Here is a 72,089-nt window from a genome sequence, read left to right as displayed (position 1 = left end):
AAGAGAAAATCCTGCAGGAAACAGTCTTCAAACTTGAACTATCAGATTGGCTCTTTGGTCTACAGACTTGAATTGCAGTAATGGCTCTTTCCTGGGTCTCCAGCCTGTCAGCTCACCATGCAGTTTTATACTCTCAAGCTTCAATTGTGATTTGAACCAATTCCCTAAAGTAAATCTTTTTCTCTTTCTTTATGTATCAAATTGGTGTTCTGTTTCTCTGGAGAACTCTATCACAGATTTTGGGAGTGTGAAGTGAGGTGCTGCTGTAACAAATATAAAGGAAATTTGAAAATGGCTTTGGAACTGGGTAATGGTTGCAGGCTGAATGAGTTTTGAGGTGCATGCTAAAAAAGCCTACACTGCCTTGAAGAAACTATTATTAGAAATATGGTGAGATGTTGGTGAGATCTCAGAGATGAGGAACATATTATTGGAAAGTTGAGGAAAGGGAATCCTTGCTATAAAATGCAAAAACTTGGCTAATTGGTGTTCTACTGTTTTGTAGGAAGTAGAAGTCAAAAGTGATGAATTTGGATATTTATCTGAGGAGATTTCTTAGTAAAGTATTAAAGGTATAGCCTGGTTTCTCCTTGCAGCTCATTATAAAATGCAAGAGAAGAGATACATTAAGGAAACTTGTTTGGTTAAAAAAAAAAAAAATAGAACTTGAAGATTTGGAAAATTACCAGCTTATCCATATTGTAAAAACATGAGGAAATGCTCTGGAGAGAACACCCAGGGTGTGGCTGGAAACCCATTTGAAAAAGAGATTACGGATATGATTCACAGATCTAAGCAGGCATCTCAGCAGAAGCCAGGAATAGAGGTGAGGTTACATTGGCAGGAATACTCCCAACCTGGGAACAATGACATTGCAAAATGGAGACCTCTGTACTTGTGGGGCAGTAGAGCTGTCCAGCATGTATTGTCTTGGGAGGAAAAGGGAAGGATGATCCTGAAGCCTGAAGAGATAGGCAGAGAAGCTGCTCCCACCACTGGTCCAAAGGCTACAGGTCCAGGGGACAAGGCTCTTACCATCTTGGTTTCAGTGCGTTAGTCACTTGCCGCCCAGTGACAAGTGACAAGGCTGTGCAGGGCTCAGAGGCAAAGTCAGAACCTGAGGCCAAAGGGATTCAAGAAGGGGTATCAACTCAGTGGGCCCAGAGGTCAGATAATTGTGCCAAAGAGGATAATTCTAGAGCTTTAAAGACAGAGGGGAAGGAGAGGGTGGAATGAATGGAGAGTAGCATTGACATATATACACTGCCATGTTAAACAGGGAGCCCAGCCTGGTGCTCTATGATGACCTGGAAGAATGAGAGGGAGGCTCAAGGTGGAGAGGATATATGTATATGTATAGCATGAGGAGAAGGGGACGACAGAGGATGAGATGGCTGCATGGCATCACTGACTTGATGGACATGAGTTTGGGTGAACTCCGGGAGTTGGTGATGGACAGGGAGGCCTGGCGTGCTGCGATTCATGGGGTCGCAAAGAGTCGGACACGACTGAGCGACTGATCTGATCTGATAGCTGATTCACGCTGTTGTATAGCGGAAACCAGTGCAACATTATAAAACAATTATCCTCTAATTTAAAAAAAAATCCATACAATGGAGTACTATGCAGCTGTTCCTCTGTAGAAGTATTACAGCTATAAAAAGCAATAATGGAATTCAAACATCACCATTTTGCACTTCTAAAAATGAAAGGTTCTAAACAATGATCATAAATGACTGTTAACACTACAAAAAGAGAAAAAAATCAGACATTATATGCCTCCTCATGGAAGCTTATGAAACGGTTAGGAAAATATCAAAATCCAAAATGTGGGAAACTATATAGTAGAGATGACTTGATTTTCTTCAAGAAATAAATTGTAAGGAAAAACAGAGAAAGGGAAAGGAAAACATATAGATTCAAAAATATTAAAGATTCAGATCATGTTTAAAGTTTTAGAAACAGGTGGTGACGATGGTAGTACTACATTGTGAATGTTATAATGCCACTGAACTGTACACTTAAGTGGTTAAAATCATGAATTTTACATTACACATTTTTTACCACAGTGAACTTTCTTAAAATTAAAAAAAGTCTATTGGAACTTGCCTTGCTTGGTTTTGGACTTGCTTGGTGTATCCCCTTTTTTCTTTCTGATTCTCCCTTTGGAATGAGAAAGTCTGTCTTATGCTTGTTTCACCATTGTATTTTTTTTTTTTTTTCTGTTTTGTTTTCTTTTTTTTTTTTAGATTTATTTATTATAATTGGAGGCTAATTACTTTACAATATTGGGTGGTTTTTGCCATACATTGACATGAATCAGCCAATTTTATAAGCATATAATTTGTCTGATTTCACAGGTTCACAAAGAGAAATTTTGCCCTGGGATGAATCATACTTTGAGTTTCACACATACATGATTTAGTTGATATTTAGGTGTAAGTTTGGATTGCTGTTGATGGAATGTGATTGTATTTAGAGTAAAGGCCTCTGAAGAGGAAATTTAAGATTTTTAAGCAAAGTCACATGGGTGGAATGCTCATCTAATAGGACTTACAAAAGGAAGAGACACCAGGAGTGTGCATGCATGCAGAAAGAAACACGTAAGGGCACAGCCAGGTGCAAGTCAAAGGAAGTGGCCTCAGGAGAAATCACAGCTGCTAACACCTTGATCTTGCACTTCTAAACCCTGGAAATTACTGGGAACATACATTAGTGTAGTTTAATTTTCCCAGTCTGTGTTTTTCGCTATGGCATCTTAGAAGATTACCAGTAGCATCAGCATCACTTGGGGACTTGCTGGAAAGGCAGATTCTACTGGATTATAAACTGCATGGGCTGGATCTCAGCATTCTGTAGTCTTGCACATCTTCTGAGTGACACTGACTGACACAAATAAAGTTTGAGAAGCACTGGAGTTGTCTGCTCAGGTTGCCATCATGAAAACCACAGAATGGATGGCTTACACAGCATGAACTCACTTTCTCACAGTTCTGAAGGCTAGAAATCCAGGATCAGTTGGACTGCCAGAATGATCAGTTTCTGGTGAAGCCTCTTTCCTTGGCTTGTAGCTTGTCCACCTTTTCTCTGTGTGCTCACATGGCCTTTTTCTCAACAGATGCACAGAGAGTGACCTAAATGCTCCTTCCTCCTCTTATAAGGATACCAATCCTATTAAATCAGGGCCTACCCATATGACCTCATTCAATCCAAAGGACGTCCCCAGTGGCCCCATCTCCAAATACCATCACACCGTGAGGGAGAGAACCTCAACATATGAGTTTTGGTAGGGACACAGTTCAGTCCATAACAACCACTGGCCTAGGGAATGATTGTAGAAAAACAAGCCTTCCAAACCTGAGCCTTGGGGGCACTTCATATTTAGATATGGAAATAGTGAAAAGGAGCATCCAGATAGACAGAAGAGGGGTAGCTAGTGAGGGAATAGGAACATCACTAGAGTCTGGGTCTTGGAAAGCCAAGTAACTTATGTGTAACAAGGAGGAGAGAATGATGCATTTGGAAACAATGGTACTGACAGATCAAGGAAAGTGAGACCTGAGAATGGACCACTGGGTTTCACAATGCAGGCTCATTATTGGTCTTGGCAAAAGCAGTCTAATTGGATGATGGAGGCTAATGCCTAACTGGAATGGGTTAGAGAGAAATAGGAGGAGAAGGATTACAGATATAACATGCAGACATTTTCTTTAAGAAAGGGGAGCAGAGAAACAGGCTGATAGTTGGAAGAAGATGTAGGATTATGAGAGTTTTATTTTTAAGAGAAGTTACACCATGTCTGTTTTCTGATAGAAATAATTCTGGAAGACAAAAAACAAAATGTTTCAAGTGAGAGAGGACAGAATTTCTAGAAGGATAGCCTTGTGCAGATGGGATGAAATGGGGACTGATGAACAACTGCAGCTACTGGTCTTCACAGCATGCAACAGAGCAAGGAAAGGAATATTTATAATCAATAGAGAAGTTAGACTTTCACAACATAGTCAAGAAGTGAAGTTGCTCAGTCATGTACAACTCTTTGAGATCCCATGGACTATAGCCTACCAGGCTCCTCCATCCATGGCATTTTCCAGGCAAGAGTACTGAAGTGCCATTTCCTTCTCCAGGGGATCTTCCCAACCTGGGGCTAGAACCCGGGTCTCCTACATTGTGGGCAGACACTTTACTTTCTGAGCCACCAGGGAAACCCTTAACATAGTCAAGTGTTGGCCTTTTCATGTTCTGATTGCCACTAGATTGACTGGTCCTTAAATATTATAAAAGATCAGTTTATATATTTAAAAACTTGCCAGTGGTTTGTGAAATTTAATGCTGAATTCCTCTTGTTATGAGATACATATACATCTTATGATTACATTCTGTTTGAACACTGCAAATGGACATAACATATGTGCATATGGGAAATGTAATTTGCTTGCTGAAGAATAATTTTAAACTAGAGAAGCAGTCAACTTAGTGAGTCAAAAGTAGATTGCCAAATCAGTCAACAGATTTGGAGATACTATCTGGAAATTTCTTCGCTGGGGTTATGTGGCTTCAGCTTTTTTGTTAATTTAGTTTTAGTTTTATAGCTAGCAATATTAAATTTTACCCTTGAATTTTGTTTGTCTTTAAAACCCTAATAAGAAAAAGGAAAATGTTCATTCAAGGGCAAAAGAAACAACTCTGATGAGCCTGTTTACTGGGAGAGAACAGTCAATATTTTGTTGCAGCACATTTCTTATATTTCATTTTGAAGGTTTTATGATGCTTTTAACATGGACCAGAGAACATACACCACTGCAAAATAAAATCCTTCATAGTATATATTTCCCTTTGGTAATATCCCTTTACACATATGTTGCTCAATGGCTATCATTAAGTATTAGCAGATGTAAAATGTACTCTCCTTTCCCTTTCTCTTTCCCCTTCCTCTTTTAATTAGTTCTAAACTCATAAGGAGGAAAAGGGGACGACAGAGGATGAGATGGCTGGATGGCATCACCGACTCGACGGACGTAAGTTTGAGTGAACTCTGGGAGTTGGTGATGGACAGAGAGGCCTGGCGTGCTGCGATTCATGGGGTCGCAAAGAGTCAGACACGACTGAGCAACTGAACTGAACTGAACTGAAACTCATATTTAAATTGATAGAGGTGCTGTTCTGTGCCAAGTTGCTTCAGCTGTGTCTGACTCTGTGTGACCCAATGGACTGTAGCCCGCCATGGGATTCTCCAGGCAAGAATACTGGAGTGGGTGGCCATGCCTTCCTCCAGGGGATCTTCCTGACACATGGATCGAACCCATGTCTCTTTTGTCTCCTGTATTGGCAGATGGGGTCTTTACCACTATTGCCACCTGGGAAGCCCAAATTGATAGATATGGGGCTGCCACTGACCCAAGAAGAAGCTGACACAGAAGGAACCAGTAAACCAGTCAGCTAATTCTTTCCATTTAATATTGAAATCAAAGTCGACATTTAAGGCAGAAAATTTGGGACAAATAAGATTTTTCTCTAAGAGAGAAAGAAAGAAAAAGAGAAACTTCAGGGTAGAACTGAATAAGAGTTAGGAGTATTAGATGATTATAAATGGTTCTAAGAAAGAGCTAGCGGGACCTATCACCTACCTAGCTGTGCTTAGCTCCAAGAGAAGAGCACATCAAGTGGGTGTCTGAGAGGAGACCTGGATCCCTGGGAAATGGTGGCCTTCTTTAGCTTTCTTGTGCCTTCATGAACGTAGAACTAGCTATGTGCTGAGTTCAGGCAGAAAGTTCCTACATAAATCCCCAGATTTCCTGTGTTTGCAGTGTATGGGAAAAGAGCATCAGACTCTTTTTCTGAGGGGATGATGATTCAGTGGACACAAAAGGGCCTCATAGTTGTCATAAGATGATAGTGTGGCAACAAGCAGCGTGGGACATTCTGATATTGAGCAGGTGAGATAAAACGGCTCACTAGACACCAGTGTGAAGGGGTGATGAGGGCCAAGAGTCAGCCGGCCCAGGTATGTCTCTCAGACACCAATAAGAAAAGACACTAACCAAAGAAAAAATATCTCTCTCTGCTCCCTTGACTATATGTAAGAATCCCACCCCACTAGGACTTAGATCATAACCATTGGAGGGGAGGAAGGAGGAAGTAGAGAAACACTTATTTGACTGAGTTGAGAGTTGAAATGAGGGTGTTTACTCATAAATGACAAAAATGGTTTTCTGTTATTGGGGAGAAAGGGTGTTAAGATTAAATTCAGTTATTGAAAAATAAGTAATGCTTATAGTCTTTGTATATATAAGTATATGTCTTATGATTTCACACCCCAGTGTGAAACAGTGGAAACAATGGTAGACTTTATTTTTTGGGGCTCCAAAATCACTGCAGATGGTGACTGCAGCCATAAAATTTAAGACACTTGCTCCTTGGAAGGAAAGTTATGACCAACCTAGACAGCATATTAAAAATCAGAGATATTACTCAGCCAACAAAGGTCCATCTAGTCAAAGCTATGGTTTTGCCAGTAGTCATTCATGGATGTGAGAGTTGGACTGTGAAGAAAGCTGAGCGCAAAAGAATTAATGCTTTTGAACTGTGGTGTTGAAGACTCTGGAGAGTCCCTTGGCCTGGAAGGAGATCAAACCAGTCAATCCTAAAGGAAATCAGTACTTAATATCATTGGAATGAATGATGCTGAAGCTGAAGCTCTAATACTTTGGCCACCTCATGTGAATAACTGACTCATTTGAAAAGACCCTGATGCTGGGAAAGATTGAAGGCAGAAGGAGAAGGGGATGACAGAGGATGAGATCGTTAGACAGCATCACTGACTCGATGGACATGAGCAAGCACTGGGAGTTGGTGATGGACAGGGAAGCCTGGCGTGCTACAATCCATGGGGTTGCAAAGAATTGGACATGACTGAGTAACTGAATTGAACTGAACTGAACTGATTGAACACCTTTAAACTGTATGTGGTCTATTTGACAAACCATTTGAGTTAAAAAGGTCAGTTAATTTTCCAGCTGTTTCATCTGTTTAATCCCTTTCTACTTCCTGAAATTTCACAAATAATCCAATTCTCAAAGTAACACTGATTTGTTTGGGTATAATTAGACATACCTATGTGCCTATTTCTAATCCTGTGGGGGATCCCAACCCCTTCCTAATATTTCCAAAGGGGCTTGGTGGAGGTAGGCTCAGATTATATTTTTCCAGGTCATCTCTTGCTCAAATTTCCTGCTTCGGTTAGCACAACTATTTTCTCAACTAATGCAATTTTGTTTTTTTAGTATGTCAGGTTTTCATTGAAGTCATAGAAAGTACTTAAAGCAATTAAAGCACAGCACAGTACAGGCAGTAACTTTAAATATGAGATGTTCCATCTGTTTATGTCCTGATGTCCTGATGTGAACTTTTCCCTTAGAGTTCTATTTTATTGTTGTCCTACTACCTTTCCCCACCCCCCTTTTTTAGCCATGCCCCATGGCATGTGAGATCTTAGTTCCCTGACTAAGGATTGAACCCGTGCCACCTGCAGTGGCAGCTTGGAGTCTTAACCACTGGACTGCCAGGGAAGTTCCTTGTGGCCTACTATTCACTATCTTTTCACAGTCTTTCCCCGTAGCTCTCCATTCTGAATCCTATATTTCTATAACTCACTATTCACACACTTAGTATTTCTGAATCAATTTTTATCTATTCATTTGGATGTGTGATACCATGTAAACATACCAATGATATATTTATTCATCTAAAATAATTAGAGCTCAACTTAATACCACAAATTTAACTTGTGTAATTCCATGATTTTTAAATTTAAAAATTATGACCTCCTAGCTTAAGTAATTTTACCAGTTGACTTCTAAAAAGTCCTGGGAAAAAAGAATCATTACTCAATTAACTTTAAAAAAGTATTTCAATTTCCATTGAGTTTAAATATATATGGAATACAAAGAGATCACTTTATATATTTGCATAAAAATATTGTCATTTTCATTAGCTATTTCCAAGGGTTAAATTCTGAAGCATAAAATTCCAATCTTTCTGCATCTCCTATAATACCAACTTAGAAGGCCCTATAATCTTCTTCCCCCCATCCATCTATGAGAAAGCTCTTTTTCAAAGCTCAAGGAAGTGCCACATCTTTGGTGAATCACTATAAATCACAATGTCCCAAACATTTGGGGTACATGTATGTGCAGTACATGTATGTGTAGTACAAACATAATTTTGTTCTCTAAATATTCTCCTGGGTGTGAACTCTTGTGTAACCATGCTATAGCTTAAATTTTTAATAGGTGCTTTTTAAGTTGTAGTTGCCTACACATAAAACCAAGAACATGATATGCACTCCATAGATTTTTTTTTTTTATAAATTTCATCAAACATTAGTTATAGCATACTGCAATTTCGCCAATGTTCAAAGACTAAAACTCCAACCTATACTTAGAAAGATTACATACATACATTTTTGCTTGGTAAGATAGTTTTTTTTTTGCCTTTTTTTGGGTATAATTTATACAGAGTCAAATGCTCAGATACTAAGTTTCGTGAGTTCTGACAACCTATGCCTCATACAATCTATGCCCTTGCCCCTAAAAAGATATATACTTCCATCACTCCAGCTAATTCCCTTATGCACTCCCCGTAGGGGCAACTCCTATTCTTATTTTTATCACCATATATTACCTTGGCTTTCCTAGAATATCAAACACACAGAATTATACCGTATGTATGTTTCATGTCTGCCTTCTCTCACACAGCATAATGTGTTTTGAGATTCACCCCTGTTGTTGTAACAGAAATTTGTTCTGTTTTACTTCTGAGGAATATCTCATCATGTAAATGTACCACACTTTGCTTCTCCATTTTCTTATTGATGGTCATTTGGGTTTTCCAGTTTGGGACTATTAAGAATAAAGCTCCTGAGGATAATTTTTGTACATCATTTTGGACACATGCAATTTTGTTTGGTTGTTTTTTGTCTAAGATATCCTAGATATCTCTACAGAGGAATTGCTGAGGCATAGTATGGATATGAGTTTAACTCTATAAGAAACCACTAAGCAAACCGGTGTTTGTAAAATGGTTATCATCTTGCATTGTTAAAGCAATGTTAGGGATTTGAGGTGTTCAGTATCTTTGCCGTGTTGTTTAACTTAGCCACTCTTAAGTGTGTACCAGTATCTCACTGTGGTTTGAGTCTGCATTTTCCTAATGAATAATCCTGTTTGGGGGCTTCCCTTGTGACTCAGTGGTAAAGAATCTGCCTGCCAATGCAGGAGATGTGGATTCACTCCCCGGGTTGGGAAGATCCCCTGGAGAAGGAAATGGCAACCCACTTCAGTGTTCTTGCCTGGGAAATTCCATGGACAGAGGAGCCTGGTGGGCTACAGTCCATAGGGTTGCAAAAGTGTTGGATACAACTTAGCAACTAAACGACAACAACAATCCTATTTTCATAAACTTGCCGCTCATTTTCACATGTTTTCATTTCATATGTATATGACAATTTAGATATCCTCTTGTAAAAAATGTGTTCAAGTCTTTTGCCATTTTTCGGTTGACTTGGGTTTCTTTTCTCACTGACTTATGTGAATGTTTGCACTTTCTAAAGACAAGTCTTTGCTTAGACAGATGTTTTCCAAATGTTTCGTCACACTTGCTGAGTTGGCTTTTCACTCTGCTAATGTGTTTTTTGATAAACAGAACTTCTTAATTTTAATACAGTTAAATTTATCATTCTATTCGTTGATAGTTTGTGTTTTTGTCTCTTTTCAAGAATTTTTGTTTGCAGTTCTGAAGGGAGTCTCCTGTGTCTTACTCTAATATATACACATATATATATTTGCTTATTGTCCACTTAGATCAGCAATCCATCTGGGATTGATTTTTTGATAAAGGGTTATGAAGAAGTCAAGACCAGTTGTTTTCCATATGGATATCCAATTGTCCCAGCACTATTTGTTGAAAGGTTATCATTTCTCCTCCAAACTTTACCGACATCTTGCCATAAATTAGGTGACGGTACATATGTGGCTCTTTCTGGACTTGCCTTTCTATCTTGTTGGTTATTTTCTCTCTTCTTTTACTATTTTAAACACTATTGCTTTCTCATAGGTCTTTGAAATATCTGGTGGTAGAAGTCTTTCTTGAAATGTATGCTTGCCTTGAATATTCTTATCTTTTATATTTCTTTGTGAATTTTTAGAATTATTACTGTTGATTAAAAAAAATGAACATAAATTTTCTAGGACCTTCATTAGAATTGCATTGAATCTAGACATTAATTTGAAGAAAATTGACATCTTTACATTATTGAGTCTTCCAGTCCATGAACAGAATCAATTAACTATAGCTCCGCTAATGCTATGTTACAACAATCCCAAAATTTAGTGGTTTAAAATAAGACTGTCAATTACTGTTACAGATGTGGTTCCGGGCAGGGCTGTGGTGACTGGAATGAGTCATCACCACATGATTCTGCTCCACCTGCCTCTCATTCTGCTGAAACAGGTAGGTAGACCAGGACATAGCCTTCTCCTGGCAATGGTAGAAGTGCAAGAATGCAAGGGTAATTGCACAAGTCTGTTTCAAGCTACTGCTTGAAATTCATCAGCTAAAATTGTATTTACACAAATAAGTCATTTGGCTGAGTCCAGAGCCTAGGGTAGAAACATTAAACTTCTCCAGCTTTGGTGGGGGTACAGCACGTACATAACAAAATGTTTCAGCATCAGGTTGGTTGAGTAACTGAGTTTTCATCTAGGAAATACATCAGTCTAGGCAAGCTAGGATTCCTGTTTTTATGACTAAGATTTGGTTTTGTCAAAGCTGCAAAATCCTTGGTGTACTAGAATGTTCCAACATTCTTTTTAGACCCCCATCATAGCCCTGAATGTTTATTTCATAAATAGAAAGAGTTCATGTTTCCCCAGTTCTGCTTTAATTCATTTTATCTTTTAAAAGGTAAATTTCAAGCATTTCCAACCTAGTTTGCTTCTGTCTGCTTGCCCTCTTTTTCTAGCTACAGTGAAACTAGAATTTTTAAATTGTTAAAATTGGCTGAGCAATCTGGAATCTGTAGGACTTCTCCATTTCCTGTCTACCTCCAGTCTGATTTCAATGCTCATTCAAGTCATTCATATAAAAAAATAATCATTGTCGCATTGTTTCTGATAGCAAAATTACAAAATGCAGACTCTTATTTTTCACACTACGAAATATTATTTGGCAATAGAAATTAACAAATATTATCTACATATGTCAACATGTATAAATGTGAAAAATAAAATATTGAATAAAATAGCAACTGCAAAAGAATACACTGAGTATGATGCCATTTATATACATTGAAGAAGTGTAAAACAGTAATCTATCATCTTGTGAATGGAAGTTAAATAGACAGGCAGGTGTGCAAACAACACTCACCAACTCCAGGGGCTGAAAGCATTGGCTGTTTCTTTAATGTTTTTAGTTTTAAAACCACATGAATAAGAAACAAACAAGACAGTGTTAACATCTCTTAGATCACAGGGACCAGTAGATACGTGGGTATTTTTCATAAATTTGTATTTTCTCTTGGTTTGAAATATTTAATTGAGGGACTAAAATTTTGAAAAATAAACATTTAAGACATAATTCTATGATTGTACTTCACCTCCTTTCTTCAAATGCTCACTACTTGTTTTAACATTAACCCCTAGATGGTCATTGATGTTTTGTTTATATATCTTTAACTTGGAGCTCCATTTATAGCCAGAAGATGATGGTGCACTGAGTATTCTTTATGGAGAGCAGGATAGTATGACATTAAAAACTCTCAAATATTCTGTTGATGTGCCTCTTCCAGGAATGGACATGTAAGAACACTAGAGCTATCTCAGAGTCTGAATCTGAGTAGGACATGAAGTATTGTTTCTGACTGACATATACTTGGTTTGTCAGTGAATATTTTATGGTTGGATGCAGAGTACTAAATTTTTTTCATAATTTGCAAGCATATAATGCATAGCTAAACAGATTTGGGGCTTGAATTCTCAGTGAATGCTGGCAAGTCTTTTCATGAGTAGATGGAAGCTTGATTCAGTATGATCTACAATGAGAAGGTGCTGTTCCACGGAGATTTGCTGTTTTGTGTTTTGTCTAGCTCCTTTCCCACTGTAGTCTCCCCTCTACCAGATTTTAAATTTGCTTCCTGACAACAAGGCAATTATTGGGTTAAGACCTGATGACTTTTATAGAAGGCTTTCAAATACGATGTGGAATAAATCCATAGATAAATAAACAAATGATTTAAAATACCCTCTGTATTATTAGTGTCAAATATTGTTTGTGTTGAATATTATTTATTATAAAAAGGTTATTTAAATAATGTGAAATGAATATTTAAATGAGATTTTATCCATTATTTTATTACCATAGCACACAAGTATATGTAGAGCCATATACCTTAGGTTGGAGAAGGCAATGGCACCGCACTCCAGTACTCTTGCCTGGAAAATCCCATTTTCCAGGACAGAGGAGCCTGGTGAGCTGCAGTCCATGGGGTCGCGAAGAGTCGGATATGACTGAGCAACTTCACTTTCACTTTTCACTTTAATGCATTGGAGAAGGAAATGGCAACCCACTCCAGTGTTCTTGCTTGGAGAATCCAAGGGGCAGGAGAGCCTGGTGGGCTGACGTCTATGGGGTCACACAGAGTCGGACACGACTGAAGTGACTTAGCAGCATACCTTAGGTACACACACATTCTATAGAGCAACAACTGTAGTGAATGTTTTATATTTTGCAAGATTTATTTACTATCCTGCTTCATAGGCTCTTAAAGTATATTTTAATGTGTCATTTTTTATTCTACTGATTGACTAGGTTGGCTAAAATCTGACTTGGTTACTCATTCTCCAACTCTTAATTCTCTTTTTCAATTACATGCATTTTTACTTTTAAATATAGTAGTAGTTCATCAATATGAAATTCTAAGCTAATTTTATGTAAGTAAAATTTTCTAAATATCTGAGGCATATGCATTTTAGTACCCACATTTTTTGGCATTTTATCTATATTAAAATAGTTTTAAAATGTTCTATGCTCTTTGATGCATCCTCAAAGTGAGGATAATGAACATATTTTGTTGATAAATTTCCATGATCTTTTAAGGAGCAATAATTGCACTGCATAGATTAGTAATTCTGTTCTGCATTTTAATTTTCACCTCACTCTGCCTGTGTCAGTTTACTTTTGATGAGATTTTTGCTAACTCTATCCAAGGCTGAATGTTTCTTCTTCTATTTTCTTCTAATTTACTTTGGGTTGAAGAAACAGATAAAAAATCTTATCATGACTATACATTAGTAAGTGTGCATATGGCACCATTTGAAGAAAGCTTAAGAAACAGATATCACAAGATATTTGTCACTTTTTTTTGGATTACCTTTTTGACTCTCTTGTTCAGATACTGCTTTAAAAGAGCCCCAAAGAAGTGAGTTGCATGCACTGATACAAGTTTTTGAAATACACATTTTTAAAAATTGCATAGATTCCTGATTCAAGTTGCCTTTTAATAATTATTATACATGAACAAGCAGTGTGCACAGCTAAACAGTAACATTCCTACCGTTAGAAAAAATCTTTATAGAAAAATTAACAAGATGATATTTGACAAGACTCTAGGTGCTGTGGTATTAAAAACCCAAATAGTATTCTCACATGGTTATTTCCAAGGAAATGCATCACACACTGTGATTGTAAAATGCTCTTCAAATTGGCTACAGCCTACATTAGATGCATTTCCCTCTGTCCTTGCCCTGACAATTCTAAAAGTGAGATAGCATCAACATAAATATTTCTACCACATCAAGCCACCAGCTTGATTACATCTTCAGTTCAGTTCAGTCGCTCAGTCCTGTCCAACTCTTTGAGACGCTATGGACTGTAGCACGACAGGCTTCCCTGTCCATCACCAACTCCCAGAGCTTACTCAAATTCATGTCCATTGAGTCCGTGATGCCATCCAACCATTTCATCCTCTATCGTCCCCTTCTCCTCCAACTTCAGTCTTTCCCAGCATCAGGGTCTTTTCAAATGAGTCAGTTCTTTGCATCAGGTGGCCAAAGTATTGGAGCTTCAGCTTCAGCATCATTCCTTCCAATGAATACTCAGGACTGATCTCCTTTAGGATGGACTGGTTGGATCTCCTTGCTGTCCAAGGGACTCTCAAGAATCTTCTCCAACACCACAGTTCAGAAGCATCAATTATTCAGTGCTCAGCTTTCTTTATAGTCCAACTCTCACATCCATACATAACTACTGGAAAAATCATAGCTTAGACTATATACCTTTGTTGGCAAAGTAATGTCTCTGCTTTTTAATATGCTATCTAGGTTGGTCATAGCTTTTCTTCCAAGGAGCAAGCATCTTTTAACTTCATGGCTGCAGTCACCATCTGGAGTGATTTTGGAGGTCAAGAAAATAAAATCTCTCACTGTTTCCATTGTTTCCCTGTCTATTTGCCATAAAGTGATGGGACCAGATGCCATGATCTTAGTTTTTTCAATGTTGAGTTTTAAGCCAACTTTTTCACTCTCCTCTTTCACTTTCATCAAGAGGCTCTTTAGTTCTTCTTTGCTTTCTGCCATAAGTGTGGTGTCATTTGCATATCTGAGGTTACTGTTATTTCTTCTGACAATCTTGATTCCAGCTGTGCTTCATCCAGTCCGGGATTTTTCATGATGTACTATGCATATAAGTTAAATAAGCAGGGTGACAAGATGCAGCCTTACATACTCCTTTCCCAATCTGAAACCAGTCTGTTGTTCCATGTCCAGTTCTAACTGTTGCTTCTTGACCTGCACAGAGCTTTCGCAGGAGGCAGGTCAGGTGGTCTGGTATTCCCATCTCTTGAAGAATTTTCCACAGTTTGTTGTGATCTACACAGTCAAAGGCTTTGGCATAGTCAATAAAGTAGAAGTATATGTTTTTCTGGAACTCTTGGTTTTTCGGTGACGCAACAGATTTTGGCAATTTGATTTCTGGTTCCTCTGCCTTTTCTAAATCCAGCCTGAACATCTGGAAGTTCATGGTTCATGTAATGTTGAAGCCTGGCTTGGAGAATTTTGAGCATTACTTTGTTAACATGTAAGAAGACTGCAATTGTGTCACAGTTTGAGCATTCTTTACACCTTGGCTTTAGCAAAATGGAAAGTATTCTTCAAAATCATTTAATATAATAAAAGTCTGATTTTATGGATTGGAAAACATGATTGGAAGGGATATAAATAAGAATTTTTCTGATAAAAATCCAGAAACATTAATGTGTTTTCTTTTTTTTTTTCTATATTTATTCAATTATTTTATGCAGTGTCTTTCATTTGCTATTAAGCAGAATGGGTAGGCTGTGATTCTATGGTTTGGAAAATCAGACAGATTCCCTTGATAAACTATGACACCTTATATTTGTTTGAAGTTGAAAATATTTTTGAATTATAATTTAGAATGCTCAAAAAGTTTTGAAAAATTAAAAAAAAATGGGGGAAGGAAATATGTGAGTAGAAAGCCTTGAATGCATTATCATCTCAAAGGCATAAGGAAGTAATTATTCTGGATATGGCTACAGAAGGTCTTCCACCAAAAAAGGGCTTTTGCTTAGACTGCACCTGGAGGATAAGAATGAGGAAGGAATTCAGTTTGCTCTCCCAGATGTTCCAAATGAACACACAGCTTTGAAACTGGCTTCTTTATATTTGAACACTTGTCTTATGACCCAAAAACTGGAGAATCAAGAAAAAGGGAGCAAAGAACAGTCTTGTACCACTCAGCTCTGGCTCAAATTGCCAACATTCATTGGATCATATAAAAATCAAAGGAATTACAGAAAAACATCTAATTCTGCTTCATTGATTATGCTAAAGCCATTGACTGTGTGGATCACAACAAACTGTGAAAAATTCTTACAGAGATGGGAATACCAGACCACCTTACCTGTCTCCTGAGAAACCTGTATGCAGGTCAAGAAGCAACAGACCCAGACATGAAACAAAAGACTGATTCAAAACTGGGAAAGGAGTATGTCAAGGCTGTATATTGTCACCCTGTTTATTTAACTTTTGTGTGTGTGTGTGTGTGTAGCAGAGTTTTATTAAAGTATAAAAAGGGACAACTTATTTAACTTTTATGCAGAGTACATCATGCGAAATCCTGGGCAGGATGAATCACAGGCTGAAATCAAGATTTCCAGGAGAAATATCAACAACCTCATATACAAATAATGCCACTCTAATGGCAGAAAGTGAAGAGGAACTAGAGCCTCTTGATGAAGGTGAAAGAAGAGAGTGAAAAAGCTGGCTTAAAACTCAACATTCAAAAAACTAAGGTCATGGCATCTGGTCCTATCACTTCATGGCAAATAGATGGGAGAAAAGTGGAAAGAGTGACAGATTTTATTTTCTTGGGCTCCAAAATCACTGCAGATGGTGACTGCAGCCATTAAATTAAAAGACACTTGCTCTTGGAAGAAAAGCTATGACAAACCTACACAGTATATTAAAAAGCAGAAACATCACTTTGCTCACAAGTTCCATATAGTCAAAACTATGGTATTTTCAGTAGTTCTGTACAGATGTGAAGGTTGGACCATAAAGAAGGCTGAGCACTGAAAATTATGCTTTTGAATTGTGGTGCTGGGAAAGAAACTCTTGAGAGTCCCTTGGACTACAAGGAGATCAAACCAGTCAACCCTAAAGATAACACTGAATATTCATTGGAATGACTGCTACTGAAGCTAAAGCTTGAATACATTGGCCACTGATGTGAAAAGCCAACTCATTGGAAAAGACCCTGATGCTGGAAAAGATTGAGGGCAAGAGGAGAAGGGGGCGACAGAGGATGAGATGGTTGGATGGCATCATCAACTCAATGGACATGAATTTGAGCAAACTCTGGGAGGTAGTGGAGGACAGAGGAGCCTGGCTGCAATCCATGGGGGTAAAATTGGTAGCATGCAATGCTAAGGAAGGTACAGTGAAATTGTATGTCTGACAGGAGGCAATACCTTTTGATAGCAATATTACAATTGATTTAATGAGCTCAAACCAAACTTTACACCATTTGAACCTCTCTACTTCTGGAAATGCTGTCAAAGAAAAGCTCAGGTATAAAAGAAAAAAAAATACTTATAAGAACATGTTCATTTAGGGAATATTCATTAAAGAATCAGTTCAGTTCAGTTGCTCAGACATGTGCAACTCTGCGTCCACATGTACTTCAGCATGCCAAGCTTTCCCTGTCCAATACCAACTCCCAGAGCTTGCTCAAATTCATGTCCATGGAGTCAGTGATGCCATCCCACCATCTCATCCTCTGTCGTTCCCTTCTCCTCCTGCCTTCAATCTTTCCCAGCCTCAGGATCTTTTTCCAATGAGTCAGTTCTTCCCATCTGGTGGGCAAAGTATTGGAGCTTCAGCTTCAGCATCAGTCCTTCCATTGAATATTCAGGACTGATTTCCTTTAGGATTGATTGGATTGATCTCCTTGCTCTCTAAGGGACTCTCAAGCATCTTCTCCAACACCACAGTTCAAAAGCAGCAATTCTTTGGTGCTCAGGCTTCTTTATGGTCCACCTTTCACATCCATGATGACTACTGGAAAAACCATAGCTTTGACTAGACAGACCTTTGTTGACAAAGTAATGTCTCTGCATTTTAATATGCTGTCTAGGTTGGTCATAGCTTTTCTTCCAAAGAACAAGTGTCTTTTAATTTCATGACTGCAGTCACCATCGGCAGTGATTTTGGAGTTCAAGAAAATATAGTTTGTCACTATTTCCCATTGTTTCCCCATCTATTTGCCATGAAGTGAAGGGAGCGGATGCCATGATCTTTGTTTTTTGAATGTTAAGTTTTAAGCCAACTTTTCCACTCTCCTCTTTCACTTTCACCAAGAGGATGTTTATTTCTTCTTTACTTTCTGCCATAAGGGTGGTGTCATCTTCATATGAACCTCATCTTCATATCTGAGGTTATTGATATTTCTCCCAGCAATCTTGATTCCAGCTTGTGCTTCATCCAGCCCAGCATTTCACATGATGCATATAAGTTAAATAAGCAGGGTGACAATATACATCCTTGTGGTACTCCTTTCTTAATTTGGAAGCAGTCTCCTGTTCCATGTCTGATTCTAACTGTTGCTTCTTCACCTGCATACAGGTTTCTCAGGAGACAGGGTAAGGTGGTCTGGTATTCCCATCTCTTGAAGAATTTTCCACAGTTTGTTGTGATCCACACAGTCAAAGGCTTTGGCATAGTCAATAAAGCAGAAATAGATGTTTTTCTGGAACTCTCTTGCTTTTTTGATGGCCCAGCAGATGTTGGCAATTTGATCTCTGGTTCCTCTGCCTTTTCTAAACGCAGCTTGAACATCTGGAATTTCTCAGTTCACCTACTGTTGAAGCCTGACTTGGAGAATTTTGAGCATTACTTTGCTAGCATGTGAGATGAATGCAATTGTCTGGTAGTTTGAACATTCTTTGGCATTGCTGGCTTCCCTGGTAGCTCAGCTGGGTAAAGAATCTTCCCGCAATGCAGGAGGCCCTGGTTCAATTTCTGGGTCATGAAGATCCCCTGGAGAAGGGATAGGCTACCCACTCCAGTGTTTTTGGTCTTCCCTGGTGGCTGAGGTGGTAAAGAATCCACGTGTAATGCAGGAGACATGGTTTCAGTCCCTGGGTTGGGAAGATCCCCTGGAGAAGGGAAAGGCTACCCACTCCAGTATTCTGGCCTGGAGGATTCTATGGATTGTTTAGTCCAAGAGGTCTCAAAGAGTCTGACATGACTGAGTGACTTTTACTTTCACTTTTCTTTGGGATTGGAATAAAAACTGACCTTTTCCAGTCCCGTGGCCACTGCTGAGTTTTCCAAATTTGCTGGCATATTGAGTGCAGCACTTTCACAGCATCATCATAGAATAGATACAATTAACTTAAATATACAGTAAAAGGGTAATGTTTAATTATATTAAGGTCTGTAAAGCATGAGATATTAAAATAATTATGAAAGCATCACAGTGATATGAAGATTATAAGTACAATCTGAGAATTTTTAAAGTTAAGCTTCTCATTCTCTTCTGTTCAGCTATCCATTGCCATTAGAATCAACTGATTCACAATCTGTAGTCATTGGATTCTCCTTCATTTCTTACTGTGCACTGATGGCAGCCATTTAAATGCTCAAAACTTAGATTCCAAAGAGTCAGTTTATGTCAGTTAATCCTACGTAAAAAGTTCTTTTCCCATTTTTTTTAATATTACCTGGATTAAAAAAAAAAATCATACCAGATGCCCTTCACATTTGAAGCACAAATAAAAGCAAATATATTTTGTATATAGCCTTAGCAAACAATGTTAATTTGCTTATGGCTGTGCATAAGAATGTTAAACATGAATCAAAACATAAAAACAAGTAAATTTTAAGTAGCACCAGTACTGGAAATCTAAAAAATAAAAATTATCCTCACTAAAGAATGCATAAGGAATTTTTTAATTTCCCTTTGTGCTTTGTGCTTCCTGAGAAATGAGGAAAGACAAGGAAGGCTGTTTGTCAATGAACTGCATGTACCATGATGAGAAAACCCTGCTCATCTAACAACTTAGAATGGTTTAGCTCCTGGTTACTAAACCTGTCTCACAAGCAAAATAAATTAGGTGTGCAAATAATAATCAGAATCCTGCTTCTAATGATATGTCTTAAAAATAAGTAAGCTAGAAAATAATAGAACATTTAAAAAATCTTTCATAATGTTAGTTCTACTAGCCGTGGGGAGATGGACCAAGGTATTACCGACCTAATGCTGGAATAAAGGGTAAAATGGGGAACTGATAAACAGGAACTTTCAACTAAATTGGATGTCACCCTGAGACCTCACTTACCCTCTTGACTTTCTACTGAACACTCCAGATATACAAAAATAAACAAGCCATAGTAGAGGTAAAACAAAACTTATCTGTCACTGGAGGTCACCTCCTCTTCACAAAGAACCCCTGGTACAGAGAATTATGTTTGGGGATCAACTCTTGATGCCACTGCAACCTCCTCTGCCCACGCTGTCTAATAGATATGTCTTTTTACTTTTCAAGGAGTGACATTTTATGTTTAAACAAATGGGAATGCTAAAAAAGTGAGCTAAGCATTTTCCCTGCCCTTAATTCCTCAAATTATTGAAAGATGTGTTTTGTGTCTGAAATAGCTTTCTCTTTGCTCTATCATATTCCCAATTAGATTGTAATTTTTTCCCCTCTAATTCCAAGTTAGACGTACATAGGGACAGCTGCTAATCCGAAAACAGTTATCACCATCTGGCTGAGGTGAACTGTAAAACCCTATTCAAGATTTTCTTGTGTGAGTTCACAGCTTTGTTGAGCTGCTGAACACCGTGCCTCCCTAGACATTTTTTTTAAGACATTTTATTAAATGTGAAAATAACCTCCATTTAAAAAGCCACTTAGATGTATTTTTTGTTACTTACATTCAAATAAATACCATCTGATTAATGAACTCTATTCTAAAAAAGTGTAAAAAAAGTTTTCCCATTATTTCCAGGTCTTATATTGAAAAGATCTTGCCGTTCAAAGTACTCCAAGCCTGTATGATTCCCACTGGAAGAGGTCCAACAGGAGGAAATGGCATTTTTCGAAGCCAGATATTTTAGATATCATCAATAAATATGCATTAGGAAAACATTGAGATTGTGGCAATACTTAGTCATAATAAAGCACAAGGTCACCACCCTCAGCTTTTATAAGTTGATGAAAGCCTGAGGGAGCACAAAGCAAATTGGTATTTTATGCACAAGATTGCAGGCAATCAAAGAGCCTGTAAATGTGGATGAGAGCCAGGAAAATCTGGATGCAATCTAGTTAGCATAGAAGGTGCTGCTTAGAATTCTCAAGGGTGGAGAGATGGGGGAAGAAAAATATGTTTATAAGATAAAAGTGTTTTTCTTGGAGGAAGTTCACTGTGAAATGCCAGTGCCATAATGATGGACACCACAGGCTGGAGAAGATATTGCTTGGAATTAATGTTTTTTAAAAAATCAAAAGATTATTTTATGAAATGAATGAAATATAAAGCAAATAAAAAGGATTGTAGTTTGGATTCTTTGTATATTCATTCATGACAAATTCAAAGATCCTGAGACTATTGCAGGAGTCTTTGAAATAATCTATATTACATGTTTTCAAAGTAAAAATAATTAAAACTCTCCATTAGAATAAGTAGGTCTAGAGGAAATAGCACAGTGTTTAAACTATCATCCTTATAATCAACTAAATCTTAATGTATTAAGCATCTGGACTTTTTTGCTCCACCGGACAAGAAAAAAATAGAGCTAAAGTATTAGGAAAGGAAAATGAACTGATACGTAAGGATGTCAGTGGTACCATATGTTTATGTCAACAAGATGAAATTCTACATGGAGTTAGTGGAATAGCAGAAATAGTCACATCTTTAAGTTTCTTCTATTCCTAATGCTGATTAACTTACTATTCTTTTAATTGCATTGGACAGTTGCAATGTAATTGCAACTAATTGTTGCAGTATCAAAAATACTAAGAAAAAAGTTTTTTAAAATTGCAAAAATTTTTGAAAGAGTATCAGTCCTGCAGTTTACATGGGATATTGCACGCATGATGTAACTGTGCCATTGTGCTAGCACAAAGCATGGGAAATCTTGTGACCATAATTTGACAAATCAAAAAAAAAAAAACCACAATTTACTATATCTTTTAAAAATCCTTATCTCCATGTAAATTTTAAACTGAATGATGAATACAAAGCTTTTATTAAGACTATTTAAAATTAATCTGAGTGATGAAATTTACAAATAAATTACTATGAATATTGTTAGACATTCTTTGGTATTATTTTAATTATAAACTCTAGTAGAATGTATCATCATGAAGAAATGGCAGCTGTGAAAAATTTCAGTGGATTAAAATTGAAATCTATAACAAACTGAGTTGATAAATGAAAGTTGTAGAAAAATGTAAACTTGAAGACAATTTAAATATGAAGCAACAGGAAATACCTTTTTTCTTTTCTTTTATGGAAAAAGGTTCAATGCTTTTATGTGCTAAGTCAGTAACAAATACCATTTAACCTTTTTTTCTCTAACATCAATTTTAATTACAAAATAAACTACATTAATCATGGAGAAATTTATAATAAGAATAAGTCAAAGGAAAAAAGAAATCCCATCATTCAGAGAGAACAGCTATATAATACTGATATTTACTCTATTTCCTATTTTATTTATATTGTTCAAAACAAAATATTTCAATCATTAATAAACTGTTGGATCTTTCTTATGTATGTTTTGTACATATGCTTCAGAAGAACTTTTTCTATAATATATCATCCATATATCCTTTTGTAACCAAACCTAGGTTCTGCTGCTTGTCACTCATAAGCCAATGATTTCAGAGGCAAATGTCTATAGAAAGGAAAGATGCTTTAATCATAAATGCCAGCAGGCTGAGGAGATAGATGGAGGACTTGTGTCCAGAGATCAGATTCTAGTCAGCCATGATAGCTTTTAAAGGGAAAACTTGGGGAGGAGGGAGAATCTCAGTGAATCATCAAGGCATGAGGCTGGGTTTTGCATCATTTTCCACTGAGTGCAAACTGGCTGATTCTCTCTGCAGACGTCTTGCCTGTGTGATCTGCCTGCATGACTGCTAAGGGGGCTGTTGAGGGTAGAGAGCTAGTCTTACCTCTCTTTATCTAGGGTAAGAATCTACAGGTTAGACATGGCCTAATGTACATTCAGTGGAGAAGGAAATGGCAACCCACTCCAGTACTCTTGCTTGGAATATCCCATGGACGGAGGAGCCTGGGTAGGCTACAGTCCGTGGGGTCGCGAAGAGTCAGACACTGACTGAGCAACTTCACTTTCACTTTTCACTTTCATGCATTAGAGAAGGAAATGGCAACCCACTCCAGTGTTTTTGCCTGGAGAATCCCAGGGATGGAGGAGCTTGGCGGGCTGCCATCTATGGGGTTGGACGGAGTTGGACACGACTGAAGTGACTTAGCAGTAGCAATGTACATTCAGGAGAGCATAAGTCAGGAGTTAGCTTCTTTCTTTGTTTTAACTTTTTATATTATATTAGAGTATAGTTGGGCTTCCCTGATAGCTCAGTTGGTAAAGAAAACATTACAAGTTAGTCGCACAGTCATGTCCGACTCTTTGCGATTCCATAGACTTCAGCCTGTCCCCTTCCTCTGTCCCTGGAATTCTCCAAGCAAGGATACTGGAGTGGGTGGCCATTTCCTTCTCCAGGTTGCCACTTCCTTCCCCAGGTTTCCGTTTCCTTCTCCAGGGATCTTCCCGACCTGGGGATGGAACCCAGATCTCCTGCATTGAAGGCAAATTCTTTACCAGCTGAGCCACAAGAACTCTGCAGTTGGTAAAGAATCCACCTGCAATGTGGGAAACCTCAGTTTGATCCCTGGGCTGGGAAGATCTGCTGCAGAAGGGAAAGGTTACCCACTCCAGTATTCTGGCCTGGAGAATTCCATGGACTAGTCCATGGGATCGCAAAGAGTCGGACACGACTGAGTGACTTTCACACACAGACTATAGCCAATGACAAATGTTGTGATAGTTTTAGGTGCACAGCAAAGCGACTCAGCCATACGTAAACACGTATACATTCTCCCTCAAACTTCCCTCCCATTCACAGGGTGGCACATAACATTAAGCAGAGTTCCTTGCGCTATACAGTAGGGCCTTGTTGGTTATACTTTTAAACATGGCAGTGTGTACATGTTGATACCAAACTTCATAACTATCCCTTCCCCCATGCTTCTCTTCTGGTAACCATAAATCCATTCTCTGAGTCTGTAAGTCTGCTTCTGTTTTGTAAATAAGTTCGTTTGTATCATTTTTTGTCTACATATAATGGATATCATACAATGCTTCTCTTTCTCTTTCTGACTTATTCCACTAGAAGTTAGTGTCCATTTCTTAGTGATCTTATTCCTATAATTAGACTCTTTTAAGGTTAGAGGGGAACAGAAACAGGCAAACAGGAAAAAGGTAAAGAGCTTCTTTCACTTCCCCACCATCAAACATCATTCTGCTTCTGGGGGATTAGGGATGAATTCTATCTTCTGTAACTTCTTTATGCTGACATAGGGTGTCATATTCCCAGAGTGATGTATGTCAACTCGGGTTGACATAGCATCTCTTTGCTGACAATTTTAGCTTCCCACTTTACATACATGGGCAGAACAAGGTACAATTATTTTGATGCACACAAAGATATAGATTACAATCAGTAATGTTAATCCCATTCTCTTGAGGCTCATTCTTAGAATTGTACTAGCCATAGACTTAGCACAGCCCAAGACGGAGCAGCTTATGTCATGGCTACAATGTGGTCTTCATATAGTTATCATTTTTTCCTCTAGTGGCTGTTATAGTATATTTAAAACAAGTCAGGAATGTTTATCAGACACTGAGTCTGTGACTCTTTTGTCCTAATCATTAATTTCTCAGTTTTGTGCTTGGGGGAGAGCCTGCAGGGTTCTGCTTGGTTCTACTTTAGTACTCTTATTATGTTATTTTTACATTTAAATCTTAAATTCAAAATATTTTTATATGAATAGGATAAGGATCTAATATTTTCTCCCAAATAGTTACATGAGTTTCTATGTCATTTACTTTGCCACATTATGGATTGGTTTATATAAGTATACTTTGATTTATTTCAGGGCTTTCTGTCATTTCCATTGATCAGAGATTAGTACAACTTTGCTTTAATATTTCAATAATACACTTAGTATTTGGTATTAGGTGGGGCTTCCTTGGTTGCTCAGTGGTAAAGAATCTGCCTGAAATGCAAGAGATGTGGATTTGATTCCTGGCTGGGGAAGATGCCCTGGAGAAGGAAATGGCAACCTGCTCCAGTGTTCTTGCCTGGGAAATCCCATGGACAGAGGAGCCTGGAGAGCTATAGTCAATGGGGTCGCAAGAGTTGGACAGGACTTAGTAACTAAACCACTATCACCACTAGTAGGAGAAAATGCTTTACATTCTCTTCAATCAAAACAAAAAATTCAGGTTATTTAACAAATTTTGTTAGAAAATATCTCTTGTGCAGATTTGGAATCGCAAAATTGAGAGATTTGACAGAAGACAAATTACAAGTTTTATTGTAGTAGCATTGCTGTTAAGAACAATGGGCATTTAGCATTGTCTTCATCAAGTCCATGACTGAAAATCCATGAAAGGATTTCCCTGGTGGTCCATTGATTAAGAATCCATCTGCCAATGCAGAGGACATGGGTTTGATCCCTGGTCAGGGAAAATTCCACATACTTCAAGACAACTAAGCCTGGGTGCCACAGCTGCTGAAGCCTGCATGCCTTATAGCCTGTGCTGTGCAGCAAGAGAAGCCACTCTATTGAGAAGCCCACAAACCCCAACTGGAGAGTGATCCCCGCTCACGGCAACTAGGGAAAGCTCGTGCACAGCAACAAAGACCCAGAGCAGCCAAAATAAATATATAAGTAAATAATAGTAATAAAAGAAAATCCATGAAAGATCCACACTCATGGAACTGGATAAAATACTTTATCAGCTAAATGCATTTTTTTTAAGTGACAGAATGTCTTTAGTATCCGGTAACATAAGGTGACTTTTAGTAGAAGGTAACTAAAACATCTTCAGGAAAATATTTGGAGATGTATTAAGAGGGATACTGAGGAAGACTAGTCCATTGAAGAGTTCCAGTAGTGATGTGGAAGCCATGTTCAAGGAGGATCTGAATGCATTGTTATCACTCTGACCCATGCTCTCAGAATCTCAATTCTTCTAGAATGCTTGGACTACCATGAGGCTAACTGCCATCATAGCCCCTACATCTATGATGGAGCACAGCTCCAAATTGGTATACATGTATAGTGTTGGTGTATATAAGTTCTTCAGTCAGTAAGTCAAAAGCGTTGTGTATTTTCTGCTTGCACAGAATTCCTAAAAATAAAGTACTTGGACATTAGTAAAGCATAGATTTTATTATTATATTGTTACTTGAGCTGAAAAATTCCATTCTGCCACCCAATTTTCTATAACATGGTATTATATACCAAGGTGATTCATCAGCATTATAATAAATTGTAGTATTTGACTATAGGAAAAAACTCAACATTAATTCTGATTGTACTAAATGTTTTCTCTACATAATATTTTAGAATAATTTCTACTAACTCACCAAATGAAAAATAAAATAGCTTACTACTTTATAAGGGTAAAATTTCTGGTTAAAAAAAAAGAAGGAAAAAATATGAATAAAACTGTTTTATAAGCTATATTTTAGTGTTGGCCTGCATTTAAGAATCATGGAAAAAATATGAATAAAACTGTTTTATAAGCTATATTTTAGTGTTGGCCTGCATTTAAGAATCATAGATAGTGTTAATCAACAGAGGCTAGGAAAGGAAAAATAAAATGAATAATAGAAATTCTGAGAAGACAGGAGAAATTGTTGAATATATGCTTAAATATATGTTTACTGTTTATCTTATTTTCATGTAAATTATTCTATAAATTTCAGTTGAGGATTAAGTACCTGTTCTTTCATTTTAAAGCTGCTTACAATTCCCTTACTTTATTTTCATTCAACCTACATGTATCATCACAAGACAGACTAAAACTTTCTCCTGCAAGTAACACCTCCATGGTGTGTATGACATCGTGGTCTCACCCCAGCCAAGCCCATATTAATGGGTGAGGCTTGGACAGCCATAGTTCTCCCTGTGCTGTGCTTAGTCACTCATTTGTGCCCCACTCTTTGCAACCTCATGCTCTGTAGCCTATCAGGCTCCTCTGTCCATGGGGATTCTCCAGTTAAGAATACTGGAGTTGGTTTCCATGTCCTCCTCCAGGGGATCTTCCCAACCCAGGGATCAAACCCAGGTCTCCTGCATTGCAGGCAGGTTCTTTACTGTCTGAGCCACCAGGGACATCCATAGTTCTCCCAGCCATAGTTAATTAAAATAGAAGTGAACAGTTTCTCCAGGGTGCAAATGAAATCCTCATTTTCAAAGTAATATCTGGGCAGATGGAACAGCAGCTAAAGCTAGAAGAATGCAGGATCCATGAAGTAGACTCTGTGACAACTTATGAGTTACCTCAAGTTATGAGAATTCACGAGTTAGCCTAGTGTATAAGGGTTGATTAGTTAGCTTAAGTTATGAGTGTGTTACATCAAAAGGAAGAAGAAACTATGAGAAAGTGAGGAAGCCAGCACCTCAATGTGGGAGAAGAAAACACAGACAATCATAGGTAGATTGATGCATTGTCTTAATTCTAGAATGATTCTATTTCCACTGTCCTGACCTTAATTCAACCCTGTTTTTGATTCTCATGAAATCATCTCTTCCTCCAACTAAATTCTGTAAGTGGGGATTTGATCAGTCAATCTGGAGCAGCTGCCCATTCAACAAATATTGTGATAACAGGACCTTTGCAACAAACCAAAAACAAAAACATCTTTTTTTTCTTAAAAATGACAAGTTCTTAGATAAAATAGCTGGAGAGAATGCCTGCAAACTCAAATAGCACTTCTGGATGTGTTTAAAAGAAACTTTGCCATAGAAAACCAGTTTTTACTTGCTTTTACACAAAGAAAATATACCACCAAAGTGGCAAGTTACTGTAGAAAGATTCAGTAGAAATGTTAAGAGTCCCATGTTAGCCATTCACAGTTAAATGTGATAGCCAGAAACTAAATGTAAGAGAGGTTGTGAATACAAAAGATAATTTTGAGTCTATATTAAAGAAGTATGTTTGTGATTACTTTACATATTGATAAAAGGAAGCATTCTTCTTTTAAAATTTTATTTTTTTCTTTTCAGCTGTGCTTGGTCTTCATTGCTGCATGCAGGCTTTTCTCCAGCTGCAGCAAGCAGTGGCTACTCTGTACTTCGAGTGTGTAGGCTTCTCAATGCAGTGACTTCTCTTATTGTGGAACACAGACTCTGGAGTACATGGGCTCAGTATTTGCTTATCACTGGCTCCAGAGCACAGGTTCAATAGTTGTGGTGCACAGGTTTATTTGATCCGTGGCATGTGGAATCTTCCTGGACCAGGGATCGAACCCATGTCTCCTGCATTGTCAGGCAGCTTCTTTTTCCCTGGGCCACCAGGGAAGCCCAGAAGCTTTCTTTAACCTGAAAGTTGATCATGTATCTTTTTTTTTCAAGCTTTAAATTTGTTTCCAGATTTATCTTTACTAGTATACTAAATGGCAGTACTCTTGCCTGGAAAATCCCATGGACCAAGGAGCCTGGTGGGCTGCAGTCCATGGGGTCACTAAGAGTCGGACACGACTAAGCGACTTCACTTTCACTTTTCACTTTCATGCATTGGAGAAGGAAATGACAACCCACTCCAGTGTTCTTGCCTGGAGAATCCCAGGGACGGGGGAGCCTGGAGGGCTGCCGTCTACCGGGTCACACAGAGTTGGACACGACTGAAGTGACTTAGCAGTAGCAGTATACTAAAAGCTTTCCCAGAGTAAGATCCTTAATTTGTTCATTATTATATCATTAATATTATTAACCACCTATGGTATAGTAGTGATTAATCAGAAAATGGTCTGGATGAATGAACTGAATTCTTAAAGTCCTTCAAGGTGTTTTGTAGGTCCACATCTTCCTTGGGGATTCCCTAATTCTGTTAAGTCATAGCCAACTGTTTCTTCTCTAAATTATTATTAGTCTGAACCTCAGATGTAATCATAAATGGACATTTGTTTAATTATGTTATTAAGTTTCAATTTTCTACCAATGAAATTGTTAGAACCTTAAGAAAAGGGATCACGTCATAATTTCTTGATTGTTCTTAATTGATTGAAACTCTAATTGGGAACATTCAGTGAATGCTATGCCTCTATCCAACCTTTCCTAATTTCCTCAGGCTAAGCACAACAAAATATTTGCTTACTAGTTGCCAAATCACTTAGATTAAAATTATATTCCTATTTTCTTGGCTCATTTTTATCTCCTTGAGGATGGATATTTTATTAGAAAGCACTTCATAATGCCCAAGGGAAGAAATGTGCCTGGACTTTAGGAATAACTGGAATTAAGGCTGCTAAACGCTTCCACAAAGAAATCTTTTCATGTCCTGGCTATTATAAACAATGCTGTGATGAACATTGGGGTACGTGTGTCTCTTTCAGCAGATGAATGGATAAGAAAGTTGTGGTACATATATACAATGGAGTATTACTCAGCCATTAAAAAGAATACATTTGAATCAGTTCTAATGAGGTGGAGAAACTGGAGTCTATTATACAGAGTGAAGTAAGCCAGAAAGAAAAACACCAACGCAGTATCAGATCAGATCAGATCAGTCGCTCAGTCGTGTCCGACTCTTTGCGACCCCATGAATCGCAGCAGGCCTCCCTGTCCATCACCAACTCCCGGAGTTCACTCAGACTCATGTCCATCGAGTCAGTGATGACATCCAGCCATCTCATCCTCTGTCGTCCCTTTCTCCTCCTGCCCCCAATCCCTTCCACCATCAGAGTCTTTTCCAGTGAGTCAACTCTTCACATGAGGTGGCCGAAGTACCGGAATTTCAGCTTTAGCGTCATTCCTTCCAAAGAAATCCCAGGGCTGATCTCCTTCAGAATGGACTGGTTGGATCTCCTTCAGTCCAAGGGACTCTCAAGAGTCTTCTCCAACACCACAGTTCAAAAGCGTCAATTCTTTGGCACTCAGCCTTATTCACAGTCCAATTCTCACATCCATACATGACCACAGGAAAAACCATAGCCTTGACTAGATGGACCTTTGTTGGCAAAGTAATGTCTCTGCTTTTGAATATGCTATCTAGGTTGGTCATAACTTTCCTTCCAAGGAGTAAGTGCCTTTTAATTTCATGGTTGCAGTCACCATCTGCAGTGATTTTGGAGCCCAAAAAGATAAAGTCTGACACTGTTTCCACTGTTTCCCCAACTATTTCCCATGAAGTGATGCAACCAGATGCCATGATCTTTGTTTTCTGAATGTTGAGCTTTAAGCCAACTTTTTCACTCTCCTCTTTCACTTTCATCAAGAGGCTTTTGAGTTCCTCTTCACTTTCTGCCATAAGGGTGGTGTCAGCTGCATATCTGAGGTTATTGATATTTCTCCCGGCAATCTTGATTCCAGCTTGTGTTTCTTCCAGTCCAGCATTTCTCATGATGTACTCTGCATACAGGTTAAATAAACAAGGTGACAATATGCAGCCTTGACGAACTCCTTTTCCTATTTGGAACCAGTCTGTTGTTCCATGTCCAGTTCTAACTGTTACTTCCTGACCTGCATACAAATTTCTCAAGAGGCAGATCAGGTGGTCTGGTATTTCCATCTCTTTCAGAATTGTCCACAGTTTATTGTGATCCACACAGTCAAAGGCTTTGGTATAGTCAATAAAGCAGAAATAGATGTTTTTCTGGAACTCTCTGGCTTTTTTCATGATCCAGCGGATGTTGGCAATTTGATCTCTGGTTCCTCTGCCTTTTCTAAAACCAGCTTGAACATCAGGAAGTTCACGGTTCACACATTGCTGAAGCTTGGCTTGGAGAATTTTGAGCATTACTTTCCTAGCGTGTGAGATAAGTGCAATTATACTAACGCATATATGTGCAATTTAGAAAGATGGTAACAATAACCTTGTATACAAGGCAGCAGAAGAGACACTGATGTATAGAACAGTCTTTTAGACTCTGTGGGAGATGGAGAGGATGGAATGATTTGGGAGAATGGCACTGAAACACATATAATACCATATATGAAACGAGTCACCAGTCCAGGTTCGATGCACGATACTGGATGCTTGGGGCTGGTGCACTGGGACGACCCAGAGGGATGGTACGGGGAGGGAGGAGGGAGGAGGGTTCAGGATGGGGAACACGTGTGTACCTGTGGCGGATTCATGTTGATATATGGCAAAATCAATACAATATTGTAAAGTTAAAAAATAAAAAAAAATTAAATTAAATTTAAAAAAAAGAAATCTTTCCAAATGTCAATTTATCTTATCCTGATGCTTTCTGAGTATCTTTTCCCCTTTAGATTGTCTCCTTCTGCCCTCACTCTGCTCTAATCTACATGGTACAAATTTGGCTCTGAAAATCTCTGGAACTTTAAATCTTATGATTCCAGTTACACAGAATTTGATTGAGTTTCCAGCCTAATATTCCCAAGGAAAGGGTACACTGTCCCCAGTCAATCTTATTGGTTCAATCTCCTATGGACTGAGGGCATTGGCATACTGTGACATGACTGCTTCCTCTGGAAATTTTTTCTAAAAGTAAGGAACACTGCTGAGCTAAAGATAGGGAAAAAAAAAATATTTTTCCTCCAACTAGATTTTACATGTTATCCAGTACATTGTCTCACTTATTATCATCAAAGGCAATAGTCTAAAAGTGATCTTTGTTCTTTCTTACTCATTTTAGTTTCTTTGTCTCCTTCCAGTTTTTAATGTTTTAAATTTCTCATTTCCTTAACAATATAAAACGTAGTAAAGTAGTATGAACTACTGTGATTTCACCTAATTTTGCTTTGTTGTGTCCGACTCTTTGTGACCCCGTGGACTGTAGCCCACAAGGCTCCTCTGTTCATGGGATTTTCCAGGCAAGAGTACTAGAGTGGGTTGCCATTTCCTTCTCCAGAGGATCTTCCCGACCCAGGGATCTAACCCAGGTCTCCCGCATTGTAAGCAAGAGGCTTTACCGTCTGAGCCACCAGGGAAGTCCTATATTTCTATTAATGATTTTCAAATATATAAAAATTTTCAGTAGATTTTATATTAAAATAAAAATATTTGTAGATCAATGTGTAGAAACTACTCACAATATTTATACCAATGTATAAACTTGAAAAGATGAAATTTTAAGAAAGAAAAACTAAATATAATCACACCCTCCAAAATGATCACAAAACTATCTGCAGTTAACACATTATTGACTAGGGTTTTTTGCAGAAACTAACACTTGTGGTGTTAATACTTTTCTAGGCAAGAATGTGTTAACATACATAGGGTAGTGTCATCTATTGACAAGGATTTTTTTTTCCTCATTGATTTTTCTATAAAAGGAGAAATTTTGTACTAGTTCAAATGGATTCCAACCTAATGTAATCCCCAAACCAAAAACTAAGATTTCTCAATTTGCCTATTTCCTTTTATATTTTTATATGTGTTTAGAATAATTGAACAGATATTTGTGTTCAGTCTGAATTTTAGAGGGAAGAAAAGATGAGCCAAAATAAAGCAACACAGAGGGGGGAAAAAAAGAGGCTTTTATGAAAAAGGAAATGCATCATGAACATAATCAGTAGCTGAACAGCTGAAGGAAGTAAGAGACACGTGCTGAGGTGGCAAAATCAATCACTGGCACAATTTGTGGATTTTTATTTTTTCCTTTTCCACTTATTAATTGGTTCTGACTCACCACCCAGCTGAGACTACAAAGAAGCAAGGAGGAATTTTCTATTTCTTTTATAAATCAAAATTTCATTGTTTGGGTGGAGGAGGAAATGTACTTTTAACTATTGATAAACTTTAATTAGTTCTGAAGCACAGTAATCAGAGTGATATAAACATGAAAAGTATCCAGCACTTCCGCCATGCTCAGGTAATGACTTTGCTTCCTGTCTCACTGAGAAAACAGAAGCAATCAGAAGAGGAAATACACAGGTTCCTGCCATTCAAGCAGTCACCTACATCCAATGTCCCCATGTATTTTGCTTCCCCCCATCCCTGGTATACTGGATTGGATAAAATCTCTGTATTACAAATAAACTAAACATTACTTAGATACTAGATACTATTCTTTCCAGGCCACTCAAGGACATTCCTCTAGCAGCTCTTTCTTCTCTGCTGCATCATCAGTTTTTCTTTCCTACACAACCATTCCCCTCAGTATTCAAATGAATTTTTACATACCCTTTCCTATTACCCACATCCTCCTTCAGCTCCTGTTCCCTTTCTCTGCTTCTCAAATAGTATATGGAGAAGAAAATGGCACCCCACTCCAGTACTCTTGCCTGGCAAATCCCATGGACGGAGGAGCCTGGTGGGCTGCAGTCCATGGGGTCACAAAGAGTTGGACACGACTGACTGAGCGACTTCACTTTCACTTCTCACTTTCATGCATTGGAGAAGGAAATGGCAACCCACTCCAGTGTTCTTGCCTGGAGAATCCCAGGGACAGGGGAGCCTGGTGGGCTGCCGTCTATGGGGTCGCGCAGAGTAGGACACGACTGTAGTGATTTAGCAGCAGCAGCAGTGAATAATAGGGCAGCTACTAGCCAGATGTGGTTCTTGAGATTTTGAAATATGGCTAATAAAAATTGATTGCCCTGTAAGGGTAAAAAAAGAACATCAGATTTAAAAGACACAAGATAAAAAAGGATATAAAATGTCTCAATAACTTTTGTATCGATTACATGTTAAGATGGGTTAAATAAAATTATCAGTAAATTAAATTTCACTGGTTTTTCCTTTTGTTCTTAATATGGCGACTAGAAAAATATAAAATAGTAAACATAGAGATATCTATTGGAAAGCATTGACATGGGTTCCAAAATCACTGTGGATGGTGACTGCAGCCATGGAATTAAAAGACACTTGCTCCTTGGAAAGAAAGATTGACAAACCTAGACAGCATATTAGAAAGCAGAAACATCACTTTGCCAACAGAGGTTCATATAGTCAAAGCTGTGTTTTTTTCTAGTACTCTTGTACAGAAGTAAGAGTTGGACCATAAAGAAGGCTGAACACCGAAGAACTGATGCTTTCAAACTGTAGTGCTGGAGAAGACTCTTGAGAGTCCCTTGGACTATAAGGAGATCAAACTAGTCAATCTTAAAGGAAATCAACTCTGACTATTCATTGGAAAGACTGATGGTGAAGTTGAAGCTCCAACACTTTGGTCACCTAATGCAAAGAGCCGACTCATTAGGAAAGACTCTGATGCTGGGAAAGATTGAGGGCAGAAGAAGGGGACAGCAGGTGATGAGACAGTTAGATAGCATCACAGACTCGATGGACAGAATTAGAGCAAACTCTGGGAAATAGTGGAGAACAGAGGAGCCTGTGTGCTGCAAAACATCAGACACGACATAGCAACGGAAGAACCACCACCACCACTCTGTTCTAAGCAGCAGTCAATAATTCTTTTATCTGCATTTCTGAAATGTAAAAGTTCTAAAAAACATTTAAAAATAATTTGGTAAAAACTCATTTGTTGGCAAAATATGACCTGAAGTTATTTATAGAACTATTAGGGGAAGCACACTGATTGAAACCGCCCACCCTGGCCAGGCACCATAGTAACCATTTGCATGAGTTGTTTTATGACAGGAGATCCTGATAAGGAATATGGAACTAATAAGCCACCACCAACTGGAAGAGTTCCGGAAAGGAGACACCGCGTGTCCGTCCACTTTCCAGAATCCCTCTCGCTAGCATCCATCTTGGCTGAGCGAAGCGTCAGCCACCAGGAAAGACTCTGAATTAGAATGATTGGCCAAAGACCACCCGGAAACTAATCCTATCACCATAAAACCCGAGACTTCGAGCCATGTGGCAGAGCAGTTCTCCTGGGTTCCCTTACCCAGGGCTCTCCACCCGGGTGCCCTTTCCCAATAAAATCTCTTGTTTTGTCAGCACATGTGTCTCCTAAGACAATTCATTTCTGAGTGCTAGACAAGAGCCCAGTTTTGGGCCCTGGGAGGGGTCCTCCTTCCTGCAACAGAGCTACTTGTTAGAGGCTTCTGTTCTAGAACTCTATGGGAATGTTGCATCACACAGGCCTATAACTAAACAACAAACACAAAAATAACATCTTATACAATCTGGAGCCAGCTATCCTTTCAAAACTCAGAATCTTATAAGGGTTATATGCTTGTATACAGTTTATTATATAAACCCCACAGTCTGGAGAGGCACTCTACAATCATTGTCTTAATTGCTGAAGCAAATGTATGGATATTCACTCTAAGTGGAATAATTAAAGACTATTAATAGTATCTCAGTTTATTTATATAGTATAGTATATTTATTTATATAGTAAAAAATAATTTATATAGTTTATATAGTATCTCAGTTTATTTATATAGTATAGTATATTTATTTATATAGTAAAAAATAATTTATATAGTTTATATAGTATCTCAGTTTATTATATAGTAATTTTTATTACTATATAAATTAGTGGTAAATTAGTTAATGGTGTAAATGATTTTATATTGCCTTTTTAAAATAAAATCAAACTTCAAGCATATACAATTTTAAGCTCAGCTAAATCGTTGCACCTATACATGTAAGAAATGACCATTAAATCTGCTAGTTTGAGAATCTCAGAAAAAATGTGTACTACTTTTGTTATCATTTTGTGGGATCTGGACCTCTGAATAGATGTCAAAAAAGCGATCCTTCAAAGATGAACTATGACTTAGCCTTTAAAAAAAGCAAAACAGTTTTGTTGAGATATTCACAAATGCACAATTCACTTATTCAAAATTGAATGGTGAGAGTAGCATGGAAACATACACTGCTGCTGTTGCTGCTGCTAAGTCTCTTCAGTCGTGTCCGACTCTGTGCGACCCCAGAGACGGCAGCCCACCAGGCTTCCCCGTCCCTGGAATTCTCCAGGCCAGAACACTGGAGTGGGTTGCCATTTCCTTCTCCAATGCATGAAAGTGAAAGTTGAAAGTGAAGTCACTCAGTCGTGTCCAACTCTTAGCAACCCCATGGACTGCAGCCCATCAGGCTCCTCTGTCCACAGGATTTTCCAGGCAAGAGTACTGGAGTGGGATGCCATTGCCTTCTCCGGGAAACATAAACTACCATATGTAAAATAGATAGCCTGTGGGCATTTGCAGTATGACTCAGGGAGCTTCAACTGGCACACTATCATAACCTAGAGGGCTGGGATGGGGTGGAAGATGGGCGGGAGGTTCAAGAGGGAGGGGTATATGTATACACGTGACTGATTCATGCTACTGTCTGGAAGAAACCAACACAATACTGTAAAGGAATTGTCCTTCAATTAAAAATAAATAAATTTTAAAAATAAAAATAAAATGTATAATTCAATGTGAATTTTTATATATTCACAGATAGATACAATCATCATCACAGTCCATTTTATAACATTTTCATCATGTCAGGAAGAAACTTTGAACACGTTAGCTATCACCCCTAAATCCCCATCTCACCTAAACCCTAAACCCTAAACAAACATAAATTTACTTTTGTCTGTGTAGATTTCTCTAGTCTTGATTTTCCTATGAATGGGATAATATAGTATGTGGTCTTTTGTGATTGGCTTCTTTCATAGCATATTTTCAAGGACTATAACTTTTTAGAACCTTTTTTCAGTGTCGTCTGGGCTATTAACATGGGTATGTTTCCAAGCAGCTTTTCTTTAATTGTGTCAACTGCTCTGACCTCTTGTGTTTTGCTCAAGGCCAGCAATTAACTGATAACACAGTTTCACCATATCATCCAGAGAAATTTTTTTTCACAAAGTCAGCATCATCTTCTCAATTATCCACCTGCTTCACTATATTTAAAACTATTTCAGCAATATTCCATCCTATAATTTTCCCTTGAAGGAATGCATAATAGGCACATCATTGTTAATGTTCAGCATTTCTCCGATGCTGAGCTGTCTCTGGCTTAATTGCACTTTCCCTGACTCATATTTGGTAAACTAATAAGATTTAATGTAGTCTTTTTAACAGTATCAAGAAATGCTTTACAGTCTTCAGCTGCATGCTTGTTTTGAAGTTTCCGCAATGTCCTTTCTTTCTAGCCTCTAACTATTGGCATATGCCTCATTTTCAATTTCTCTGTTACCTACAGAGGTATCTTAGCTATTTCAAACTCTTCATGGTGTCATCAATTACAAAACTGTAAGATAAAGCATCAGTGAATTGCATCATCACCTATGGCTAAGAGGAATCTAAGGCATAATTCATGCCTCATGTCAAGTCAAATTCTGCTAACAAAATAACTTTGGCTGCAAGATTACCAAATGTTGAGTTTACAGAGTTTTCTTTTTGGATGATAATGAGTAAGGGGTAATGAAAACTGAATATCACGTGTACTAAGTAGTCTTTGTAAAAATGCAAATAATTCTGGATCTCAGAATGCATCTAGCCCCAAGATATTCAAGTAATCAACTGGTTTGGTGTCATGGACTATAAATGTCAGGTTAAGTTGTTTGAGAGGTTGTGATATCCAACAAAACTTGGATCTGCTTACCTATGTGCAGTAAAGCCAGTCTACTGATGAAAGTGCAGCATTTATTTCAGGACACTCAGCAAGGCATCCAGGTGGCTAGTGCTTAAAAGGCTCAAACTTTCTGAAAAGAAAGACACAGTGAGGGAAGGGAATTGTGGGGTGTGTGATCAGCTCATGGATGTTCTTCTGATTGTTTGGTGGTAAGGTAATCAGGAGTCAACCTCATCAACCCTCTGGTTCCAACCAGTCTGGGGTCTACCTCCTTGTATGCAGTATATAGTTAACTTCTTCCACCCAGTGGGGATTTCAATATCTGCAAAACAGTTCAAAGGACATGGCTCAGAATATTGTCTACAGACTTTGAGAAGAAACTAAAAGCCCTTGATTTTGTTTAATTGACTTTGATTATAATTTTGTCTTGTTTGACAATTTCCTTTCTTTCTGTTTTTTTCTCAATTTTCTAATTAAATTTACTTGTTGGGACTTGGGGAAGTTCTAGGAGGCTAAAGTTTCTCTACAGACAAGAGGCAGGTGGAAGACATGGTCAGGGGTTTTCCTCTAGGAAGGTCCCAAAGGGTCCTGCTTGGTTACATTTGTACCAATCTTCCACATCCTGACTAGTATATCCTTACTGCCTGTACTATCAATTACTGAAACAGAGGTGTTAAAATCTTCAACTAAATTTGTATATTTATTGGTTATCAGGTGTATGTATGTTTAGGATTCTAATAACTTCTTGATTAATTGATTTTTAATTGATGTATAGTTTACATATAACATTGTATAGACTTAAGGTGTACAACATGTTGGTTTGATATATTTATATATTGCAGTAGAAATACCATGATAGCTTTACTAGCATCTCTGTCACCTTACATAATTATCATTTCTTTCTTTGTGATAAGAACATTTAAAATCCACTTTCTTAAAAAGCTTAAAATATATAATACAGTATTATTGATTATAATCACTATGCTGTGCCACTTTATCAGTATGAAAGGGCCCTCTTTATTTCTAGTAATGATCTTTTTTGAACTCTACTGGGTCTGATAGTAACATAACTTATATAAGCTTTATTATGTTTAATGTTTTCCTGATATATCTTGTACACAATATATCTTCAAAACACACATTTGCACAAGTAAAAATACATCAGGAATCTTGCCCAGGGTCACCTGCAGCCAAGGCAAATAGGTAGGAGAACTTTCCTTTTTACTTTATATGCTGCTGTTTAGTCTCTAAGTTGAGTTCTACTCTTTGTGACCCCACAGACTGTAGCCCTCCAGGCTCAGAGATTTTTTCATCAATTTTCCATTTAAAAATAGAATACTGGAGTACGTTGCCATTTCTATCTCCAAGTTTACTCTATACACTTATATGTTATTTGATTTTTTAAAAATGAGTGCTGGCTACTTTATAAGTATACAATACAAGATAAGAGAAGACAAAACAAAATGAAAGAAAACAAAACCTGGGTCTTAGTGTATACAGTATCCCTTGTAAACAGCATAGAGTTGTAGCTTTCTTTTTAATCCAGCCTGACAGTTTCTACCTTTTGATTAGATTTAAAAATTTTTTTATTTATTTATTTTTGGCCATGCTGGGTCTTTGTTGCTGCACAGGCTTTTCTCTAATTGTAGCAGGTAGGGGCTATGCTCTAGTTGTGGTGTGCGGGCTTCTCATTGAGGTGACTTCTCTTGTTGCTGAGCATGGGCCCTAGGGCACATGGGCTTCAATAGTTGAGGCTTCCAGGCTCTAGAGCACAGGCTCAATAGTTGTGGGCTTAGTTGCTCTGCTACACGTGGGATCTCCCGGGATCAGTGATCGGATCCATGTCTCTTGCATTGGCAGTCAGATTCTTCCCTGGTAGGGAAGCCTCTGATTGGATTTTTTGATCCAATTACCTTTTTGATGTTTGTTTTTCACTTGTGCCTTTTGTTTCCCTTTGTTACTCCTTTCCATTCTTCTGAAATGATCAAATATTTTAGTATTATATCTTATCTCCTGCATTAATTCTTTAAGCCTTCTTACTTTTAGCTAAATATCTCTAGGAATTCCAATATGCATCTTTAAAATAATTTATTCTATTTCAAATTAGTATTATACTATTTCATGCATAATATAATACACTTACAAAAATATAACTATATTTAAACTTCCTATTTTTTGTGCTCTTGCTATAATTTATTTTTCTTCCATTTATGTTAGAGATGTTGTAAACTTTTCTGTAACTTTTCTTTGAGAAATCAACTGCCTTTTAAAGTATAAAATGCAGTATTATTGATTATAATCAATAATTATAGATTGATTTAAAAAGAAAGATTTTATTTTATCCATTTACTTCACATTTCAAGGACTCTGGGCTTCCCTGGTAGTTCTGATGGTAAAGAATCTGCCTGCAGTACACAAGACCAAGGTTCAACACCAGGGTTGGGAAGATCCCCTGGAGAGAAGGGAATGGATCCTCACTCCAATATTCTTGCTTGGAAAATTCCATGGACAAGAGCCTGGAAGACTACAGTTCATGGAGTCACAAAGAGTTGGACATGACTAAGGGACTAACACTTTCTGCTTTCTTATAAATCTGAGTTTCCATCTGGTTTCATTTTCTTCAACCTAAATAAGCTTATCTACTGATAATAAAATCTCCCAGCTTTATTTATCTGAAAGTGTTTTTACTTTACCTTCTAAGATATTTTCCAATATATTTTCATGACGGATAGAATTTTTAGGTTGGAAGGTACTTTACTTTTTCATTGGGCGTTTTAAAGGAGCCATGTCATTATTTTCTAACCTCAGCTATTTCTGATATGAAGTCAGTTGCCATTCTTATATTGTTGTTTACCATATCTAGCTGTTTTTAATATTCATTTCTTTACCTCTGGATTTCTGCAGTTGGATGGATGGGCCTACTATGGTTTTATTTATATTTATCCTATCTGTAGTTGACTGGGCTTCCTGAATTTGTAGGTTACTTTCTGTAAACAAATTTGGAAAATTTTTAGACAATTTTTTTTCTTCAAAATATTCCTCACAGTGCTTTGATATAGTGAAATTAATTGACATATCTTTAAGACTACAGATCCTTTTTCAGGATCTGTAGTGTTGTATTAATATGCTATAAAAAGAGTATAATTAAATTTTTATTTTAGAAGTGTAACTTTTCAGTTCTGATATCCATTTAGTTTTTTTTTAAATACAGTTTCCAAAAGATCTTGAAATTACCCATCTCATCACCCATTATACACATTTTGTCTTTCAGAATCTAAATATTCATCTCAGTTATTTTTCTGACTATCAATTTTTGGGGGGGTAACTGTCAGATCTTTGGTTGTAGGAAAGATAATTGATTGCTGGCCCTGCCCAGTATACTCTGAAACTCATTACCTTGTCCACACTGAGGGCACAGGTCCTATGAAAACTCTATTAGCTGAAGAAGAGTGAAAAGACCAAAATTGATTTATAGACAAGTTGAATTTTACATAGTTCCAAAGTTAAAATAAGTAGGCATTGAATCTAGCCATATTCGAGGTCATCTGTGAAAGACCATGAAGAGTAAAATATCTTCCTAATGGGTAGAGCTACAAGGGCAAACCTAGTTATCCACTTCAACTGAAGCATAAGTGGGACAATATGAGGGTACATACAGATGCCTGATTAGGTGCTTCAAAATAAAAGAACTAGAAGATTGGAGACAAGATTGGAGACAAGATGGTATGGAGTAGAGACATGCGAATGGAATGACTGGTAAGGCTCATGAAAAGTGAAGATTTTTGTATCACATGTTAATATCCACCAAAAAGCACCCACTGCTGTAGAAGCACAAAACAATGATACAGATTAGTTGATAGAAGCAAATCTTTATCATTGACTCAAACTGGCATGATGGGCACTTACATGAAATGCCATGGTAGTATATACAGAGGCTATTATGAGCCCAAAACCATGGACTCTTACTATGTGCTTCCAACTACTTATGCCTTGAATGTCCAATATGTCAGCAACAGAGACCAATACTGAACCCAATTTATGATGTAATTCCTCAAGGACACCAACTGGCCACTTAGTGGCAATTCAAATGCATCAAACTCCTTCTGTCCTGGAAAGACAGGCAGCTTATCCTCAAAGAAATAGATACTTATTCCAAGTATGTGTTGTTTTGTGACCATGGGATCCACTGATTATAATGTATATATCATCATCTGGCCTCATAGAATGCTAGAACTGGCTATTAATGGTATAGGTAAAGCACCAGCTGAATAACAATATGAAAAGATGGGATGTCATCCTTCAGAAAGCATTGGATAAGATGCTTCAGTGTGACTCTATGTCCTTAGTAGGGTAATACATGATTTCAGATGTATTATAACAAAGATATGAGAACAAAAATAGTCCTTACTACTGTCACTCCCTGTACTTCTCCCTGGGAAATTTGTGCTTCTCATCCTTATTATTTTGGGCTCTGCAGGCTTAGGGATTCTGTTTCCAAAGAGAGTGTACTCTTGCCAAGCAACATAATGATATAGTTAACTTTAGACAGGTTGATAAGGAGTCCAAGATCCCTTAAGTAAAAGTAAAAGTTGTTCAGTCATGTCCGAATTTATGACACTAAGAACTATACAGCCTGTGGAATTCTCCAGGCCAGAATACTGGAGTGGATAGCGTTTCCCTTCTCCAGGGAATCTTCCCAACCTAGGGATCGAACCTAGGTTTCCTGCATTGCAGGCGGATTCTTTACCAGCTGAGCCATAAGGGAAGCCCCCTTAAGAAGGAGGTATACATTCTTTGCCTGTAAGAAACAATATATCTTGATCAAGAATATGTTTTTCCTTAGGCTCTGTGCTAATGATTATATAACAACAATGTATTTGCTCGAGGACATGTTTCACCTTCTTAACAGGAATATATTCCTTCTGAATAATCTTACATCTTTGTTATCTCAATATGTATGTTGTGGAAGCAGGTGGAGGTGATAGAATTCCAGCTGTGCTATTTCAAATCCTAAAAGATTATGCTATAAAAATTGTGCACTCAGTATGCCAGCAAATTTGGAAAACTCAGCAGTGGTCACAGGACTGGAAAAGGTCAGTTTTCATTCCAATCCCAAAGAAGGGCAATGCCAAAGAATGTTCAAACTACCTCACAATTGCACTCATCTCACACGCTAGTAAAGTAATGCTCAAAATTCTCCAAGCCAGGTTTCAACAGTATGTGAACAAAGAACTTCCCGATGACCAAGTTGGATTTGGAAAAGGCAGAGGAACCAGAGATCAAATTGTTAACATCCCGTAGATTGTAGGCAAAGCAAGAGAATTCCAGAAAAATATCTACTTCTGCTTCATTGACTACGCTAAAGCATTTGACTCTGTGTATCACAACCAAATATGAAAAATTCTGAAAGAGATGGGAATACCAGACCACCTTCCCTGCCTTCTGAAAACTCTGCATGCAGGTCAAGAAGCAACAGTTAGAACTGGACATGGAATAGCAGACTGGTTCCAAAGTGGGAAAGAAGTACATCAAGGCTGTATATTGTCACCCTGCTTGTTTAACTTGCATACAGAGTACATCATGCGAAATGCCGGGCTGGATGAAGCACAAGTTGGAATCAAGATTGCCGGGAGAAATATCAATAACCTCAGATATGCAGATGACACCATCCTTATGGCAGAAAGCAAAAAGGAACTAAAGAGCCTCTTGATGAAGGTGAAGGGAGAGTGAAAAAGCTGGCTTAAAACTCAACCTTCAGGAAACTAAGATCATAACATTTGGTCCCATCATTTCATGGCAAATAGATGGGAAAACAATGGAAGCAGTGACAGACTTTATTTTCTTGGGCTCCAAAATCACCTCAGTATTGACTGCAGCCACAAAATTAAAAGATGCTTGCTCCTTGGCAGAAAAGTTATGACCAAACTAGACAGCATATTAAAAAGCAGAGACATTACTTTGCCAACAAAGGTCCATCTAGTCAAGGCTACGGTTTTTCCAGTAGTCATGTATGGATGTGAGAGTTGGACTACAAAGAAAGCTGAGAGCTGAATAATTGATGCTTCTGAACTGTGGTGAGAAGACTCTTGGGAGTCCCTTGGACTGCAAGGAGATCCAACCAGTCCATCCTAAAGGAGATTGGTCCTGAGTGTTCATTGGTAAGACTGATGTTGAAGCTGAAACTCCAATAGTTTGGCCACCTGATTCGAAGAACTGACTCATTTGAAAAGACCCTGATGCTGGGAAAGATTGAAGGCAGGAGGAGAAGGGGATGACAGAGGATGAGGTGGTTGGATGGCATCACTAACTCAATGGAGATGAGTTTGAGTAAACTCCAGGATTTGGTGATGGACAGGGAGGCCTGGCATGCTGCAGTCCGTGGGGTCACAAAGAGTTGGACAAGACTGAGCAACTGAACTGAACTGATCTGAGGGTACTTTGGATTTCTTGAACTCAGGAACCAACGGATACAAAGAGAAGTGACCATAATGTTAGAGGTAGAAGTAAACCTGATTGATGGGAAGAAGTGAGACTGCTTTTATACAAGAAAAAACAAACAAAAAAAGAAAGTGTGAACCATAGGTGATTCAGTTGCATGCATTTTGGCACTGCTTTGATTTTCAAGTGTGTTGAAGTGGATAACAGAGTATTTATTGAGTCTCTCTAATTTGGCAGGACTTGAACTCAAAACTCTGTTACCCTTATGTTGAAGGGTGGGTAGCTAAAATCTCTCCTAATCACCATTAACTTTACACCTGTAGCTTCCTACTGGGCTCCTTGGAAAAGGTTTAGAGCTAGCAAAGAATTTGAGGGGATTTCATATGCAGATTTCCTGACTCCTTGGTTTCTTTCTCTCTCTAAGATTGTGTCCTTCAATTTTTTGTCATTTTGGCAAAATCCCTCTCTGAACATTTTGTGTGTGCTCAGTTGCTTCCTTAACGTCCGACTCTTTGCGACCCCATGGACTGTAGCCCATCAAGCTCCTCTGTGTATGGGATTCTCCAGGCAAGAATACTGGAGCGAGTTGCTATGCCCTTCTCCAGGGGATCTTCTTAACCCAGGGATTGAACCCTCATCTTGTTGTTGTTTTTTCATGTCTCCTGCATTGGCAGGCAGGTTCTTTACCTCTACTGCCCCCTGGGAAGGCCCCTCTGAACGTTATGCTCTGCATAATCAAATCAATAAAAGTTTAGCTTTCTGGTTAAACTTTATTAGCTGGTGCTGATGCAAGCGAAAGTTAAAGAAAGCGAAGTCACTCAGTCATGTCTGACTCTTTGTGACCCCATGGACTGTAGCCTACCACCCTCCTCCGTCTATGGGACTTTCCAGGGAAGAACACTGGAATGGGTTGCCATTTCCTTCTCCAGGGGATCTTCCCAACCCAGGGATCAAACCCGGGTCTCCCACTTTGTAGGCAGACGCTTTATGGTCTGAACCACCAGGGAAGTCCAACTGATGAGAGTACTTAGATAAAAATCTCTCTCATTGGGTCTCTCTCATTTCCAAGGTGAGATTCTCTCCAGTTTCTGCCTGATTTTGCTGGTTTTCCAGTGTTTTCAGTATATCTTTGTATTATCTTCAGAGTTAAATATTGTTATTCATTATGAGTGGGAGGGTTAGTCCAATGACAGGGATTCCACAATTACTAGAAGCCAGAACTAGAATCCTCAATTAGCTTTTTAACAACAACAAAAAATCCTAGGGCATTGTTTTGGCTTGTCTTTTATTTAATCAATGTCTTAATAGTATAGACTTTTTGCCTCATAGCAGGTGCTCAATAAATATTTTACAAATTAACAACTGTGATTGGATATTCAAGGATCATGAAGCAATTCTTTTAAAAGTCTCAAACATGAATGAGAGATCAAAGCAAGACAAATAAGAGACAGAGGGAACAATACAGGGTGCCACGAGATAAAGGGAGATATTGTATCTATGAAACAAAAATGATATAAATATGGAACGAGTGGATAACAGTAAGATGATTTAAAAAAAAGCTCTTGGAAATTTAAGAATATAGATAAAAATATTTTATCATTATTGTTGGAAAATAAACTAAAAGACATATCCTAAAAATAGAATTAAAGGATGATTTTAAAAATAGGAAACAAAGATGGCACATTTACCTGATTAACTCAGAAGATCCAGCAGCTTACTAAGTGGTAGGATAAAGATCAGTGTAAGCAAAAGTGAAGACAGAGAACATAGAGAAGAAAATATCAAAAATAAAAGTATAAGTATATTGCTTGGTACTAAATGATGCAAGACTCTATATTTAGTGAGCTAAATTATGTCTGGAACAATAAATTGGGGGAAGCTGACATAAACCAAGGAGAATCATGAGGTAATTTAGAAAGCAAGCATTAAAAAAATAAAAATCTTAGATCTTCAAAGAGAAAAAAAAAAATAGTTCATATACATCAGCTTAGTAGTCCAAATAGCAATGAAGGTCTTACCAGCCAAACTAAAAGAAGAATACAATAATAGAAGAATTATTTTAAAAATATAAGTGAAATTATTTTCAACTTAGAATTCTATACTTATCAATCAGTCAAGTATAAAGATAGAGTAAAGCAAATTCCAAATATGTGATGATTGAAGGATGTTAATTTTTTAATGTTCTCTTTATTAAGAATTTATTGAATAGCATGGACCATAAAATGGGGCGTGATCGTGATTTGGCGTGGGGCAAAGATGATGGCAGTGGAGCAGATAGTAAAAATAACCAGTTGAATTGGAGCTAAAGGAAAGAAAGCCCTAGGAATAATGATTCCAAGAAGAGAAATGGAGTTGGGAAGATGGAACTTATAAATAAAAGTTTAGATAGGCAGGTGGCAAGGGATTTTGAGATTTGGAAAACTAATAATGGGTACATTAACATGTCAAATGAAAAATTGAGCAATAATTAATTGTAGGGGAGAAAATTTAAAGGTACACAAAAAGGAGGTGTAGGTATAATTTATTCCTGGCTCAAAAGTAAGAAAAATATATTGGAAAAGACAGGAGAATCAAGTTATCATGTTTTAAGATGAAAAATCAGAAGATAATGCCTAAAATACTTTTGCCAAGGTGTACCAATGCAAACATAAAAGGGAAAGTAGCCATACAAGTTGAGAATGGGTGATGCTGGTAAGCAGTATTTTGGACAAAGTGGAAAGCTATAAGATGTTGCTACCTTCACACAATACATTCTTTAGCAGTATTTTATTTTCATAGTGTATTACTATGTATTACTACATTTTTATTTTTAAATAAATATTCTAAAATTTCAAGAGAGGTGGAGAAAAAGATTTGATGAATATGGAAGGGAAAATCTATGGAGAGGCAGTGAAGATTCAAGCCTGATAGTTATAGATTTTTTTTTAATATTACTTTAAATATTTTTACTCTCACTATGCATAATAAAGACACAAGTTCTAAAGCTCTTTTGTTTCCATTGTATAGTTGTTTTCTAAAAGGTGGTAAAATTCTTGTGAGAATGCAGAAAACAAACTGAACGCTTCAGAATATTTTTCTTTATTCCCCCTAATGTTATGGCTACATAAAATACAGCTGGGAAACATACTTTATACTTTGGTGGTTTTAGTCACTAAGTCATGTCCAACTCTTGTGACCCCATGGACTGGAGCCCACCAGGCTCCTGTGTCCATGAGATTTTCCAGGCAAGAATACTGGAGTAGGTTGTCATTTCCTTCTCCAGGAGTTATAGATTTTTATTGTGAAATAGAGGAACATCAAGTTGGAGGAGATATAGAAACTTTCCTTGCAGAGATGAACTTTATTCTATAGCTTGTGGTGGTCAGTGACCATTTCTGATCAGAGAAGTTGTTTAGTTTCTAAGCAGTGCTGTGAAATAAGAATAAACTGTAATTAGGTGAAGGGTCATGAATGTAAGGACTAGATTTGGGTTTGGGGAAAAAAAAAAAAAAGAAATAGGTCTCAGAAGGAATACCCACCAGACAAGATTTGGATAATTGATGGATTATTAAATCTGAAGAAAGCATGAGGATAAAGATGTGATATATCTATATCTACATCTACAATAGAATAATAGTCATAAAAAGAATGAAATAATGCCATTTGCAACAACATGGATGGACCTAGAGATTATCATAATAAGTGAAGTGAATCAGACAGAAGACAAATACCATATGAGATCATTTGTATGTGGAATCTAAATTATGATACAGAAGAACTTATTTACAAAACAGAAGCAGACTCACAGACATAGAAAGCAAATATATGGGAGGGAGGAGCCAAGATGGCGGAGGAGTAGGACGGGGAGAACACTTTCTCCCCCACAAATTCATCAAAAGAGCATTTAAAAGTTGAGTAAATTACACAAAACAACTTCTGAATGCCGGCAGAGGACATCAGGCACCCAGAAAAGCAACCCAACTCTTCGAAAGGAGGTATTTTCACTACAACTCTTTAGAACCATAGCTTCGGGAGGAGCCAAGATGGCGGAGGAGTAGGACAGGGAGAACACTTTCTCCCCCACAAATTCATCAAAAGAGCATTTAAACGTCGAGTAAATTCCACAAAACAACTTATGAATGCTGGCAGAGGACACCAGGCACCCAGAAAAGCAACCCACTCTTCGAAAGGAGAGAGAAGAAATACAGCTCCACCCACCAGAACACAGACACAAGCTTCCCTAACCAGGAAACCTTGACAAGCCACCTGTACAAACCCACACACAGTGAGGAAACGCCACAATAAAGAGAACTCCACAAACTGCCAGAATACAGAAAGGACACCCCAAACTCAGCAATTTAAACAAGATGAAGAGACAGAGGAATACTCAGCAGATAAAGGAACAGGATAAATGCCCACCAAATCAAACAAAAGAGGAAGAGATAGGGAATCTACCTGATAAAGAATTCTGAATAATGATAGTGAAATTGACCCAAAATCTTGAAACTAAAATGGAATCACAGATAAATAGCTTGGAGACAAGGATTGAGAAGATGCAAGAAAGGTTTAACAAGGACCTAGAAGAAATAAAAAAGAGTCAATATATAATGAATAATGCAATAAATGAAATTAAAAACACTCTGGAGGCAACAAATAGTAGAATAACAGAGGCAGAAGATAGGATTAGTGAATTAGAAGATAGAATGGTAGAAATAAATGAATCAGAGAGGATAAAAGAAAAACAAATTAAAAGAAATGAGGACAATCTCAGAGACCTCCAGGACAATATTAAACGCTACAACATTCGAATCACAGGGGTTCCAGAAGAAGAAGACAAAAAGAAAGACCATGAGAAAATACTTGAGGAGATAATAGTGGAAAACTTCCCTAAAATGGGGAAGGAAATAATCACCCAAGTCCAAGAAACCCAGAGAGTCCCAAACAGGATAAACCCAAGGAGAAACACCCCAAGACACATATTAATCAAATTAACAAAGATCAAACACAAAGAACAAATATTAAAAGCAGCAAGGGAAAAACAACAAATAACACACAAGGGAATTCCCATAAGGATAACAGCTGATCTTTCAATAGAAACTCTTCAAGCCAGGAGGGAATGGCAAGACATACTTAAAATGATGAAAGAAAATAACCTACAGCCCAGATTATTGTACCCAGCAAGGATCTCATTCAAGTATGAAGGAGAAATCAAAAGCTTTTCAGACAAGCAAAAGCTGAGAGAATTCTGCACCACCAAACCAGCTCTCCAACAAATACTAAAGGATATTCTCTAGATAGGAAACACAAAAACAGTGTATAAACTCGAACCCAAAACAATAAAGTAAATGGCAACGGGATCATACTTATCAGTAATTACCTTAAACGTAAATGGGTTGAATGCCCCAACCAAAAGACAAAGACTGGCTGAATGGATACAAAAACAAGACCCCTACATATGTTGTCTACAAGAGACCCACCTCAAAACAGGGGACACATACAGACTGAAAGTGAAAGGCTGGAAAAAGATTTTCCATGCAAATAGGGACCAAAAGAAAGCAGGAGTAGCAATACTCATATCAGATAAAATAGACTTTAAAACAAAGGCTGTGAAAAGAGACAAAGAAGGCCACTACATAATGATCAAAGGATCAATCCAAGAAGAAGATATAACAATTATAAATATATATGCACCCAACACGGGAGCACCACAGTACGTAAGACAAATGCTAACAAGTATGAAAGGAGAAATTAACAATAACACAATAATAGTGGGAGACTTTAATACCCCACTTACACCTATGGATAGATCAACTAAACAGAAAATTAACAAGGAAACACAAACTTTAAACGATACAATAGACCAGTTAGACCTAATTGATGTCTATAGGACATTTCATCCCAAAACACTGAATTTCACCTTTTTCTCAAGCGCACATGGAACCTTCTCCAGGATAGATCACATCCTGGGCCATAAAGCTAGCCTTGGTAAATTCAAAAAAATAGAAATCATCCCAAGCATTTTTTCTGACCACAATGCAGTAAGATTGGATCTCAATTACAGGAGAAAAACTATTAAAAATTCCAACATATGGAGGCTGAACAACACGCTGCTAAATAACCAACAAATCACAGAAGAAATCAAAAAAGAAATCAAAATTTGCATAGAAACGAATGAAAATGAAAACACAACAACCCAAAACCTGTGGGACATGGTAAAAGCAGTCCTAAGGGGAAAGTTCATAGCAATACAGGCACACCTCAAGAAACAAGAAAAAAGTCAAATAAATAACCTAACTCTACACCTAAAGCAACTAGAAAAGGAAGAAATGAAGAACCCCAGGGTTAGTAGAAGGAAAGAAATCTTAAAAATTAGAGCAGAAATAAATCCAAAAGAAACAAAAGAGACCATAGCAAAAATCAACAAAACCAAAAGCTGGTTCTTTGAAAGGATAAATAAAATTGACAAACCATTAGCCAGACTCATCAAGAAACAAAGGGAGAAAAATCAAATCAACAAAATTAGAAACGAAAATGGAGAGATCACAGAAATACAAAGGATCATAAGAGACTACTATCAACAATTATATGCCAATAAAATGGACAACGTGGAAGAAATGGACAAATTCTTAGAAAAGTACAACTTTCCAAAACTCGACCAGGAAGAAATAGAAAATCTTAACAGACCCATCACAAGCACGGAAATTGAAACTGTAATCAAAAATCTTCCAGCAAACAAAAGCCCCGGTCCAGATGGCTTCACAGCTGAATTCTACCAAAAATTTAGAGAAGAGCTGACACCTATCCTGCTCAAACTCTTCCAAAAAATTGCAGAGGAAGGTAAACTTCCAAACTCGTTCTATGAGGCCACCATCACCCTAATACCAAAACCTGACAAAGATGCCACAAAAAAAGAAAACTACAGGCCAATATCACTGATGAACATAGATGCAAAAATCCTTAACAAAATTCTAGCAATCAGAATCCAACAACACATTAAAAAGATCGTACACCATGATCAAGTGGGCTTTATCCCAGGGATACAAGGATTCTTCAATATCCGCAAATCAATCAATGTAATACACCACATTAACAAATTGAAAAATAAAAACCATATGATTATCTCAATAGATGCAGAGAAAGCCTTTGACAAAATTCAACATCCATTTATGATAAAAACTCTCCAGAAAGCAGGAATAGAAGGAACATACCTCAACATAATAAAAGCTATATATGACAAACCCACAGCAAACATTATCCTCAATGGTGAAAAATTGAAAGCATTTCCTCTAAAGTCAGGAACAAGACAAGGGTGCCCACTTTCACCATTACTATTGAACATAGTTTTGGAAGTTTTGGCCACAGCAATCAGAGCAGAAAAAGAAATAAAAGGAATCCAAATTGGAAAAGAAGAAGTAAAACTCTCACTGTTTGCAGATGACATGATCCTCTACATAGAAAACCCTAAAGATTCCACCAGAAAATTACTAGAAATAATCAATGACTATAGTAAAGTTGCAGGATATAAAATCAACACACAGAAATCCCTTGCATTCCTATACACTAATAATGAGAAAACAGAGAGAGAAATTAAGGAAACAATTCCATTCACCATTGCAACGAAAAGAATAAAATACTTAGGAATATATCTACCTAAAGAAACTAAAGACCTATATATAGAAAACTATAAAACACTGGTGAAAGAAATCAAAGAGGACACTAATAGATGGAGAAATATACCATGTTCATGGATTGGAAGAATCAATATAGTGAAAATGAGTATACTACCCAAAGCAATTTATAGATTCAACGCAATCCCTATCAAGCTACCAACAGTATTCTTCACAGAGCTAGAACAAATAATTTCACAATTTGTATGGAAAAACAAAAAACCTCGAATAGCCAAAGTGATCTTGAGAAAGAAGAATGGAACTGGAGGAATCAACCTACCTGACTTCAGGCTCTACTACAAAGCCACAGTTATCAAGACAGTATGGTACTGGCACAAAGACAGAAATATAGATCAATGGAATAAAATAGAAAGCCCAGAGATAAATCCACGCACATATGGATACCTTATCTTTGACAAAGGAGGCAAGAATATACAATGGATTAAAGACAATCTCTTTAACAAGTGGTGCTGGGAAATCTGGTCAACCACTTGTAAAAGAATGAAACCAGAACACTTTCTAACACCATACACAAAAATAAACTCAAAATGGATTAAAGATCTAAACATAAGACCAGAAACTATAAAACTCCTAGAGGAGAACATAGGCAAAACACTCTCTGACATACATCACAGCAGGATCCTCTATGACCCACCTCCCAGAATATTGGAAATAAAAGCAAAAATAAACAAATGGGACCTAATTAACCTTAAAAGCTTCTGCACATCAAAGGAAACTATCAGCAAGGTGAAAAGGCAGCCTTCAGAATGGGAGAAAATAATAGCAAATGAAGCAACTGACAAACAACTAATCTCAAAAATATACAAGCAACTCCTACAGCTCAACTCCAGAAAAATAAATGACCCAATCGAAAAATGGGCCAAAGAACTAAATAGACATTTCTCCAAAGAAGACATACAGATGGCTAACAAACACATGAAAAGATGCTCAACATCACTCATCATCAGAGAAATGCAAATCAAAAACACTATGAGGTACCATTTCACACCAGTCAGAATGGCTGCGATCCAAAAGTCTACAAATAATAAGTGCTGGAGAGGGTGTGGAGAAAAGGGAACCCTCTTACACTGTTGGTGGGAATGCAAACTAGTACAGCCACTATGGAGAACAGTGTGGAGATTCCTTAAAAAACTGGAAATAGAACTGCCTTATGATCCAGCAATCCCACTGCTGGGCATACACACTGAGGAAACCAGAAGGGAAAGAGACACGTGTACCCCAATGTTCATCGCAGCACTGTTCATAATAGCCAGGACATGGAAGCAACCTAGATGTCCATCAGCAGATGAATGGATAAGAAAGCTGTGGTACATATACACAATGGAGTATTACTCAGCCATTAAAAAGAATACATTTGAATCAGTTCTAATGAGGTGGATGAAACTGGAGCCTATTATACAGAGTGAAGTAAGCCAGAAGGAAAAACATAAATACAGTATACTAACGCATATATATGGAATTTAGGAAGATGGTAACAATAACCCGGTGTACAAGACAGCAAAAGAGACAGTGATGTATAGAACAGTCTTATGGACTCTGTGGGAGAGGGAGAGGGTGGGAAGATTTGGGAGAATGACATCGAAACATGTAAAATATCATGTAAGAAAGGAGTTGCCAGTCCAGGTTCGATACACGATACTGGATGCTTGGGGCTAGTGCACTGGGACGACCAAGAGGTATGGTATGGGAAGGGAGGAGGGAGGAGGGTTCAGGATGGGGAACATATGTATACCTGTGGCGGATTCATTTTGATATTTGGCAAAACTAATACAATTATGTAAAGTTTAAAAATAAAATAAAATTTAAAAAAAAAAAAAAAAGAAAGCAAATATATGGTTACAAAAGGGGATAAATTAGGAATTTGGGATTAGCAGAAAGAAACTACTATATATAAAATAGATAAGCAACAAGGCCTTCCATACAGCACGGGGAACCATATTCAATACCTTGTAACAAATGGTAATGGAAAAGAATATATATATATATGTGTGTATATACGTATATATGTATGTGTGTGTGTGTGTATATATATATATATATATATATATATATATATATATATATATATATATGAGAAGGGCATGGCAACCCACTCCAATGTTCATGCCTGGAGAATCCCATGGACAGAGGAGCCTAGTGGGCTATAATCTGTGGTATTGCAAAGAGACTGGGACACAATTCAGCAACTAAACAGAAACATATGTATATATAAATGTGTCTGACTCTTTGCTTAGCCTGCCAGGCTCCTTTGTCCATTGGATTTTCCAAGGAAGAACAATGGAGTGGGTTGCCATTTTCTTCTCCAGTATCTATATCTGTATCTATATCTATATAAAACTGAATCACTTTGCTGTACACCAGAAACTAGCATAACATTGTAAATAAATCAACTATGCTTCAATAAAAAGAAGAAGAAGAAAAAAAGAAAACAGACAAAGAAAAGTTGGAAATCTACATCTGAAGCAAAAATACAGATATATGTATGTCATATATACATACACAAAAAGCAGCCAATTTGGGGTACAGCAGGTTTATTTTTGCATTTTTAGAGTATGGGGAAAGCTGATGGAAATCTATTCAAAGAAGTATTTATTTGAACAGCTATATATTAAACTCATAAGGTGACTTTTAATATAACAACTTCATTGGAAGTTATGTTTTAAAAATGCATTAAAAATATTGAAGAGTCCTCCACAAATGTAAAAGGTGTCACCTTTAAAGAAAAGAACATCCTAAAAAGGCATTTCATTGTTAAGAGAAATAGAGTACCTTTAAACCAATAGAAAATGAGCTGAATTTACCCACTAAGTGAATCTGTAGACATGAGGAGCTAAATGGAGCCGCTGATGCTCCATACTATCTCAGGCCCATCAAATGCTATAGGCACAGATAACCTGAAGATATCAGAGATCTCTCTTTTTCAAAGTGAGGTAAAAGAGTATCCGATTGTTTACCCGGAGATGAGGAGTGTAATGAAATCTGATATGCTTTTTCTTTTTTTAAGACAGATTAGTCTATTTAAATTCCTCAAGGGCACCCTAAATAAAACAGAAAAGCGTGGCAACAATAGCTATTTATCCTCATAAAGTAAAGGTATTTCTGAAAAGTGAATAATACATGATAGCAAAAAAAAAAAAGCATACAAAAGATGTAAAGCAAATGAAAATGGATTTTTCAATAATTGCCTGAAAGAACACCGAGGAAGGAAATAGTATGTAATATTGAAGTCAGACTTGCTCAAGGCTCCTGTACTCTCAGGTTACTTGAAGATACAGAATGATTTTCAGAAGGAAAACAAAAACAATAGCTGTGTAAACGACCTCACTAGTACTAGGGATATGTATGTAAACAAACAAAAAGAAATTTTTCAAAGAAAAGGCAAAAGCTATAAGCACGTGTTAGTTGCTCAGTCATGTCCCACTCGTTGTGACCCCTTGGACTGTAGCCCACCAGGTTCCTCTGTCCATGGAATTCTCTAGGCAAGAATACTGAAGTGGGTTGCCATTTCCTTCTCCAGGGGGTCTTCCTGACCCACAGATCCAACACTAAAAGAATTGAGGCAGATTCTTTACTGTCTGAGCTACCAGGGAAGCTCATATGCAAAATATAAACAGGCATCCTCTGTTGGCAGCTAAAGCATTTCATAGAGTAGGCATTACAAATTTTTCATTAAGGGATGGCTTTCTACTAAGTCTTACATCATTTTTAAGGGCATTATCATTGCTAAGATTGTACTTTTTTTTCTGTTCAAAAGGACATTTCTGGTCCTGTTACCATCTGTGAGTGCATTCAGCTCAAACAAAGAAGTCTCATGTAAAATAATTAGATTTATGTCTCATACTAACCATATACCTGGAATTCAATAAAATATTGTTTTGACATTTTCAAATTGCAAACGAGACAATATACAAAAAAGGAAAAGTAGTAAAGTGGTAAACATAAAGCCCTAGAAAGGAATAAGCACCATATGTCTTTTATGTTGATCTTATTGTCCAGAACAGAGTTATTTTTCTAATTGATAATAATACCCAAGGCAATAAATAATATCATGGAAAAAAATTAAAATGATAAAGCACTATTCAAATAAAAGGTGTTAGTGATCTACCAGCCCATAGGTAATTTGCTTAGGAAAACCAGCCTATGATTTTCTGTTCTAAACAAACCAGTAAATATTCAATCAATTTTAAGTGCTATGACACAGAAAGACAGCTAGTAGGCCTATTTTGAAGGGTCTTTCTTCATACATCTCAGAAGAGTGACTAACACTTAGGAAACGTGCCAAAAGAAATAAAGTCTCACTCAGAGAACTCAGTTCCTTCCTGTTGAGCTACACTTAGAGCCACCGTCAAATTTAATGCTGGTATACAGAATACAGAGCTCTGAATCTGAAAGTGAATCATACAATATGCAAGACAAGAAATCAGAAAGTCTCAATTTAACAGTTCATTCAGTATCGGGAGCAATAAAGATCAAAATCAAGAGAGACAAAGGAAACAATTCAGGCAAAAGTTTACTGATTCCTAATGTTTTTGAATACTTTGGCAATGAAAGACCAAATCATGTAAGTACAAAAAAGAAACCACTGAAGGATTTAAAGCAAGGAAGGTTGATTGACAAAGAAACTTACTTCTGCTTTGGGGACTATAGGTTGAAAGTGAGAGAGTGAGAAAGGGAAAGATTCTGTTAAAGTAAACCGGATGAAAACGATAATGGTCCTCCCACTCTACTGGCTATTCTTTTTCGTTCTCTTTCCTTGCTTCCTCCACTTAGCTCTGTCCCTTAATTTTGAGGATTCAGAGCTCAGCCTTTCTTCTTTCTACCTACATTCACTTTTTGGTGGTCAAGTCCCAAGGCTTTCACTATCAAATATTTCCCAGTAATTTGCAAATGTCTCCCTTTCACCCAAACTTTAGGCTCAGGTGCCTACTTGATAGTTTTGCTTGGATGTCTAACAAATGCCTCACACCCAAATGTTAGAACTCCCAGACTCTTTCTTCTATGTGTTCCACTTACATTTCAGTAGATGGTAAATCCAAACGTTCAATTGCTCAAGTGAAACTATAAAGTCACTTTTGATTTCTCTCTTGTCTCAACCCACATTGCATCTCTTAGAAAATCCTGTTGGCTATACTTTCAAAAATATCCAAAATCTGAGGATTTCTCACAACATTGTTAACACTTTCCTCTGAGGTAGTATAATCTTTGCTTGGATATAGTATGATGGTTTCCTAACGTGTCTCCCTGCATAGCCTATTTTCAGCCCAGCAACCAGTATTTGTAAATATAAATCAGCATCATATCATGATTCTGCTCAAAACCTCATAAGAACTCTCCATTTTACTCCACAGCTGGAGACCTAATGCCACAAAGCTATAACCCCTGGTGAATATAGACTGGGTCAGTTTTAATATTGGTTAGTATTAGCTGCTACCTAATAAGTTACACAGAAACTTAGATTTAAACAATGAACGTTTATTATCTCAAAGTTTCTATAGATCAGGGCTGTAATTGGGACATTTCTGTAGATCAGGTAGCTTAGCTGGGGCATTCTGGCTGAAAGTATCTCTTGGTATTGTTGCTAAGTTTTCAGCTGTGTTTGTGGTCTCACTTGAGGAGCTGAGCAAGGACCCATTCCCAAAATCAGGCTAATGGATAGAGTATTCACTTCCTTGCACATGGGCTTCATGTATTCATGTCATGTCATCTGTCTTCCTAAGAGGAAGTGATTAAAGAGAAAGGGAGCATGCAAGAGTTCCCCTGACAGAAGCTTCAGTCTTTTATAAGACTTTCCTAATCTTGGAAGTGACATGCCATTATTTCCATTATATTCTATAGACTAGAAGCAAGTCACTAAATCACAATGAAAGAGAGGAGAATTAAGCTCCATTTCTTGAGTACCAAGCTGCCCAGGTGGGAGTCTCAGCCTCAATGAAATCATTGTTTTGTCCACTGGTGGAAGTATTCCTGCTTTTGAAAGGATTACTTCTAGATCAGCCAAGTTTAAAGTAGCAGGGGCAGGAAATAAAGTACGGTCGTGGATCACTAGGGGTAACAGTGAGAGGAGTCAGTCCCATTTCCATCTTTTGACTCTGAGCTTGCGAATGCTGACTATGCATTTAGGTCTTTGATTCTATTACTATGCCTTTTCATATGAAAGATTTAAGCATCCTCAGATTTTGGTATCCTCAAGGGTCCTGGAACCAATCCCCCATGGATACCAAGGGACAATTGTATATACAGATTTTATTTTCTGTTTTAGATACATGAATAAATACCTACATGCTGATAGACATTATTTAGATGAAATCCCTTTCTTCTTTACAAATAAATTCTGTAATAACCTATATTTGAAAAAATCTGAAAAATAATGTATATATATATATATATATGTCTTAGTATATATGTATATGCTACATGTTAAGTCACTTCAGTTGTGTCCAACTCTTTGTAACTCTATAGACTATAGTCTTCCAGGCTCCTCTGTCCATGGCATTCTCCAGGCAAGAACGGGAGTAGGTAACTATTCCCTTCTCCAGGGAATTTTCCTGACCCAGGGATAGAACCTATGTCTCTTATGTCTCCTGATTTGGCAGGCAGGTTCTTTACCACTAGCGCCACCTGGAAAGTCTCACATATGCATATATATCAGTATATACGTAAAACTGATCCACTTTGCTGTACACCTGAAATTAACATGGCATTGTAAATCAACTGAACTCCAATGAAAATGAAAAAAAAAAGATTATTTGTGGCACATTTTTGTTTTCATTCAACAAGTATGTGATGAGTGCCTTCCTAGTACCAGGCACTATGCTAGAGGCAGGAGTAGAGGAGTGAGGGAACAGTTAAATGATGGATCGGACAGCCGGCCTCAGCCTTAGTGAACCTTAATTTAGCTGGGACGAATAGAAGCAAATTTGCAAGCTACAGTGATAAATGGTGATCACAAAATCTTGGCTTCCTGCCACCAGGAGCACAGATGTAGCCACAGCTTCCTTCCCCTTTGAAAATAATGATCTCACATAAAAAGAGCTCATGTTTTCAAGATAAAGGTAGAATAATATATTTGAGATAATATGAAAGGAAGGTCAGGCTGGCATAATGGATTAGATGACAGAGAGACCTGTATTCCAGAAAAATTTTCTCTTTTAATCTCAGTCTTTTTTTTTTATTGATAAAATATGATCTTAAGTTTTTGAAATTTCCTTTCTGATGAAATTTTGTGGCTATGGAAACATGAAATGAATTAGTAAAGAATTGGATTCAGATATTATATTGTTTTCTATTGCTGCCATTTATAAATTACCACAAATTTAGTGACCTTAAGCAGCGCAAATATATTTTACATTTCTGTAAGTCAGTAGTCTAATAATATAGGTCTCACTGGGCTAAAATCATGATGTTAGCTAAGCTGACTTCCCTTCTATAGGCTCGAGGAGATAATCTGTTTCCCTGCCTTTTCCAGCTGTTAGAAAACTGTCTCATTTTTATGCGTATAATTAAAATAAAATGCCTTTCCATGAACAAAAGAAAACAGCACTGAGATGTTAAATCCTCCTCATGCTGACAGCTCCCTCTAACCGCAGCTGGAAAAGGTCCTTCATGTTTAAGGACTCAGTGATTCCACTGGATCTATATTAGATATTCCAGATGAACTCCTTATCTCAAGGTCTTTAACCTTAGTCATATCTTCAAATTCTCTTTTGTCTTATAAGGTAAGCTGTTTACAGGTTCTAAAGATTAGGGTGTGGACATCTAAGGGACTATTATTTCTCCTCATAAATATTTGTAAAATAAATATTTAAATTCTGCTGTCAATTGATCAGTGCATACATAAATACAGAGGAATTTTAAACCAACTTCCCCAGAATGCATAGCACCTGTGATAGGCTAATAGTAGTTCCCTCAAATATGTCCACAACCTAATTAGTTAACTCTCATTTGGACATCTACTCCATGTGACCTTGACAATGAGTTTGTACCACATGTCCAGACATCTATTTTTTTTTAATTGAAATATAGTTAATTGACAATGTAGTGTTAGTTTCAGGCTTACAGCAAAGTGACTCTGAAGTATGTGTGTATGTGTATGCTGCTACTGCTAAGTCGCTTCAGTCGTGTCCGACTCTGCGACCCCATAGACGGAAGCCCACGAGGCTCCCCCATCCCTGGGATTCTCAAGGCAATCACACTGGAGTGGGTTGCCATTTCCTTCTCCAATGCATGAAAGTGAAAAGTGAAAGTGAAGTCGCTCAGTCCTGTCCAAATCTTTGTGACCCCATGGACTGCAGCCTTCCAGGCTCCTCCGTCCATGGGATTCTCCAGGCAGGAGTACTGGAGTGGGGTGCCATTGCCTTCTCTGGTGTGCATGTATGCTGCTAAGTCACTTTAGTCGTGTCCGACTCTGTGCGAACACATAGACTGCAGCCCAACAGGCTCCCACATCTCTGGGATTCTCCAGGCAAGAACACTGGAGTGGGTTGCCATTTCCTTCTCCAATGCATGAAAGTGAAAAGTGAAAGTGAAGTCGCTCAGTCGTGTCCGACCCTTAGCACGGACTGCAGCCTTCCAGGCTCCTCCGTCCATGGGATTCTCCAGGCAAGAGTACTGGAGTGGGATGCCATTGCTTTCTCCGGGTGTGCATGTATACATATACTTATATATGTATATATATTCTTTTTCAGATTCTTTTCCCCTTATACATACTTATAAAAATTGAGTTTAGTTTCCTATGCTATACAGTAGGTCCTTGTTGTTTCCCAACCTCCTAATTTATTCCTCCCCTTCTTTCCCCAGACATTTATTTCTGACAGAACTCTAATATGATTACATCAAAAGAGGAGAAGATAAAGATAATATTTCCTGATTTGTATGTATTAGAAGCATTCATTGTTTGGATTGGCCGTCAGTTACACTATACCGTAAGTTACCAAATCTACCGGTTCCTTCTAACTGTGAAACTATTAAATTTCTTTCAGAATTTTAAGTTATCATCTAGTGATTCTAGTCCATGGACTTGTGTCCAAATAGAAGGACATTTAAACACTACATGCCATATGAGCACACAAAATAGATCAAATTTCAGGGATGCTAATTGCTATAAGCATCATATATCAATGCTTTGATTTGAGGGAAGCAATAAAAATATTAATCTATTCCCTTATAAAACTGAAAGCAAGTTGGTTAGAGTGCAATTATTTGAGAGAAAGTGATATGTATGTCAGGCCCAAAAGTACTGACATATTTTAAGCAGTTAATAAATGAAAATAGATTCATTCATTTTCAATTATTTGATCAAATACAACTATATAAAGGGCAATAATTCTTTATTTTAAAAAAAAGGAACATTTTTCCTTTCCAGAGATCAGATCTCAATTGAAATTTGCCTAAAATCATGTAGTTTGAGTTTATTAAGTTTCATCCAACTTTTGAGAGAAGTGGAGGCATACATAAATTAACTACTTTCTCTTAATCTTCTGAATCTTGAGGTATATAGCATTTTTAAAACTAAAGTATTTAAAACTAAATCTGATATTTAACTTCTCTGGTAATGTAATTAAAATAAATTAAACAAAACAAATATTTATTAAAGTTCTACTACAAAATAAAGAAGCTTTGGGAGTTTCCTGGCAGTTCAGCAGTTTGGACTTTGCGCTTCCACTTCAGGGGTACAGGTTCAACCCCTGGTCTCTGGTTTGGGAACTAAGTCCCTCAAGCCAAGCAGTGGGGTCAAAAAATAATAATAATAATAATAATAAAAGACAAACTTACCTCACCACTAATTTGCTAATTTGAAAGAATAGCAAACTGTTGTATTATGTTTCACATTTAGGATCCAAAATTAAGTATGTGTATATGCTACTAGTTTTACTAATAATAAAGTGCTCTATCAAACTCTATAATCTTCTCCACTCCGCAAGATGAATGGAGAAAACATGGTGATATTGACCATAAAAACAATTCGGTTGTACTTGAAGCATAACTGTCTGTAATTCTGAGGATGAATGGATGCCATATGCAAGGTGAATTCCAGAAGCCAACCCTGGATGAATATTTTTTTTTAATATAAATTTATTTATTTTAATTGGAGGTTAATCAGTTCTAATGAGGTGGATGGAACTAGAGCCTTTATACAGAGTGAAGTAAGCCAGAAAGAAAAACACCGATACAGTGCACTAATGCATATATATGGAATTTAGAAAGATGGTAACAATAACCCTGTAAGTGAGACAGCAAAAGAGACACAGATGTATAGAACAGTCTTTTGGACTCTGTGGGAGAGGGCGAGGGTGGGATGATTTGGGAGAATGGGATTGAAACATGTATAATATCATATATGAAACGAATTGGATGAATGTTTTGAATCTGCTTTGTTTCTGAATCCTAATGCCTCATGGAAGGTAGTCTTTAGGCCCTCCTTTTTGTGTAGAATATGAAGAAAGCAGAAGAGCAAATTCCTTTCATCTCCTTTCAGCTACCTAGAACCATTTCTAAGCACAGTTCCATATTTGTATAGTTTGGTCAGAAACCAAATATTGATATGAAATAAAATCTAGCTTTTCATAGTCAATATGGCCCCTGTATGATCCTCCATATGCCTTCTAGCTTCAGGGTAAATATACTTTGTCCTGGAGAAGGTAAAAGTCATGTGCAAGGCCATTACCATTGAGGAGGTTCGCCTGGCTGTGACCACTGTAACTTTCAGTCTGTTAAGGTCCCAACATTAGAAGTAGCCCCCTAAAACTTTTCAATTCAATGCTTATAGGGTTGTCAATTAAGATGATTCATTTTGATATTTGGCAAAACTAAAACAATTATGTAAAGTTTAAAAATAAAATAAAATTAAACAAAAAAAGATGAGAAATTTGGGTGAGAAAATTGAAGCTGTAACTATTCCTGATATTCAGATAATTCTAATCTATTGTCCCAGGAAATGAAAATAAATGAACATGTTAAGTTATGAAGCATTATTGCTTGTTGGCTTTAATTTTTCCATTTGGCTGATAGATCAGTTGCTCTGAGATTGGAAGTTCAATTCTAAAAATAAGAGTTAATTATTTGGAAAACTATCCTGAAGAGTATTGTCAAAGATAATACAAATGATGTATTAGTAGAGAAAAACATAACCTTTCTTCTAAATCTGACTTTCTAACATGCTCTGTCCTTCTTGAAGAAAGACTTCTAAAATACAAAATATACTTTAAGAAGAATTTAGAAATCCAGTTTTAAGCTGATTAATTATATTTGTAGAAATATTATAAAAGGAATATTTCCTAGTCTTTTTCAAGCAAACATCTATATATATAACTTTTGAAATATAACTTCCCATTGATATTTTTAAAGTCAGTTTTGAAGATTTTAAGCAAAATGCAAATATTTAGACATGACAAAAATACTATATTAGGAAAAGTGCTTTGATATGTAACAAACTGCAAAAGCTCAGAAGCCTTTAGCCAACAAAAGAGGCATGATGAGTGACAATTAAAGGATACATTTATAATTAAGAAATGTACTTTAGAAAAATATTCACAACTTCACCCAACTTGATATTTCAGACTCAATTTTTTAATACTTCTGCAAAAATGCAGTGAAATTCTTATGTAAAGATCTACCCTTTTTTTTTTTAATTGAATATATTCAGTTTTCTTTTTTACTTTTAGAGCAACTTACAGTTGGGGAGAACTTTTGACCAAATGAACCATGACTCAGTGCTGTGCTGGTGCTTGGCCTCTTTGTCCTTGGAATCACTCCTCATGCTTCTTCTGCTCTGTTGGTTTCCACATTCCACCCCACTGCCACTGAACAGAAAAGCATTTTCTATTCATAGGTTCCAGAGTCAGATGCCTTCTGGCAGTATTTCGCCTTTGGGAAGAACTGAAAGGAATCTCCTAGCATGGGCAGAATCTACTGCAAAGACATATTTTTGTTGTTGTTATTTGTCTTTTAAAATTTTGTTTATATATTTGTTTATTTATTTATGGCTGTGTTGGGTCTTTGTTCTGTGTGAGGGCTTTTCCCTAGTTGTGATGACCGGGGGCTGCTCTAGTTTCGGCGCACGGGCTTCTTGTAGTCACTTCTCTTGTGGTCCATGGGCTCTAGGGCACCCAAGCTTCAGTAGTTGCAGCATGTGGGCTCAGAGGTTGTGGCTCCTGGACTCTAGAGCACAGGCTCAATAGTTGTGTTGTATGTACTTGGTTTCTCTGCAGCATGTGGGATATTCCTGGACCTTCCTGGATCTTCCTGGATCAAACACATATCTCCTGCATTGGCAGGTGGATTCTTTACCACTGAGCCACCAGGGAAACACAAGGAATATATTTTTAGTTTCAAGTCCCTTAGAACAGGTTCACCTTGTTTCAAATTCTCCCTCTAGTGCTGACTCCTTTTGGAGAAGGCAATGGCACCCCACTCCAGTACTCTTGCCTGGAAAATCCCATGGACAGAGGAGCCTGGTAGGCTGCAGTCCGTGGGGTCGCTAAGAGTCAGACACAACCTAGCAACTTCACTTTCACTTTTCACTTTCATGCATTGGAGAAGGAAATGGCAACCCACTCCAGTGTTCTTGCCTGGAGAATCCCAGGGACGGGGTAGCCTGGTGGCCTGCCATCTATGGGATCACATAGAGTTGGACACGACTGAAGTGACTTAGCATAGCATAGCGTAGTGCTGACTCCTTGGTACAAATAATAAAACCTTTTCCCTTTCTCCTCTAGCCCTATGTCTTAGAGATGGTCATGGTTTCCAGATAGCTTCCTGGTGCGTTACCATTCCTTCTTTCCTTAGATTTTTATCATTTGTGTACCAAATTCTTGCACTACGTTCACTGTTTACTCTGGTGTAAATACTTGCAGTGTTTTTTATAATTCCTGATTAGTATTTAACTGTGTTCTGTAACTAGAACTGTTCATTGTCTACACACTATAACATGGAATTTCTAAGGACTCCTTTGGATGAAGAGAGGGTTCTAAGTCCACATAAAATCTTTAAAATTCTCAAGCTAAGTGCAAAATCCAAGTTCCCTAGGTCCTTAATATCTTCCAGTCTCTATCCCTAACCTGATCTGCCATTTTAATTCCTTGTTTCTGTCCAAAGTGAACTCTAGGAACTCTAGCCATATGCTTTCCTGTGATCATACATTTATTGATACCATTGTCTCTTACTGAATACTGTACATTTCAACTGTACATCTAGAAATCTAATCCAAAGTTCATGACCCTGAACAAACATAGGAGATTCTCATTATTTGCAGATTTTATATTTGGAAATTTGCCTACCCTCTAAGCATAGTATCATGTCTCCATATTTTTTGGTGTGTGTGGTTTTTCTGGGGGTGGGGGTGGGGGTGATTTCACTTTCTAAAATAGCCCCCAAGTGCAGTGTTAAAGGGCTGTCTGGTATTTCTAATTGCAAGAAAGTTGGGATGTGACTTATGGAGAAAATATATGGATAAGTTTTGTTCAGTAGTGAGTTTTATGCTGTTGACCATGAGTTCAGTGTTAATGAATCAACAATAGAACAGGTCCACCTAGTTAGAATTCCTAAGTATCATTGACATTTATACCCTATCATGTGTAAAATAGATAAATAGTGGGAAGCTACTGTATAACACAAGGAGCCTAGCCTGGTGCTCTGTGATGAATAGAGGGGTGGGATGGGAGTGGGGAGGAAGGTTTAAGAGGGAGGGTATTAATTATGTCTGATTTGCATTGTTATATGGCAGAAACCAACACAACATAATAAAGCAATTATCCTCCAACTTGAAAAAGAGAAGATTCTTACATATTAAATAATATGTCTTTAAACAGAAATACACATAAAACAGTTATCCTGATAAAACTGTTGTGACCAGATATTCAGGTTCAGTATTCTCCTAGAAGCAGTGGTTTGATATTTGCAAATTCAGTATTCATAGTGACTTCATTGAACATAATTAAACATGAATAATGAGAAGCCACTCTACTTCCCTTTCTGGGAAGCTACCTCTGATAACCCTTCCTTCCAACTTTCCCTTTATCCAAAACTCCTTCCCCTCTTCTGACTAAGTGATGCTTAAATATTGAAGGTGGATAACAGAACTGTCTCTTAGAGTTTTTGAAGAGAACAAATTCAAAGAGGCAAAACAAGCCATGAATAAGTAGGTAATCAAAGTCAGTAAGCCAGAAAGAAAGGACAAGTAGTGTGTCAAATAATGGAACCACAATGGAGTATTGAAAACTTTCATTTACAGCCAGAAGTAAGGAAAGCTCAGAGAAAATAATAAGCAAGGGCATTTTGGAAAAAGTCTTCAAGTAGTATTATGGAGTTTAGTAGATTTTATGTGCTCTTGATAAAATTTTTGAGAAACATTGGATGCATTAAAAGTATCAGAGATTATGTACCTTTATTATGTTTTTAATGACCATATTATATGCTAACTATACTGTAAGCTCAGGATATGAGAATGATTCATTTGTGTTAACGTTTAGTAATCTCCCACACAGTATTCACTATAAATATTTCTTGAATAAGTACATGCAAGAATAGATTGTTATATACTCCATTATATAAAGGACCTAAGAGAAGCAGAAGGTATTAAGAAGAGGTGGCAAGAATACACAGAAGAACTGTAAAAAAAGATCTTCACGACCCAGATAATCAAGATGGTATGTATTATCACTCACCTAGAGCCAGACATCCTGGAATGCAAAGGTGAGTGGGCCTTAGGAAGCATCACTACGAACAAAGCTAATGGAGGTGATGGAATTCCAGTTGAGCTATTTCAAATCCTGAAAGATGATTCTGTAAAAATGGTGCACTAAATATGCCAGCAAATTTGGAAAACTCAGCAGTGGCCACAGGACTGGAAAAGGTCAGTTTTCATTGCAATCCCAAAGAAAGGCAATGACAAAGAATGTTCAAACTACTGCACAATTGCACTCATCTCACACCCTAGTAAAGTAATGTTCAAAATTCTCTAAGTCAGGCTTCAACAGTATGTGAACTGTGAAATTCCAGATGTTCAAGCTGGATTTAGAAAAGGCAGAGGAACCAGAGATCAAAATGCAAACGTCTGTTGGACCATTGAAAAAGCAAGAGAGTTCCAGAAAAACATCTACTTCTCCTTTATTGACTAAGCCAAAACCTTTGACTGTGTGGATAACAACAAAATGTGGAAAATTCCTCAAGAGATGGGAATACCAGACCACCTGACCTGCCTCCTGAGAAATCTGTATGCAGTTCAGGAAGCAACAGTTAGAACTGGACATGGAACAACAGCTGGTTCCAAATAGGAAAAGGCTGTATATTGTCACCCTGCTTATTTAACTTATATGCAGAGTACATCATGCTAAATGCTGGACTGGATGAAGCACAAGCTGGAATCAAGATTGCCCAGAGAAATATCAAAAACCTCAGCTATGCAGATGACACCACCCTTATGGCAGAAAGCAAGGAAGAAATAAAGAGCCTCTTCATGAAAATGAAAGAGGAGAGTGAAAAATTTGGCTTAAAACTCAACATTAAAAAAACTAAGATCATGGCATTGGGTCCCATCACTTCTTGGCAAGTAGATGGGGAAACAATGGAAACAGTAACAGACTTTATTTTCTTGGACTCTAAATTAATTGCAGATGGTGACTGCAGGCATGAAATTAGAAGATGCTTACTCCTGGGAAGAAAAGCTTTGACCAACCTAGACAGCATATTAAAAAGCAGAGACATTACTTTGCCAACAAAGGTCAATCTAGTCAAAGTTATGGTTTTCCCAGTAGTCATGTATGGATGTGAGAGTTGGACTATAAAGAAAGCTGAATGCTGGAGAATCCATGCTTTTGAACTGGGGTGTTAGAGAAAACTCTTGAGAGTCCCTTGGTCCTTAAGGAGATCCAACCAATCAATCATAAAGGAAATCAGTCCTGAGTATTCATTGGAAGGAATGATGCTGAAGCTGAAACTGCAATACTTTGGCCACCTGATGCAAAGAACTGACTCACTGGAAAAGACCCTGATGCTGGGAAAGATTGAAGGCAGGAGAAGGCGATGACAGAGGATGAGATGGTTGGATGGCATCACCACCGACTCAATGGACATGAGTTTGAGCAAGCTCTGGAAGTTGGTGATGGACAGGGAAGCCTGGCATGCTGCAGTCTATAGGGTCGTAAAGAGTTAGACATGACTGAGTGATTGAACTGAACGTATGCTCCATTAATGTAAAAGCCTTTACTAGTTAACAATCTGATTATCAGAACAATTTTTTATTGCTTAAGATTCACTTGCATAGCTGTGGCTGCTTTCTTTTAATTTTTGAAAAGCTCAACAAACTCCTTGTTTTATCTAACATAAATCAAGTGTAATGTCACCAGTATAAGTACTAAATAACTTGCAGTTATTTTTACAGGAAGTTTAGCAAATATCAGTTCAGTTCAGTTCAGTCACTCAGTCGTGTCCGACTCTTTGAGACCCCATGAATCGCAGCACGCCAGGCCTCCCTATCCATCACCAACTCCCTGAGTTCACTCAGACTCATAGCCATCAAATCAGTGATGCCATCCAGCCATCTCATCCTCTGCCGTCCCCTTCTCCTCCTGCCCCCAATCCCTCCCAGCATCAGAGTCTTTTCCAATGAGTCAACTCTTCGCATGAGGTGGCCAGAGTACTGGAGTTTCAGCTTTAGCATCATTCCTTCCAAAGAAATCCCAGGGCTGATCTCCTTCAGAATGGACTGGTTAGATCTCCTTGCAGTCCAAGGGACTCTCAAGAGTCTTCTCCAACACCACAGTTCAAAAGCATCAATTCTTCGGCGCTCAGCCTTCTTCACAGTCCAACTCTCACATCCATACATGACCACAGGAAAAACCATAGCCTTGACTAGACGGACCTTTGTTGGCAAAGTAATGTCTCTGTTTTTGAATATGCTATCAAAATATAGGTTTGGATATATGTCCAAAATCTTGGTTGGACATAACTTTCCTCCCATGGAGTAAGCGTCTTTTAATTTCATGGCTGCAGTCACCATCTGCAGTGATTTTGGAGCCCCAAAAAATAAAGTCTGACACTGTTTCCACTGTTTCCCATCTATTTCCCATGAAGTGACAGGACCAGATGCCATGATCTTTGTTTTCTGAATGTTGAGCTTTAAGCCAACTTTTTCACTCTCCACTCTCACCTTTATCAAGAGGCTTTTTAGTTCCTCTTCACTTTCTGCCATAAGGGTGGTATCATCTACATATCTGAGGTTATTGATATTTCTCCCGGCAATCTAAAGCTTATTAAATTAGTTATTTTTATTAAATCATGCTTTAGAATTTTGAGTTTAAAGTTTAAGAAATGAACTTTAAAGAACTAACATGTTTATAAGGAAATGATAATCTTTCTGTTGGTGATTGCCATTACTGCATATATGTACCTATCACATTTTCTTAAAAGCTTTTTGGCTTTAGAAAAAGCACTAAGTGTAGATTAAATTTTAACCCAAAGTGATTTTTAATAAGAAAGTGATAGCCTTGCTTCTTCATCTCATGTAATGTAATAGTAACTTGAATTTAATCTGCTCCTCTTAATTTTTTTTTTTCTAACATATAAAGAACTTTTCCTAAATGTTTGGTCCAATAAATTATGTATTATCTTTCAGACATTTTTCTGGGAAGAAGGATGCCAGATTGACTTGAAAACAATAATTTTCAGAGGTATATGGAATTGACATATATAATTTCTCATTCTTCCTTTACTTGGAAGAAATAACTCCTAATGAAAAGTTATGTAATTCCATCTGCTCATTTTAGTTTCCAATTTTGTTGGTAGAAAACGATAAGTTGGAAATTAGTCATCTTACAAATCAATATCTTTATATATTGCTACCATTTTCCTGGTCTAAATGATGTGGCTTTCTACAAAAGAAAATCTACAAGTCATGTTCAAAAGCTTTATTCTAGTATTCTCCTGGTTTCAAAAACTATGATTGGATCTTTTTTCAATTCTGACTTTAATAGGCCCTTTCCATGAAATTGCTAGACTCAATAGCATAGAAAGAAAAAGCTTGATCAAGGAGAACTTTTGATATTCCCTGTAAAGCTCCATTGTATCTTATTGCTACTTAAATTTCCTGAGGGATGAAATGGATTGTGGGTGATGATCTGGAGAGATGTTAGAGCTAAAAATAGATCTTTTTCCATTATAGCTTAGCAAGACATGATTTTATTTGGTGTTTCTATCAGGACAAACTATTTGTAGTTTTACTTTTAGCAGACATATGTAGTTTAGCCATATTCTGTCCCATTGTACAATATTGTCAGATATTTCATTGAATCATGTTTCCTTAATTCTGGTAATGCATCTAAATGGCCTGAACAAAGGCTTTTGTTCATTGCAGATGAAGATGGGATTATTTAGTAAATAAGAGTAGTTCATCAAATTACTTGAATGTAGAGACTCAAATCTCACATGATAACAAGAGGTTTAGCTATCTCACACACACACACACACACACACATGACTTCATTGTTCTTAATATCTCTTTTATGATTCTAGCAAATAATAATTTTTCTCAGGACAAGGAGATAACTGCCTTTTTCCCCACTTCCCACCCAATAACTTAGAAATAAGGGGGACAGAGTTGACTTTTGAGGCATGAACAAAAAAACCTTAGACATGTAATAAAGGAAGACTCAAACCATGGAAATAAGCATCAGTCTAACCCCGCATCAGTTAGGGATGTGTTGAAAGACAGGGAACCAGGAAGAGATAGTAGAATGAGTGAGCTACAATGCGGTGGCATAGATGAGTCACTGGCTGCAGTGGTGTTGAGCCTGCAGCAGTGCCCGAGGACACAGTAATCTAAATGACAAGAGAGGACTTCTTGTGGAGGAGCAGGATATTTCAGCAGGTTTCATTCTGGCCTTGATAAGTAGCCCACAAATCAATCTATTTACCTTTGTTTAAATTCTATGCTAAATGTAAGCAGATTCTCAGGCACCTTGCGTAAGAAAAAGAAGTCCTGTGTTCTAGATAATAGATGTGAGAAGTCCAGTGACTAGAAAGCTGTAGTTTCCATCATCAATTAATAAAGACAACGATAGGTGTTAAAGAAATAACTCGTGAAGCTGGAGCCTCCCAGGCTCCCTTCTCGCCCGGTTGCCTGTTGGGTTTACGATGGTGGAAGACCTGCTGGGAGACCAAGAGAGCAGGATGAAGCTGGGCTATCCCTCTCCTTGGTTCTATATTTTGGGGTCTCTGGCAGCAGCTGCATTTCTTCATGCTCCCATTGGACAGGCTTTACTGCTTCCAGCTTCCATGGGGTGACCTCAGCCCTGAACCATAACTCACCTCTTCCCTGTGACCTTCTGATCTAGGGGTGATAGTGGAACCCTGCTGTCCATAAACTCTGTGTCGTTCCAGAGTCTCTCCATCTGAGTGCTCAGGACCTCCACCAAAGAGCATATCCTAAACCCTGACTGATCTAATTAATACCTGTGTGTGTACATGTGTTGTCATTGCCAAGTTGTGTCTGACTCTTTTGCGACCCCATGGACTGTAGCCCACCAGGCTCCTCTGTACATGGGTTTTTCCAGGCAAGAATACTGGAGTGGGTTGCCATTTCCTTCTCCAGGGGATTTTCCCTACTCAGGGATAGAACCCACATCTCCTGCACTGGCAGGGGGATTCTTTACAACTGAGTCACTAGGGAAGCCCCGATCCAGTGCTTAAGAAAGTACCAGCCTCTAGATTTGAGCCCCACACCCACATCCACAGACTTGTTGAATCTGATTTCATCTTCTCCTGTCTAATTATAATAGTGTCCCTTCCCCAATAATGGCAAATTCCCCCACATGCCCTTTCTGCTTTTCTCCATTGCTTATTTCTTTAGTTTTAACTTTTTAATTATGCATATAGTTCATAGATACAATTAGATTCTAGCAGAATCATCTTTCTAAAAGCCCTTTTCTTGACTTCAAATTCCTACCCAGGACTGCTTCTATTTCTTTCTTTCTTAGGAAATCTAATCCAAATGTTGTCTAAATTGACATCGTCCACATCTTCACCTTGCAGTCTTTTTCAAGCTAACTTCAATCCTCATCACTCTACCTGAAACCTGTTGTCAAATTGGACCATCTTTAAAGTATGAAAACAAGTAAAACCTTTTCCATCCTCATTTTCATTGCCTTTCAGATAACTTTTGACAAAGAGCCAGCATTTCCTTCTGAAAGCTCTGATCTCTCCCGAACTTTAATATTCCACACTCTTCTGGGTTTCTTGTTTGTTTCATTGCCGGTTTCAACATCTCCATCTCATTTCCTGGCTCTCTCTCTTCAATTTAACCTCAAAGTTCAGGACTTCCTAAGTGCTTAGAACTGATCCCCTAAACATCTCTGACCTCATTTACTCACTGGGTGATTTAATCTTTTTATGGCTTTGAGAAGCATCTCTGTAGTGAAGGTTCCTAAAATTTTAACTTAGTTAAACTTCCATAAACTTTTCTGAGATTCATATCCATTTTCTAATTGAAATCTCTACCTAGATGTTTCATGGGTATCCTATAGTTAAGCTGTACCAATTTAAATCTCCATTTTCCCAGTGTTTGGTGTCTTACTTACCTCATGAAATTAGATCAATACAGGCCTAGTAGCCCTTGCAAGAACTCTGGGAGACATATTCCAATCTGTTAGCAATGTAAGTAACTTTCCTAATAATTTTATTTACTTTAGGCTGCACTATGTCTTTGTT

Source organism: Bos indicus, chromosome 1, assembly GCF_029378745.1.
Source record: "Bos indicus isolate NIAB-ARS_2022 breed Sahiwal x Tharparkar chromosome 1, NIAB-ARS_B.indTharparkar_mat_pri_1.0, whole genome shotgun sequence".
In the NCBI taxonomy this organism is placed as follows: domain Eukaryota; kingdom Metazoa; phylum Chordata; class Mammalia; order Artiodactyla; family Bovidae; genus Bos; species Bos indicus.
This window is presented reverse-complemented; position numbering follows the sequence as displayed.